This window comes from Arachis hypogaea, chromosome 7 (assembly GCF_003086295.3).
Source record: "Arachis hypogaea cultivar Tifrunner chromosome 7, arahy.Tifrunner.gnm2.J5K5, whole genome shotgun sequence".
Taxonomy (NCBI): domain Eukaryota; kingdom Viridiplantae; phylum Streptophyta; class Magnoliopsida; order Fabales; family Fabaceae; genus Arachis; species Arachis hypogaea.
In genome coordinates, this window is record NC_092042.1 from 54,688,583 (window position 1) to 54,760,671 (window position 72,089).

At 36.7% G+C, this 72,089-nt stretch overlaps 3 protein-coding genes across 3 annotated transcripts; all 3 read right to left on the bottom strand.

Moving 5' to 3' along the window:
• Positions 1-10,514: 10,514 nt before the first annotated feature.
• Positions 10,515-13,744, bottom strand: LOC112703117 (probable receptor-like protein kinase At4g39110). Its single transcript, XM_025754436.3, has one exon. The coding sequence runs from the start codon at positions 13,252-13,254 to the stop codon at positions 10,684-10,686; it is 2,571 nt and encodes an 856-aa protein (XP_025610221.1). The 5' UTR covers positions 13,255-13,744; the 3' UTR covers positions 10,515-10,683.
• A 2,004-nt stretch (positions 13,745-15,748) lies between these two features.
• LOC112703118 (bifunctional phosphatase IMPL2, chloroplastic) lies at positions 15,749-18,182 on the bottom strand. The gene is made up of 9 exons (XM_025754437.3): positions 17,783-18,182; positions 17,221-17,375; positions 17,066-17,144; positions 16,892-16,986; positions 16,765-16,814; positions 16,467-16,658; positions 16,305-16,394; positions 16,113-16,224; positions 15,749-16,029 (listed from the first exon to the last, which is right to left on the bottom strand). The coding sequence occupies exons 1-9, from the start codon at positions 17,944-17,946 to the stop codon at positions 15,959-15,961; spliced, it is 1,008 nt and encodes a 335-aa protein (XP_025610222.1). The 5' UTR covers positions 17,947-18,182; the 3' UTR covers positions 15,749-15,958.
• Positions 18,183-43,177: 24,995 nt separating this feature from the next.
• On the bottom strand, positions 43,178-44,469 carry LOC112703119 (uncharacterized). The gene is made up of 2 exons (XM_025754439.2): positions 43,749-44,469; positions 43,178-43,659 (listed from the first exon to the last, which is right to left on the bottom strand). Exons 1-2 carry the CDS (start codon positions 44,124-44,126, stop codon positions 43,414-43,416), a joined length of 624 nt encoding a protein of 207 aa, XP_025610224.1. The 5' UTR covers positions 44,127-44,469; the 3' UTR covers positions 43,178-43,413.
• Between the last annotated feature and the right edge of the window lie 27,620 nt (positions 44,470-72,089).

Consider the following 72,089-nt stretch of genomic DNA (forward strand, 5'->3'; position numbering starts at 1 on the left):
TTAATGCCAGAAAGGGGCACCAGACTGGCATTAAACGCCAGAAAAGGGCAAGCACTTGGCGTTAAACGCCAGAAAGGGGCACCAGCCCGGCGTTTAACACCAGAAAATGGCAAGCACTTGGCGTTAAACGCCAGAAATGGGCACCCGCCCGGCGTTTAACGCCAGAATTGGCTCAAAACGCATTTTTGCATGCCATTTAGTGCAGGGATGACTTTTCCTTGACACCTCCGGATCTGTGGACCCCACAGGATCCCCACCTACCCCACCACTCTCTCTCTCTTCTTCACCCATTCACCAATCACCTCAACACCTCTTCCCCAAAAAACCCTCACCTATCAAATCCCATCTTTCTCTTCACCACTCACATCCATCCTTCATAAAACCCCACCTACCTCACCATTCAAATTCAAACCACTTTGGCCGAACACAAAGCCATTCCCTTCTCCTCTATTTCTTCTTCTTCTACTCTCTTCTTTCTTCTTTTGCTCGAGGACGAGCAAACCTTTTAAGTTTGGTGTGGTAAAAGCATTGCTTTTTGTTTTTCCATAACCATTTATGGCATCCAAGGCCGGAGAAACCTCTAGAAAGAGGAAAGGGAAGGCAAAAGCTTCCACCTCCGAGTCATGGAAGATGGAGAGATTCATCTCAAGGGTGCATCAAGACCACTTCTATGAAGTTGTGGCCTTGAAGAAGGTGATCCCCGAGGTCCCTTTCAAACTCAAAAAGAGTGAATATCCGGAGATCCGACATGAGATTCGAAGAAGAGGTTGGGAAGTTCTTACCAACCCCATTCAACAAGTCAGAATCTTAATGGTTCAAGAGTTCTATGCCAATGCATGGATCACCAAGAACCATGATCAAAGTGTGAACCCGGACCCAAAGAATTGGCTTACTATGGTTCGGGGGAAATACTTGGATTTTAGTCCGAAAAATGTAAGGTTGGCATTCAACTTGCCCATGATGCAAGGAGATGAACATCCTTACACTAGAAGGGTCAACTTTGATCAAAGGTTGGACCAAGTCCTCACAGTCATTTGTGAAGAGGGCGCCCAATGGAAGAGAGATTCAAGAGGAAAGCCGGTTCAATTGAGAAGGCATGACCTCAAACCCGTGGCTAGAAGATGGTTAGAGTTTATACAACGCTCAATCATTCCCACTAGCAACCGGTCCGAAGTTACCATAGACCGGGCTATCATGATCCATAGCATCATGATTGGAGAAGAAATAGAAGTTCATGAGGTTATATCCCAAGAACTTTATAAGGTGGCGGACAAGTCCTCTACCTTGGCAAGGTTAGCCTTCCCTCATCTCATTTGTCACCTCTGTTATTCGGTTGGAGTTGACATTGAGGGAGACATCCCTATTGAGGATGACAAGCCCATCACTAAAAAGAGGATGGAGCACACAAGAGACCCCACTCATCATGAGATCCCTGAGATGCCTCAAGGGATGCACTTTCCTCCACAAAACTATTGGGAGCAACTAAACACCTCCCTAGGAGAATTGAGTTCCAACATGGGACAACTAAGGGTGGAGCACCAAGAACATTCCATTCTCCTCCATGAAATTAGAGAAGATCAAAGAATCATGAGAAAGGAGCAATTAAGACAAGGAAGAGACATTGAGGAGCTCAAGCACTCCATAGGATCTTCAAGAGGAAGAACAAGACGCCATCACTAAGGTGGACCCGTTCTTTAATTTCCTTGTTCTTTATTTTCTGTTTTTCGAAATTTAGTGCTTATGTTTATCTATGTTTGTGTCTTGTGATCATTAGTGTCTTAGTGTCTATGCCTTAAAGTTATGAATGTCCTATGAATCCATCACCTTTCTTGAATAAAAAACGTTCTTAATTGAAAAAGAGAAGAATTGCATGAATTTTGAATTTTATAACAGTTTAATTATTTTGATGTGGTGGCAATACTTTTGTTTTCTGAATGTATGCTTAAACAGTGCATATGTCTTTTGAATTTGTGGTTCATGAATGTTGGCTCTTGAAAGAATGATGAAAAAAGAGACATGTTACTGAGGATCTGAAAAATCATAAAAAATGATTCTTGAAGCAAGAAAAAGCAGTGAATACAAAAAAAAATTCGAAAAAAAAAGAGGAGAAAGAAAAAGAAAAAGAAAGAGAAAAAGAAAGAAATAAAGTTGTGATCCAAGGCAAAAAGAGTGTGCTTAAGAACCCTTGACACCTCTAATTGGGGACTCTAGCAAAGCTTAGTCACAATCTGAAAAGGTTCACCCAATTATGTGTCTGTGGCATGTATGTATCCGGTGGTAATACTGGAAGACAGAGTGCTTTGGGCCACGGCCAAGAATCAATAAGTAGCTGTGTTCAAGAATCATTATACTTAACTAGGAGAATCAATGACACTATCTGGATTCTGAGTTCCTAAAGAAGCCAATCATTCTGAATTTCAAAGGATAGAGTGAGATGCCAAAACTATTCAGAGGCAAAAAGCTAAAAGCCTCGCTCATCTAATTAATACTGATCTTCATAGATGTTTTTGGAATTCATTGCATATTCTCTTCTTTTTATCTTATTTGATTTTTAGTTGCTTGAGGACAAGCAACAATTTAAGTTTGGTGTTGTGATGAGCGGATAATTTGTACGCTTTTTGGCATTGTTTTTAGTATGTTTTTAGTATAATCTAGTTAGTTTTTAGTATATTTTTATTAGTTTTTAGTTAAAATTCACTTTTCTGGACTTTACTATGAGTTTGTGTGTTTTTCTGTGATTTCAGGTATTTTCTGGCTGAAATTGAGGGACTTGAGCAAAAATCTGATTCAGAGACTAAAAAGGACTGCAGATGCTGTTGGATTCTGACCTCCCTGCACTCGAAGTGGATTTTCTGGAGCTACAGAAGCCAAATTGGCGCGCTCTCAACGGCGTTGGAAAGTAGACATCCTGGGCTTTCCAGCAATATATGATAGTCCATACTTTGCTCAAGATTTGATGGCCCAAACCGGCATTCAAAGTCACCTTCAGAATTCCCAGCGTTAAACGCCGGAACTGGCACAAGAATGGGAGTTAAACGCCCAAACTGGCACCAAAGCTGGCGTTTAACTCCAAGAAGAGTCTCTACACGAAAATGCTTCAATGCTCAGCCCAAGCACACACCAAGTGGGCCCGGAAGTGGATTTTTATGTCATTTACTCATCTCTGTAAATCTTAGGCTACTAGTTCTCTATAAGTAGGACCTTTTACTATTGTATTAGGGAGCTTTTGATCATGTTTTTATGATTGAACCCTCTTTGGGAGGCTGGCCATTCAGCCATGCCTAGACCTTGTTCTTATGTATTTTCAACGGTGGAGTTTCTACACACCATAGATTAAGGTGTGGAGCTCTGCTGTACCTCGAGTATTAATGCAATTACTATTGTTCTTCTATTCAATTCCGCTTGTTCTTGTTCTAAGATATCACTTGTTCTTCAACTTGATGAATGTGATGATCCGTGACACTCATCATCATTCTCACTTATGAACGTGTGATTGACAACCACCTCCGTTCTACCTTAGATTGGGTGAATATCTCTTAGATTCCTGATACACGATGCATGGTTGATCGCCTGACAACCGAGCGCTCGCCTGACAACTGAGCCAGCCATTCCGTGAGATCAGAGTCTTCATGGTATAGGCTAGAATTGATGGCGGCATTCAAGAGAATCCGGAAGGTCTAACCTTGGCTGTGGTATTCTGAGTAGGATTCAATGATTGAATGACTGTGACGTGCTTCAAACTCCTGAAGGCGGGGCGTTAGTGACAGACGCAAAAGAATCACTGGATTCTATTCCAGCCTGATTGAGAACCGACAGATGGATAGCCGTGCCGTGACAGGGTGCATTGAACATTTCCACTGAGAGGATGGGAGGTAGCCACTGACAACGGTGAAACCCTTGCATAAGCTTGCCATAGAAAGGAGTAAGAAGGATTGGATGAAGACAGTAGGAAAGCAGAGAGACGGAAGGGACCAAGCATCTTCATACGCTTATCTGAAATTCCCACCAATGAATTACATAAGTATCTCTATCTTTATCTTTATGTTTTATTCGTATATCACCCATATCCATTTGAGTTTGCCTGACTAAGATTTACAAGGTGACCATAGCTTGCTTCATACCAACAATCTCTGTGGGATCGACCCTTACTCGCGTAAGGTTTATTACTTGGACGACCCAGTACACTTGCTGGTTAGTTGTGCGAAGTTGTGTTTATGCCATGGTATTGAACACCAAGTTTTTGGATTCATTACCGGGGATTATTTGATTTGTGAAAAGTATTGATCACAATTTCGCATACCAGTTAGTCACTTGAACAATTTACAATGAAATGTAGCTATGTACATATGCACACACTCAATCCAAACAATAACATGGCACACTAAGCAAATTCCCCGGCAACGGCGCCATTTTGATAAACGAAATTTAGCATACCGAGTTAGAATTCAAGGATGAATATGATCGTGAGTATAGTCCAATCGACATTCAAATTTCGTACCAAACAATCCTACAATCTATATCCGAGAGTACTAGTCTCCCAAGTCGTCCTCCCTTGGAATTGCCAAAATGTGCATCTTATTGAGTAGAAAGATTTGTTAAGGTTCTTTGAGAGTTTTAGCAACGTAATATGAAACAAGCAATCAATCATTAAAGGACTTGGCTTAGGGTTGACAATTGAATGCATATCCTTATAGTTCTTTTAATGAAGATAACAATTAGGCCATGCCTTATTTAGTCATCCCCTAGGTATAGAGGAAAGTCAAATGAAGGTAATCAACTTGAGTCACAAGTCCTAGCTTCACCTCATGGGAATCTAGCTTTAGTGCACTCCAAGTCAATTAGCAATCCCTAATTCCAAATCAACAATTGACACAACTATTCAATTTCTTCTAATGATCCAACCCTATGCCAAGTGAGAATTTTCTACTCCATAACTAGTGTTGACATTTTATCAAACATGTGATGAGCAAGAAAAAAAGTCATAGTAAAATGAGAAGAAAAGTAGAATTAAAGGTATTGCAACACAAGGAATTAACAACAAATGTCAAAGAGCAACAATGAGGATCAAAATCTCAAAGTATTAATGAAATCCAAAATCATAAAGTTGAGTCCTAGATCTAAGGGATTTTAGCAATTACAACTACAACTTGAAATTGGAGAAGAAAATCTATTACATGAACAAAGTAAAGTGAGAATTGCAATGGATCTCACCAAAGTGTGGGTGAAAATTCAGAATTTTGATGAAGAAAAACCCTAGTAAGAGCTTGAGATCTCTCTCTCCTCCTCCAAGAGTGTAACTCACTATCCCCCCAAAAATATCTCAAACTAGAAAATGAACTAAGTGTCCTTGACCCTTGCTCCTCTGGTCCTCTTAAACTTTTCCCGCCAAGGCATTCCCCAAAAATGGGATCTCCAACCAACTCCACGCCTAAGTCACGTGACTTCTAAAAAAATCACTTTCGAACATCGACGCGTTCGCGCAAGGTACGCGCGCGCGCCATGGATGCATTTTGGAATGTACGCGGAGGCGTGACGTACGCGTGCGCGCCCAAGGAGATCATGGCTTAGCCGCTACGCAAGCCGACTCGTGGCTTGACTTTTGGCTTCGGCTTCAAGTTGTTTTATCCACGCGGACGCGTCAAGTGCGCGCACGCGCCCATGCCGAGATTTCCAAGGCTTAATTCTCTTGCTCCCTTCCTTTGCTCCCATCTTCCTTCTCTCTTCCGGTCCATTCCTGCCCTGTATTCTGGAACCACTTAACACACGGGTCACGGCATCGAATGGCATCGAGAGAGGATTAGAAATGTATCTATTTTACTGCAAAATAAGTATGTTTTCATCCATGGTGCAAAACTAGGAAAGGAATGCAAATCCTTGTATTTTCATACAGAAAGTGTGTGGAATCATTGGTAAAACCCCTGAAATTAGCACAAGATAAACCCCCGAAATGGGGTTTGTCATTATGCATTTAAATTATTAGGGATTGGAGATGTCAAATCTTCCTGAATTAATGAACTTCTCTTTCCTCTTATTCATGCAATGTTAGATCTCTGGCAGATCATAAGTAACTGAATTCTAATTCTTTGGTAATTCAATTTCTCTAAACTTGATCAAATGCCAATTCCTTGATCCAATGCTCATGAAAAGAGGGTTCTATAGAAGGTTTAAACATTATATCTGCTGAGCTACCTTGATCTATGAGGGTTCTATGGAGGTTTGTGTTTGCGAGAATAATTGTGATTACCATAGGATCATCATGACCAGGTGTTACCCCTTGAGCATCTTCTTTAGTGAATGAGATGGTGGGCAGGTCGGGATATCTGCTATCTTCCCCTACTTGGTACACCTCTATAAGATGCTTTTTCATGATGATTTTAATATTCCTCCTCCAAAAACTTCCCCCATTAATCATGTGTATGTGCCACTCGGCAGTTTGAGGAAAACGTTCTTATTGTCCTCCTTCTTCCTTTCTTTTCCTCTTTCTTTAGTCATTCGATCTATCTACCAAGTACCTATCCAGTCGTCCTTCTCTGACCAACTTCTCTATGACATTCTTTAAATCATAGCAGTCATTTGTAGAATGCCCATCGAGTTTATGATACTCGCAGTACTCTATCCGACTTTCTGCCTTTTTGTGTTTAATTAGACTAGGAAGTGGAAGTTTCTCGGTATGACATATCTCTCTGTAAACATCTACAAGAGAGACTCAGAGGGGAGTATAGTTATGATACATGCGTGGTTTCTCTGAGTTGTACTCTTCTTTCTTCTTAGCTTCTTTCACTTTTTCCCGAGGTGGATAGGGCATGCTGGATCTTGGGTGCAGCTCTCTTAATCAGGAATTCTCCTCTATGTTGATATACTTATTTGCCCGCTCTTGCACTTCGTACAAGGAAGCCGGGTCTCACTTGGATATGGATTGAGAGAATGACCCTTCTTTGAGGCCCTTAACTAATCCCATATGATTGCTTCAGTGGGTAGGTTTTATATCTCCAAGCATGCCTTATTGAGTCTTTCCATATAATCTCGGAGTGTCTCTCCGACCTCCTGTTTGACTCCTAGCAAGCTCGGCGCATGTTTCACTTTATCCTTCTGAATTGAGAATCTTATGAGAAACTTCCTTGCCAGGTCATCAAAGTAAGTTACCGACCTGGGCGGTAAGTTATCAAACCATTTTTCATCGCAGCTTTGGTTATAGTCGTTGGGAATGCTTTACAACGAGTAGCATTGGAGGCGTCAGCTAGGTACATCTTACTTTTGAAGTTGCTGATATAATGCCTGGGTCAATTATTTCGTCGTAGAGATCCATATCAAGGATTTTGAAATTCCTTGGAACTTTGGCCAGCATGATCTCTTCTACGAACGGGTCTTCTCCTCGTAGAGGGCTTTCTTCTCGATCTGCTCGATTACTCCTTCTTCAGAGGTCAGCTTCCAATCTTAAGAGCTTTTCTTCTAGCTCTTTTTGCTGTCATACATCCCTTTGTAGTTCTCGTTCTGCTTTTTGTTGTCATTCAGCTTTTTGTTCAAGCTACTCTAGTTGTCCACGATGACCATGGACTAAACTTAGTATCTCCGTTAGATGGGGAAGTTCTTCATCTTCCAACAAATGGACCTCTGACTGTATCCGCCTTGGTTGGGGATTTCCTAAAGTCCCTTTTCCATGGGGAATGTGAGTTCCATCTTGGGGAGGAGGTATTGCAAGTGTTAGATCATCACGGTGGGGCTCTAGCTCTGATTCAGATGCCGTGTGACTGTCTTTATAGCAATCGTCTGCCATTGTCAAGGGTTGAATTCCAGGTTCTCCGGCAATGGCGCCAATATTTCGAGGGTTACCTGAAACGTTGATTTGGTCTGAGCGTGAGGCCCAAACTCCGACTAAGGTAGCATCTGACTTGTTCCAATGCCGAGGTGTCACCGTCTGAGTTCCTCGTTAGGAGGTGGGAGATGGTACCTGCAAGAGACTTTGATGCTTAAGTCAGCAAGAGCTCGATTCCATAGTTATTAGAACCGAACCGGACCGGCCAGTTTGATCGAAAAACCGGTGAACCAAATCTAATACCGGTTTGGTCTGACGTTTAGACCGCACAAAGTTAAGAACCAGAATAAACCGGTCAAACCCAGAGTAAACTGATGAAAATCGGTCAAACTCGCTGAAGACCGGTCTGACCGGACCGCTTGAAATTTTTCATCCGTCAAACTCGCTGAAGACCGGTCCGGAAATTTCAAGAAATGTGTGAGGTGGGGTTCGACCCCTGTCTCCACGGAAAAAAGAGCTTCCTTCACAGCCACTAAGCTAGCATGCACCTTATTAATATATATACAAATTATAATACATATAGGTATCTTTCATCAAATAGTTTACTTCGTTTAATTTATTTTAATTTTAGTTATAAACTCACTACTCATTTTTAAATTAATTATATTTTTATTTCACAATAATTATAAATTCACTTATTTTTTTTCTTTTCATAATAATATATTATTTATTAATATAATTTTTTAATAAATACTTGTAATATATAATAGTATAATAGATATAAACTAACTAATAAATTATTAAAATTTTAAAATAATAGTTATTTTAATATAAAAATAAAATAAAAATATTTATGATGGAATAAAATTAACAAAATACTTATTGTTCATGTTTTATATTATTTTAGAATAGCTAGATATTCATAAAATATTAGTGAAAATATGTATTTTAAATTTTAATTTTAAATGTTTTACTATTTTTTATTTATATAGTACCGGGTCAATCGGTTCAACCAATGACCCACTGTTGAACCAATAATCCAGTGACCTAGTAGTCTGGCCGGTTCGATCACCGGTTCAGTTCTGATAACTATGCTCGGTTCTATCAAGGACAGGTCGTATTGATGACCAAGAAAACTCTGGAGAAGAAGCAAGCTTTAACGCTCCCTAAGACAACAGAGCCATCATTGTGGGGAAGGACCAAAGCATTCAATGCAAAGCGACCTTTCATTCCCTTATTTCGTCGTGGCACCCCCCCCCCACAAGCACCACACGGCGAAGGGGGACCAGAAAATGCCTTAAGCAGGATTTTAGTAGTATAGAACGTGAATACACTTAAAAGGTGTTAGTGTATTTATAGTAGAGTTTTTTAACCACCTTTTTTGAAGTAGTTCCACCTTTATTGATGGGTAACCGTTCCCTTAATCTTGGGAGTTTGTTAGGGTCTATCTTTCAGAGAAGATAGAGATAGTCGGAGAGATTCGGGGAGGCAGTTACGTATTTAGATAAGTATAAGCCGATCTCTTTCATCATGTCCGACATCTTTATAGAAGTCAGGTATGCGGTAGAGGCCACCCTCATAGATGGGCCTTTCATCCTTATTGGGTCTGGCTTTTTATGTCTTGGGACAGGATATGAATAATACTTATACATATTTTTCTTTCAATATTAATACAATTTATTTTTATATTTAAAAATACTAGTATTAAATATTTTTCATTTTAAAATCACCTTATTTTTTCAAACACCATGACCATTTTTTCTTTAACAAAATAAAAAAAATTTGTTATGGAAATAATTTGTTAGTCTGTCACACCAATACATCGTAATGGAACGCCTCTACAACACGTAATCTGTTACAGCTTCTAGTGGATTACGTTATCCACTATTTCTTGATAAACCCGCTAGACTCTCAGCGGTTTATGCATGGTCCAAATTCTTCAAAAATCGCGACATTCTCTAACTATTTATGTATGGCACATTTTTAACGTAATATGTGTTACTCTATAATAGATTACATGCAATTTACAAACTATTATATTCTGTAATGATTTATATAAAATTAAAACAGAACAAAGATGTAACATGTTTTAAAAATGTTATATTTGCATAAATTTAAACTTCAATTGATTTATTTATGTAATTTGCTCAAAAATATATGTTAAATAATTGTTTCTTTTACTTATTCATTATTTAGAAGGGATACATTAGGAAGAATAAACAAAAACTAAATGAGAGAGGTGTGACAATATCAATTAAATTCCATTCTTGTTCTGTATATTTATTTGTTTTGGAGTATTCAAAGAGATGTTATATTTATATTAGATGGATTTTAATATAATTATGTTATAATAATTATCATGATTATATAATTATTGTTAAAATTAAAGTCATATTTTTTATTTTAGTGATATTTTTTAAATAACACTTTTTAAAAACGTCATTTAACAATAAAAAAATATTATTTTAATTTTAACAATACTTTTTGACACATCGTAATTATTATAATCACTCTAGCTAATATAATTTTATTAGAATGAGCCTCTGTATTATTCTTTTAGAAAAAAAGTATATACAAAATCAATACGTGCTTTTATCTAGAAGAGAAGATGCACTAATACGTGAAAAAAATATGATTTACATTTCTTAAAAAAACAAAATAAAACCTAAAAGAATTTTTAATTTACAATTCAATTACTAACTGCAAGACTGCATTGAAGGCACATAAACTACTTACAAGCAGTGAATACATGTTCATGTGAGCGCCCACCGTATCTTAATTGCTTCGACTAAAGAGAATACAAATTAAATGATCCCTGGAGAGGAAGAGTTTCTAGAAGAAAAGGAACATATAGTTTGACATACTACAAAGTATCTGCTATATACTATGCAACTAAGACAACAGTTGGTGTGAACAGGATCGAAATTCGATCATCTACCACTAAGATTGTTAACTTGGGAAAACATTGTCCCAGAATAATCTTCAGTAGCCGGTACTTGGGTTGATCCATTATTGTTATTTACTTCTTGATGAGGAAGTTCACTAGCGGCATTATTATCATCAACCGAGGCGGGGTTGGAAATGGAACTATGATTAGGTAGAGTAGGAGGGGTAGGAACAGAAGCAGAGGAGTTGCTGAGGTCTTCAACCTTTCCTTGCGTGAAAGCATCTTGAAGCTGCAATGCATACTCCAAATTCCACAACACATCGCCCATTGTAGGCCTATCAACACCATGATCAGCCAAGCACTTCTCAGCAGCCTCTGCAAATTTCTTCATGGATTCAGCGTTCAAAGAACCAATAAGATGAGGATCCACAATTTTCTCAAGCATCCCCTTTCTCTTCCACTGCATTGCCCAATCAGCCAAGTTTACTTGTTCTCTAGGCAACTGAGGATTAATGGCGGCCCTCGCGCATAACGCCTCAAGCAACACCACCCCAAATGAATACACATCGGATTTTTCAGTCAATTGTTGCCTCCTGAAATACTCAGGATCAAGATATCCAAAGCTACCCTTGACGGCAGTGCTAACATGGCCTTGGCCCATAGGAGCATCTTTGGAGAGGCCGAAATCGGAAACCTTGGCCGTGAAATTCTCATCAAGGAGAATGTTGGTGGTCTTAACATCACGGTGGATGATACCTTGTGTTGTGCCTGTGTGGAGGTAGTGAAGGCCGCGGGCCGCTCCGATGCAGATCTCTAATCTCTGCTTCCAAGAAAGAGGAGGCAAATTCTTCCCATAAAGATGCTCCCTGAAATGTCCATTAGGCATGTATTCATAAACAAGAATCATCTCATTGTTTTCATCGCAGTATCCAATCAACGAAACCAAATGTCTGTGTCTTAGCTTAGACAGCATTTGAATTTCAGTTTGGAATTCGTTGATGCCTTGTTCTGATTGTGGATTCCCTCTCTTAACAGCAACTTTAGTCCCTTCATCAATCACACCTAAATACACATTACCAAATCCTCCGACACCTATAATATTATTGGAGTCAAAGCTCTTGGTAGCATCTTGCAACTCTGCAAACGAGAAAAACCTGCCTAGTCCCATGGTTAAGGAGTAGAAATTGCTCTTGTTAGACCCCAATGAGTTCTTGCTACTTAAGAAGCTTGCGTCACCAGCATGCAAAGGGAGCAACCATGAAGAGAAACTATTCCTTTTTTGCCAATCCGGCGGTCTCTTTTGCCACTTCATCACCATCGCACCAAGACCTACAAAGGCTCCAAACATCATTGCAAAACCAACCGCTGCCACCGCACCGCGGTTTGAACCACCGGCTTTTCTTCCATCAACACCAAATTCACCATCCAAACTGTCCACGGAATTGCTTATCTTCAAGACCTCAATTCCATTCATAATTGCATTGCCATTCCCACCCTCAGCATTTGCAGGACCAACCTGAACCATTAGCCCCTCAGACATCAAAGAAGCATTAATCACAATGTCTTTGTAATAAGGTGTTGCCAAAGCTCCAGTAATAGCTGACAAATCCAAATTGGGAACTGCCATTTTTCCATTGACATATACACTAAAATAGAGTTCATTTAGCCCTTTGCTCACGATATCACAGAAATGCAGTCTTACAAGGTAATCAAAAGCGGTGTCCACATCAAATTTCCACGAGACATTGAAATTAGGCTCGTTAACACCAGCATCACCCATCTCCATGGCAGAAGCATAAACTGTTTGCGGTGCGATGAGAGGAGAAATGGTTGGTGTATTGGAAGGGAACTTAATGGCAGTGGTAGCCACAGAAACACTCTTTGCCGAATTCTTGTTTGTGAGGTAAGGTGCATCAGAATCAGATACCCATGTTCTTCCCAGTGTGTCATTTGATGAAGTTATTAAAGGACCACCATTGTTGATGCGATGAGCCGTTTGGAAAGCGTAGTTGCTCAAGCCCGAAAAGTCTCCAACGGGAAAAAGCGATGTGGCGGTGTCGAATATGAGGTTATCAGGAGCTGAAACAAGCTCAATGGCATTGATAAATGCTGCGGAGTCCTTGGTTGGAATGAAGAATATGGACAAGTGAGGCTCTGTGGCATTGATGAGGAACTCCTTGACAATGGTGGTGTCATTGTTGACGTTGAAGCTATGAAGCAAAACATACTTATCTGTGTTCACAGAGAAGGTAGCCTTGTGAAGTTCAAAGATAGTGTTCTCGATTGGGTAGAAATGAAGGCGAAGCCAATGAAAACCAGGATGGCTCAGAGGGAATGAATATGTAGCCTGATGAATGAAGATCCTGGCGTTTGAGTAGATTGGGGAGGGTAGTTTGGGAATTGGTTCGTTGGATGAGACTTTGGTGTCATCAGTGGCTTGCAAGAAGGAGCTTGATTCAGATTCTGATTTGAATCTTCTTCCATCAGGGAGGGTTGCTACTTTTTCAGCACCGCAATCTATCAGGAAATTATCTTTTGGAGTGAAGTTGTTTAAAGCAGATGTTGCGCATGAGTTAGAGATTAACACCACAATGATAATAAGGAGGGTAGGCATTGAAGATCAAATTCAAGACAAGAGAATGCTACATTATTATTTCTAAACCTTTTGTTAGTCTGTATTTTGGTTTAGAATTAGAATAAGCGGAAGCCTGAAAAGGAAAAGTGGTGTGTTGTGTGACATAATAATTAGACAAAGAACGTGAGTAGTAATTTTTGTGCTTTGAGAAATTCTTTCTTTGGCTTTATTTAGCATCTACCAATCGAGAAAGTAGGGATCCAAAATGGTTGGGAGGATTTGATTGGAATAGGTCAAACATCTCATGACCTTGCGTTTGATTTGGAATTCAGATTGTTGCCGCGGATAAATGGTGATTTTGGTCCTTTAGAGCTTGGATGCTTTTCAAGTAGTGGATGCTATATGTAACTCTTCAAGTCAAGGCTGAAACTTGGTTGAAAGGAAAGAAAATATTTACACACTCCAATGTTAGCATGTTATCACTTATGAACAATGTAAAAAATTACTTTCAATCCATAAAACTTAATTATCTAAATATAAGCGAGCATGATGCATAAAACAACTAACAAGATTAATATTTCAATTAATATTTCTTTTTTATTTTTAATATTGTTTTGGTAAATGTAGCTTTTCTGCTTAGGCGGCAACTTCAGCTCCTCGAACATGATTCCATGGACGAAGATGAACAGAAACAGTGATGACTTTCCCTCTAAGAGACTGAGGAATCCGTACGCTGCCATGTTGACAGCGGATTATCACAGGAAGCTCCTCCTGCATAAGGAGCTTGACTCCAGCATCCGAGAAGGTCCACACCATACCGTAAATCTTCCTGTTCTTTACTCCACCAATCATACTCCTCTTTCAGCTCCTGTCTCCTGATTTCATCAAATCTTTTTTTCAATTTATAATTAATGCTTTCTTTGCTTTTTTTAAATTTCCTTGTCTTGTCTTCTATTTTTTTTTTTTTTTATATCATGTTTCCCTTTGCTGAAATTAAAGTTTTGCATTTTGTTTGTTTGTGGGAGCTAGTTGTAATTATAAATGCTATTTTATACCCTGCTAATGTAGTGCTTTGGTGAATTTGGTTCTAATTTTGTAATTGTACTCAGTTAGAGAGAATTTACGGGTTGCAAAGAACGAATCCTTAAAAACTGAGGATGATCTGAATTCCCTTCAGTGTGCTGGTCAGATCATTAGAGATGCTCTGAGGCCTCTTGACAATGAATGCAGTAAGCACAATATTTTGGTGATACCACTCAAGCCATTTTAAAATACGACATTTGCCACATTACTAGGTTCAATACCATGTACAAGCCTTAGCAAATTGATTCTTCAGTTGTTTAGTAATTCTGATTTGTCACATTTATGCTATAGCTAGCAAGTGCAAAGTGATTTTCCTTCTAATTCTAACATGATCATATTATTAGTGACGGAATTTTTTTGATATAAAATTAAAAAAAAAACTTTATTTTAACAAAAAAAAATTATTCTGGGATTATATCCCGGAATCAAACATTTTTTTGTGGGGGCAAGTTTGCCGTAACCGGCGAACTTTATAAAATTATAAAATTCCTCGTTCCTCTGGCAAACTTCAAATTCCTACACATCACAACAGTCTCTTTGCTTTTAATTTGAAAAAAAAAAAAAAAAATATATATATATATATATATATATATATATATATATATATATATATATATATATATATATATATATATATATATATATACTAGGATCAAAACCGTTAATTTTGAAAAATCTTAGTTTGGTTTAATTTGGGTGAGAAGAAAAGTTGGAGTTAAATACTAGACAGACAACAAGCATGACTTTTTTAACGTTGTCGGCTACAATGACAACCATTATTATAGTCTCCAGGATTACATAGGATTAGACAATAATAAACAAGAATAAGTCATTTAAAAATGACTTAGAATGTTTGTACTTTCACATTAGCTTTTTTTAAGAATAAGTACTCTTGAAAACTTTAAAAAAAAAATAAAATGCAATTCATATGTTCGTTCAATTATGTACGACACATGCATACAGGCAATAATAGTACAGTAGAAATAATGATCCCTAGCACAAAGAAAAACTTAGGAATTTGAAGTTCCCTGTGAATGACGAACTTTATGAATTTTATAAAGTTCGCGAAGTACAGCGAACTTGCCCAAAAAAAACTTATTCTGAAATATAATTCCAGAATAATTTTTTAAGAATGCATACTCTTAAAAAATTATAAAAAAAATGAAATGAAATCGTATTTTCAAGTTATTATTTGTTCAATTTTATATGGCACATGCATATAAGCAACAATAGTGCAGTAGGAATGGTGCTCTCCCAACATGAAAAAGAACTTAGGAAATTGAAGTTTGCCAGACGGAGCCACAAACTTTATGAATTTTATAAAATTTGTCGTGCCGCCACCCAAAATACTTTTTTTTTAATTTATTCGAGAAAAAATCCCTATTAGTGATGGTTAAAGCAAGCAGTGGGCCTGGATATGTAATTATCTGGGATCTGTAACATACTTCACTGTTCGGATCATCACAAAATTATCATTATGAGATTTAACATGGGAAAAACAGGGAACTTACGTTGTTCAGCATGGCTGGTTCAACTACATTTTAAAGGTGTTGGAAAAATCATGAGCAACCGCTTTTGAACTTTATTAGTTAAATAATGGTCAACAACTGATACCACAACACAGCATTAACAACATCTGAATTCTGAAGAATCCCCATTGTCACTTCCACTGCAATGAATCTATTGTCTGTTGATGGATGTGTTTGTCACCAGCCGCCACGACATTAAAACCTGTGAGATGCAGTTCACGAAAACCTCAAGTTGATAACAGGACTAGGAGTAGGAGGAAGCAATTGAAATAAACAAGCACATACTTGTTGCAGTTGAAAGTGGAGAAGCTTCCCAATGAAGTTTTTGTCCTTTCCAATCAGTTATGACACCTCCAGCTCCTTCAATAACAGGTATCAATGCAAGAAAATCGTATGGCTGAAACACAAAAGATCAGCAAAGGTAGGTATGTAACAAACTAGTTTGAATGTGGAAGCAGAGTTGAGAAAATATAGTACCTTGAGACCGGACTCAACAACAAGATCCACAAAGCCAGAAGACAAAAGAGCATATGCATAGCAGTCACAACCATATAATGGAATCTTAACCTGCAGAATGCAAATTAAGAATATTCATCTTGGGAAAGAAAGGGAATCCAAGTAATAACGCAACAGACCTACCTTGTCCCTAACACGGAAGAATGCGTCCTCTGCATCTCCGCTGAAGAGATGCGGGCTTGTGGTATATAGGTATGCTTGAGAGAGGTTAGAGCAAGCGCGTGTGGACACATGTTTTCCGTTGAGTGTAGTCGTCTCTCCGGTCATCCCGACCCATCTTTCTCTCAAGACAGGTTGATCAATGATGCCAAGGATCTAACCAAAAGGAAAGAAAACAAGATATGGTTGATGATAATGCCAATCACAATACATGGATTCATTAAATGTAAAGGAGCGAGTGATTAAAGAGTGGCATGCATACTGGTGTACCGTTGTGCAGAAGAGCAATCAGAGTTCCAAACAGGGGTTTTCCTGAGGCAGAGGCAGAGTCAAAATGAATGGATGAAATATTTAACGAGTGAGAGGCAATGAATAATGATAGCAGTTACCAGTGATGAAGCTCTTTGTGCCATCAATAGGATCCAGGACCCAGACATAGTCAGCAGTGTCTTGTGTACACCTCCACCCCTTTTCCTCTCCATAACTGCAATTCTCAATATGCCATGAGTGAGTGAATGCAAAAGGCAACAAAGGGTAAAAGGTGGAGTTAAGACTCGACTCACATAGCATGAGAAGGGAAATTGTCTAATATGATGGAAACCATGGCCTCCTCGGCGGATTGATCTGCAATTGTTACTGGACCTGATGCAATAACGACAATTCCAATTCACAAACAGAGAGAAAATGAAAAGCATTGGAAGGTTGGAGGGAGGCATACTGAGGTCGTCTTTCTGAATAATGTCAAATTTACTCCTGAAATACTGACGGATGACCTCTCCGGCAGCATCGGCAACTTTGTTGGCCACGTCGGCAAAGAGGTTCAGGTGGGGAGGCGCATTGGGAGTGGACGCCGCCATGGCTCTGGCTCTGGGTCTGTAAGATGCAAAATTAAAATTAGGTTGGAGTGTGGTAGAGAGTGAGATTGTGGGATTGGGAATATAGTTCGGAAAACATTGGTGCTTCATCACCAACTCTCACACTCATCCTGACGGGTGTATTCTAACACAACCACCAAAGCATGCCACTACCATGTAAAGACCATGTAAAGCGCTCAATATTTGCTTTTCAGGTTAAAGTGGGCCCCAACACAACAGCGTCTTCAACCACCCCTCTCAAATGCTAAATCTACTTTATATTATTCTTGAAAATTTTGCAATGTATCTACTCTATCTTAAAAAAAAAAAAAAAATTCTTTTAATCCCAGTTACTACTAGCTAACATCTTTAATTCTCAACAGACACACTTGAAGCTTATTTTAATTCTCAGCAAACAGAACTAACCGTATAGCCTGAAGCCCGCCACCGGTAAAGTGGCATAAGCTCAACGCCGACGGCGCAGCGAAGGATTGTCCATGACCAGCAGTTCTTAGGGATTCTGATGGAAGATGGGTTACTGGTTTTGCCAAAAAGGTTGGTATTTGCGACGCACTAACGGCAGACCTCATCAGTCTGGACTTGGCGTGGGAAAAGGGATTTTAAAATCTAGTGATTCTTCTGTTGTAATTCATATCATTAAGACAGAAGGCTTCATCGTCTGGGGAGCTCCACCGCAGCAGGTGCTTGCATAGCTTGTACAGTTAAATAACGTGATTGCCGAAAGCCCGAAACCCCCTCCTTTACAAAATTTTCAATTTATTTTACCCAAAAAAACTCAACAATTTCTATGCCAAAAACATTGAACAATTTCTTTGAAATAAATAAATAAATAAATAATCAAATTAGTCTAAGATCACTTATTTTCTAAAGTAATTTTTGAAATATTTTTTTAATTAAATTTGTCAATTAAAAATTTTAAATTAATTATTTTAGTCTTTTTGTCACTTTTGTTGCTAACAACTTTAAAATTTATTGATATAACATATTAGATGATACCACAACACACACTTAGGGTGTGTTTACAAACGCATTAAAAAGAAAGAAGCACGTTTAGATTTCTTGAAAGTTTCAACTTTTTGTTTGACAAATAATTTTGTTACTAAAATCAATTTCCAAAAAGTATGTTTTCTTAACGGACTTTTAGCCATAAATATTAAATATCTCTTTATTTTTTACCAACTTTATCATTTATACATGTTATTGTATTATTTATTGTATTATTTATAAAATTCTTCTTATTTGCATTTATATGAAGTCTTCTTTTATTATTTATTATTTTTATTTTTTTTGTCAACTGTTTGTTTGACATTATACACTTTTATAATTGTGATTTTTGTGTATTATGTTTCTTATTATCATTTTATAATATAATTTATTGATCATATTAGGTAAAGTAAATTAAACAAAAAATTAAAGGTAAATAATAATAATAATAATAATAATAATAATAATAATAATAATAATAATAATAATAATAATAATAATAATAGTAAAAATTTATAGAATACTAAAAAAGAATACTAAAAATACTAAAAATATACTATATAAAAAATATCATTCAGAACTTTTAAATTTATTTTAACCACTACAAAGTATATTTTAATTTTTTATTATTTTTAGTACTCTCCTTCATAATTATAATTCTCGTATACTATGTTTTAGTGTAATTTTTTATACTATAAATTATGATTTTATTTAAAAAATAAATTAAATAAAAAATTAATCATAAATAATAATAAAATCATAAACGTTAAATTTCAATAATATTAAGAATAAGATTATTGAGAGTAGTAGAATAAAAATACAATATAAAAAAATACTAAATTAACATTCTTACATTAAACTTAAAAAATGTAACATATATATATATATAATTTATACTTTTTATTTTCATTTAAAAATATATTTTGTCTATTTTTATATGTTATTTTTATTTTAGTAAATAAATATTAATTTCATTATAAAATTAACTAATAAGATCAATTTAAATATCTAAATTAAAATGATAGGATAATATAAAAAAATTATTTAAATTGATGTCTATTTTAGTAATTTTTATGTAAATGTGATTTTGAATAGTATAAGCCAAATAACATTTATTTTACTATAATCCATTTTGATACAAAATTTGTCAAACATAAATCACTTTAACACAAACTTAATTTTTTTTTTTATCAAAAGTAAGTTTGCAAAATCAATTTTATGCAAACTCTCGTTTGTAAACGGTAATCCAAACACATACTTAGTAGTTCAAATTAACAGCTAACATGATAAGTTTATGAAATCAGATCAAATTAATCTCAAATTGAGAGATTTTAATGCTTCAAGTTTTTTTCTGAATTAGATTTTGATTTGATCTAATTTGATAAATTTATTATGCTAATAATCAATTAATATTTCTATGTATACATTGTAGTATTAATTAATGTGCCACATTAACAAATTTTAGCATTGTCAATAAAAAAATAATAAACTAATACAATTAATTTAAAATCTTTTGAAGGACTTATTTAATTAAAAAAAATTAAAAACTAATTTAAAAAACGAATAATCTTTTAAGAACGAATTTAACCATATATCCAAAAAAAATAAAACTTGTTCTCTGACTTAAGTTTGATAGACAAAAATAAAAGAAAAAATATTACTCTAGAGTATCAGGAATTATTGAAATAATAATTAATTTTTAATGGTCACCTATTGACTGAAAAATAATCTATTTAACTCTAGATAATCTCTTATTGTTAGTCAACAAAAAATTAGATGGTCTAATAATATTTATATTATTAAATAGTCTTAATAATAAAATATATTTTTAAATTTTTTAATAATTATTAAATAATTTTTTAAGTATTATTTATTAATTAACCCTTTAATTATTATTTTATCAAAAAATTTATCTTTTATTTTATTATTCATCATTTATATTTTATTAACATCATGAACAATTAAAAATAATAAAAACATAGAATTTTTATTGTTGATCTTAATTCTAATACAATCATAAATTCAAGGCATCTTATGTAGGGATGTCAATGGGGCGGAGCGGGGACGGGGGATGCCTTCCTGCTCCCCGTTTCCGCCCTCAAATTTTGTCCCTATCTCTGTTCCGATCCCCGTTGTGGGGAGATAATTACCCCATCTCCATTCCCTGCGTTCCCCGTATTTCTCGCGGGTCCCCATTCCCCATCTCTTTATGTTAAATATTTATATGAAAATTACAATAAAAAATTTTAAAAAAATATAAAAAAACGACAAAACATTATTACAACACACAAATATACATATCTTATCCAAGATTACAACTTACAAATCAAGAAATATAAAATAAGAAATCATAATCCATAAAACGAAATTTTAAAATACAACTTCCATTCTTAAAAAAGCCATAAAATAAAGTCTTCAACTTCCAACAAACAACTCCATCTGTTAAAATACAACACAAATATGAATATGTTAACATACATCATAAATAAGAATATCATATATTTAATATAAATTTGACATAATAAAAAAATAATTACCTAAACTCCTAAATTCCCATACCCATCACATAGTCCCAAGGAATTGGAATTTTCAACCCTAATTTATCTATATTATATCAACCAACAATTTACAAGAGTTAAATTTAACATGAAATTGAACTACACAACCACTCATTTGAACTACACAACCACTCATTGAATGTCAATCTCATTTCACACACCTTGGAAAAGTACAAATTTGTCGTTGGATATAAAGTGCCAGAGAATAATTCAGTCACACTATAAAAGACTTCTAATTTATCAACAAATTCATTTGCCATTTTCCACTCATCATCAGATGGTACAACTTTATACAGAGATTTACGGTGTCTTAAACGCTCAAAAACTTCTCTATATGGCAAAGTAGAAGCAAGCATTAGATACGTTGAATTCCATCTAGTTCTACAATCAAGTGCAAGCTTTCTCCTATAATTAATATTCAATTGCCTACAAGTCTCTACAAATTTTTCTTCCCTCTTCTGTGTTGCAACCCAAAAAAAATACTATCTCTGACTTTTTCAATAGAACCATATATTGCATTCATACCATCTTTCACAATCAGATTAACAATGTGAGCACAACAACACATGTGAAAAAATTTCCCTCTCTTAACAAAGTTAGATGGTGAAATCTTATCAAGCAGAAGATGAATCATGGCATCATTTGTACTACAATTATCAACCGTTAAAGTTGATAATTTTCTATCTATGTTCCAATCATACAAGAAATTCACCAAAACATCACTAACAACTTCAGCAGTATGAGGTGCAGGCACATATGCAAACCTAAAATAATGTAAATATAATAAACAATCATGACATTAAAAAATCATATTTAAAAGATGCTAAAAGCATAAATAATATCTTATAAGTCGACATTGCAAGTTCCAATCATCATCAATAAAGTGAGCCGTAATCGCCATATAGCCTTTGTTTTGACAATCAGCACTCCACATGTCAGTAGTTATAGCAATGCGGCTTGAATTTTTTTCCAACAATTTTAGAAGCTTTGCCTTTTCAGCTTCATACATCTTCTCAATATCATTTCTCAATGTATTTCTTGTATAAAATTTGAACAAAGGTTGAGTCTCGGCTATAAACTCATGAAAACCCACTTGCTCAACAAATGACATAGGGTGTTCATCCCTAATAACCCATTTTGTGAGTGCTCGTCGTGCTGCCTCTTGACTAAATGTGAAGTTTCCAACCAAAAGTGAATCCGTTGGCCTTCCCGTTCCTGTAGAACCTGATGATTGTTGCACTGTTTTTAATATTGATTGCTTTGGTCCCCTAACAGTACAAATCGGGCAAATTCTAATGTGATCATGCAAGTGCTTAGTTCCTTGCTTCGTGTCACCTCCAATCTTTCTTTCGCAATATTTACATATTACCTTCCACTTTCCATCTATTTTCTCCCTCCTAAAATGTTTTCAAGCCTCAGAAGTTAATCCTTTTTTGTTAGGACTGTTTTGCACTTCTTGGCTAACTTCTTGTCCTCCCTCTTGTGTTTCTTCTTGTCCTTCCTCTTGTGTTCCTTGAATATGTGCTTCAATTACTTGACCCTCATCATCTTGAGTTAGTTCTATCTCATTATTATTTTCAATAGGAGTTGAGCTAAAGCTAGCCATCCTATACAGTAATTTTTAATACAGAAATACTAAATTAAAAATGAATACATAAACAATAAATTAAAACAAGTCAAAATAAATTAAACCCAGCAGCTCAAAATCAACTCAGAATTATTAATAAATTAAATTATAAAATTAGGAATAAATTAACAAGAAATAAAGATATATAAAAAAATAGAAATAGCAAAAGAACAATTGAAGAAGACAATACTCAAGTTAAATGACTAGAAAATCAAAACTAGCAAAACAGTATCAAATTAAAAATTTATACATAATAATAATTTGTACAACATAGCTAAAGACTGATAGATAGAATCTAATAAGAAAACTAATGAAATAATAACTAAACAAGTAGCATAGTAGAATGAAGCTTGTGATGATGATGATAAAATAATAACTAAACAAGTGGCATAGTCAAAATAAATTAACAAAATCAAAATCATTAACTGGTCAAGAATTCTAGTTGATGTATTAGCTAATGAAATTGGACTACATACAACAGTGGACTACAGAACTTGATTCGAGGGAAAGTAGGTTTTATATATATAACTGTTATATATATATATATATATATATATATATATATATATATATATATATATATATATATATATATATATATATATAACCGTGCATAAATGTGTTTAGGGAATGGATAATGAAATGATAGTTGCATACTTTACTTTAGCTCCTACCATCAGTGCTAAAAGTTGCCACAGAATTCCTGATTTATTGAATCACAATCGACAGAATCAATTTTGACCATTTCTAACTAATGCATTTTGTACATGTGTTTAATTTGAATTATATATGCCAGTATACTCTGTACAGAAATTATTGTTTTCAGAATAATGAATAATCGTACCACACGATAAAAAGGAGTAGTAGAATTATTAGTTCATTGTAGTATACTAATTCAGTGCGATTTGTTTCAGAGTAATAAGATGACATGTTCATTGTATCAGCATTAGTTCATTGTACATACCTATGAATAAAAACTGAGAAGAAAATTATTAGAAATATCATTTTGTTAATAATATTTAACTTACAATGAAAGGAAAATGCTTAAGCAAGCAAACACTGCATTTAAAAAGAGTTTCTCCATTTGTTGCAGAAAAATGGTTTGTTCCAACAGTAGACAAAAAAAACATAAAACCTAAAGTGAAATGCCAAAATATAAAAAAAAAGGGGAGTAGTGACTCTTACCAGGGATAAGACAGAATCACAGAAATAGACGAAGAGGTATAGACGCTGGTGAAGAGAAGAGCGGCGACTGATGCGGAAGAGGGCGAACGGAAGATGGCGCACGGGGCGGTGCGGTAATGATGGTGGTTGGAGGCCGTGACGATGGTGGTCGGAGGTGGCTGGCTGGGACGAGGGAGAGAACACAGAGGAATGGCGCAGAGAGAAAGGGTTTCGCGAGGAGCACTGGAGCAGGGTGAGGGAGTTGCAATGCGCGGCACTCTATGCCTCTAGAAAGATGGGTTTCGCGAGGAGCACTGGAGCAGGGTGGATGCCTCTGTGGAAAGAAGGGTTTCGCGAGGAGCACTGGAGCAGGGTGAGGGAGTTGCAATGCGCGGCGCTCTATGTCTCTGTGCGAATTGGGATTCTGGGAAGAGAAGAAATTAGGGTTTTCACTTATATATATATATATATATATATATATATATATATATATATATATATATATGTAAAGTGAAATGACTAAAAAACTAAAATAAAAACTAAATTCTTAAAGGTATTTAAGTAATTTAATATATTCGGGGATTATGAGGAATACGGGGATGGGGACGGGGATCCCCGCTCGGGTCCCCACATCTGCTTCGGGGGAATTTTGTCCCCCATCCCGTCCCTGCAGGAAAAATTTTCCGCCATCGGGGCTCCGTTCGGGGCGGTCTCCGCGGGGATCCCCGCTGCCTGGAAATTTTTGACACCCCTAATCTTATGCACTGAACTAATTCAAAAGACTACAAAAGATCCATATATTTCTTTTTAATTACTAACAAAAAAATTTTTTAGTCACCTAATTTGAGAATCTAACTTATTATGATTAATGCTATTTTTTTTAAATTTGTAGTCAATGAAATATAAATTTATGTTAACTCTATTCATGCATCTTTTGAAATACCAGATAAAGACATGTATATATATATTTTTAGCCACTCCAAATCTTTTGTAAGCTGAGTTTATTACAAGTTTTTTTAGTTTATCTATTTTATTTTTATCCTTAAATATATTTGACATTTTAAAACTGTCCACTAAAAACAATTGATTCAGTAAACTGTTATATAATAATAAACAAAATAAAATCCATATGATATCATCCATATGATGAACGAGGCCACAAATAAATCTTTTAAATAATTAGTTGTTGTTTGTATAAAAAAATTATATATATTGAGTACATATAATTAATTGTATTCTTTAACTAATTAGATAATTCAATTAATGAATTATTTTTTTAACTAATTAATTAGATAATTCAATCAATTAATTAGTTTTTTAATCAATCAATTGATCCTTCAACCAATCAATTAAATAGGTAATAAAATCAATTCACTTGTATAAAAATTGACTTTTTCTTATAAAACAATTGATTGTAAAAAAAGGTATTTTTTTTACTCATCAATCATTTTTTTGGAATAAACAAATCAATTATTTTACAAGCAAGTAATTTAAATTAATTTCCCACTCACCTTAACTTATTATGCATTTTATGTAGATAAGTATAGCTCTCATACCTGCACAATTGGTGTGACTAAATTATACAAATTAGTCAGTTAGAATAGTCTAGTTAGTTACTCTTCACTGGTATATAAGAGACTGTATCACCATTTGTATAGTTTTGAGATCTTTCACTATAGTTGAGTAATTTTCAATTCCATTTCTTCTCCCAAATCTCTTTCTCTGTTCTGTGCTCAGTGCTTCACCAACCACACTTCAACATGGTGCGGTGAGCGTGGAGCTTACTGAGAGTGCCTGAGATTGGGATCGAAGGAGGAACTCAACGTTTCGGGCTTGAACATCACAAACGCAAGATCTGAAAACGCAAAGCGTGCAGTGAATAGATCTAGTTCGTGACACTGCAGGAACGAATCCGCAAGCGCGATCACCATTGGAGAACCTTGATCCGCATGGAATTTCTGCATTTTTTAGTCAGCTTTCTGCCATTCATGCTCACGTGAGTCGGAATAGTGGAGGATTTAATCAAGATCCTTCGAATCACTTCTTCTTGCATCCGTCTGAAAATCCAGATATCACTATTACAAATGTCATTTTTAATGGAAAGAATTATGGAGATTGGAGTAGATCTATGGTTAGGGTTCTGAGATCTAAGAATAAGATCAAATTCATTGATGGTAGTTTACCTAGACCTGAGATACACGATCCTTCCTATGAAGCTTGGGAGCGTTGCAATACCTATGTCATTGCATGGTTAAACCTTAGTCTGAATTTTGATATTGCTCAAAGTGAAAGCTGGAAAATTGTGGCATTAGACCTCTGCGATGAATTGAAGCATAGGTACTACCAGGCGGATAAATTTCGAGTAGCCAAATTACAGGAAGAGTTGTATGCTCTCAAATAAGGAGATATGAATCTGACTGCATATTTCACTGAATTGAAGAAAATGTGGGAGGAATTAGACAGCTTCAGAACAATTCCTTCATGTATTTGTGGAAGAGATTGCAATTGTGGATTAGGTGTTGTAAGAAATTTTAAAACGGAAGATCAAGTGACAAGATTTCTTAGAGGACTGAATGAACAATATGCTGGAGTAAGGTCTCAGGTCATGCTTATGGATCCGCTTCCAAGTCTGAATACTGTTTTCTCACTTCTCACACAACAAGAAAGGCAATTCCAGAGCCTTGAATTTACCTCAGATAATAAACTCATTGTAGCAGCTCAATCCACCACTCTCTTGAACATTGCAGAAGATTCACACAGCAGAGGAAGAGGGAGGGGCAGAGGAGGAAGGAATCAAGGTTTTAGAAGAGGTTAAGGAGGACGAGGCAAGATGCAATGCTCTTACTGTGGTAAGTATGGACACACCATCGACACATGCTATAAAAAGCATGGATATCCATTACATATGCAGCAGAGGCACAACACTGCAATCATGAACATTAGTGCATCAGATTATGAGGGAAGAAATAAAAATCTCAGATTTCCTTACAATGGAGAGAGCAGTGGGTCACAGATTTTTTATTTCACACCAAAACAAAAATAAGCTTTGCTAGCACTTCTCAACAAAGAAAATCAGAAACCAAATCACAGTGCTGAACCACACACTCTAGAGCCTTTACCAACACCTCATCCAGGTAGTAAGGTATATGTCATGCATTTTAGATCAAGCATACTTGTATTAAACGTTTTAGATAAAAAAAAATATGCACCTTGGGTGGTGGACACAGGGGCTACAGACCATGTGTCATACTCACTCAATGATTTTCAGTCATATCATGAAATAGCTCCAATTCTTGTCAAATTGCCTAATGGTGCACTAGCCATTAGCAAAATTGCTGGAACTATTTTCTTCTCATAGAACTTGTACCTTGTTAATACATTATATATACCTTCCTTCAACTTTAAGCTAATTTTTGTTTCCAAGGCCACATCTCATTTGCATTGCCACATGAACTTTGATGACAAATTGTATAAGATTCAGGATATCAGCTCGGAGAAGGTGATTGGCACAGCTAAGGCATGTGAAGGACTTTATGCACTGAATGCTGAGGCAGTGAGACCTGAATTTGTACAGGCAGCAAGCTTCATATGTTTTTTCAAACCTAAAATAAAGGGAATAAATCTCTGGCACTTTCGGTTAGGACACTTGTCTTTAGATAGATTGAATGTTATGAAATCTGATTTTCCATTCATTGAATGTAGTAATAAAATTGCACCTTGTGACACATGCCATTTTGCGAAACAAAAAAAAACTGAGCTTTTCAAACAGCGCTACTATTTTAGAAAATGTATTTGATCTTCTTCACATTGATATATGGGGCCCTCTTTCAATTCCATCCATTAATGGGAATAAATATTTTTAACCATTGTTGATGATAAATCACGATTTACATGGACTCATTTAATGAAAACAAAAGCAGAAGCAAGCAAACTAGTTCAGAATTTTATTCAATTTACAAAAGTGCAGTTTGGCGGCCAAGTAAAAGTCATTAGAACATACAATGGACCAGAATTTTTAATGTCTCGGTTTTATACAGAAAATGAAATTCTTTACCAAACATCATGTGTTGAAACCCCTCAACAAAATGGCATTGTTGAGCGGAAACATCAACACTTGTTTGCTGACACTCGTAGCTCGATTTTTCAGTCTGATATACCCAAATGAATTTGAAACTTTGCTCTTTTGCATGCAGTTTACATCATCAATCGAATTCCAAGCACCTTTTTTGCAAAACAAGTCTCCATCTCTACTTCTTTACCAAACATTTCCTGATCTTTTAGATTTAAAAATCTTTGGATGTCTAGCCTATGCTTGCACTATAATAGCTGGAAGACATAAGCTAGACCGAAGGGCTCGAAAATCTATATTTCTGGGATTTAGGGAGGGTGTTAAAGGATTCGTATTGATGGATTTAAAGACAAGACAGATTTTCATTTTCAGAAATGTACATTTTTATGAAGATCACTTTCCCTTCCACACACAAACAACCTTAAACACTTTTTCACAAAATTCTGCATCAGTGGGTTACAACTCACATTATGACCCTTTTTCTTATGACCTATTTCCACATACTATACCTCATACACAGTTAAAACCTTCACACACCACACAAAATGAAAATTTAAATTCACAAATTAATTCTTCGCATACTACTAAAAGTTCTAAGGCAGCCTCTACTTCCCTTCATCATAATCCTGAACCTGTTGTGCAAAGGAGGTCCACAAGAATCAGGAGAAGCCCTTCATATCTTCAAGATTATCAGTGCCTAAATGTTACTTCCAATCTTGGCCATTATACAGTCTCAGTGTAAGTATCTCCTATCAAACTTTTTGTCATATGATAAACTTTCACCATCACATAGAGCATTTTCGATTGCATTATCCACAAACACTGAACCCAAGCACTATGAAGAGGCAATCTCTCAACCTTGTTGAAAAAAGGCTATCCAATCTGAACTTGATTCTCTAAATGAAAGCAAAACCTAGAAGCTCACTACTGTACCAGTTGGTAAGAAGGCCATAGGGTGCAGGTGGGGTTTTAAGGTTAAATACAACCCTGATGGTAGTATTGAGAGACATAAAACACGCCTAGTGGCAAAGGGATATACCCAAGTCCCTGACATTGACTATCGAGACACCTTCAGTCCGATTCTCAAGCTAACAAGTCTTCGCATTGTTCTTGCTTTGGCAGTAGCTAATAACTAGTTTTTGAAACAAATAGATGTGAACACCGCATTCTTTCATAGAGACTTAGATGAAGAAGTCTACATGACACCTCCACTAGGACTCTGTGTTGATAAGGGTCAAGTTTGCAAACTGAAAAAGTCATTGTACGGCCTGAAGCAAGCTAGCAGGCAGTGGAACATAAACTCAAGTCAGTCCTAATTAAGCTTGGATACAAACAATGTCGATCTGATTACAGCTTATTCACCAAGCGTTCCGATCATGGTTTCACAGCAATATTGGTCTATGTGGATGACCTAGTGTTGGCTGGGAATGATATGGTTGAAATTGACAACATCAAAAGAGTGTTGGATGATCGATTTCACATAAAGGACATTGAGGACCTAAAATTTTTTCTTGGATTTGAGGTGGCCCAATCAAACAAGGAAATTGCATTATATCAAAGGAAATATATAGTTGATATACTCACAGATTTTGGATTTATTGATTGTAAGCCAGTCTCCACCCCCATGAATTACAGTGCCAAGTTGAGACAGAATAGTGGCACATTACTCCCAGATGTTACAGGATATCGCAAATTGGTTGGGAAGCTGCTATACTTGACAAATACTCGTCCAGACATTAGTTTTGCAATCAGTAGACTTAGTCAGTTTCTTGACAAGCCCACTAACGCTCATCATCATGCAGCTCATAGCATTTTAAGGTACCTAAAGTATGCTCCTGCATAGGGGCTTTTCTTCCCTACCTCCTGTGACCTGTGCATCACTGGCTTCTCAAATTCGGACTGGGCTGCTTGTCCGGATACCAGACGTTCTACTTCAGCCTACTGTTTCTATCTTGGCTCATCTTTGATTTCTTGGAAGAGTAAAAAAGCAATGTACTGTTTCATGTAGTTCATCAGAAGTTGAGTATCGTGCATTGGCTACAGCAAACAAGGAAACTATTTGGCTGGGGTATTGATGAGCGGATAATTTGTACGCTTTTTGGCATTGTTTTTAGTATTTTTTTAGTATGTTCTAGTTAGTTTTTAGTATATTTTTATTAGTTTTTAGTTAAAATTCACTTTTCTGGACTTTACTATGAGTTTGTGTATTTTTCTGTGATTTCAGGTATTTTCTGGCTGAAATTGAGGGACTTGAGCAAAAATCTGATTCAGAGACTAAAAAGGACTGCAGATGCTGTTGGATTCTGACCTCTCTGCACTCGAAGTGGATTTTCTGGAGCTACAGAAGCCCAATTGGCGCGCTCTCAACGGCGTTGGAAAGTAGACATTCTGGGCTTTTCAGCAATATATAATAGTCTATACTTTGCCCAAGATTTGATGGCCCAAACCGGCGTTCCAAATCAGCTCAAAACTGCCCGGCGTTAAACGCCGGAACTGGCACAAGAATGGGAGTTAAACGCCCAAACTGGCACAAAAGCTGGCGTTTAACTCCAAGAAGAGTCTCTACACGAAAATGCTTCAATGCTCAGCCCAAGCACACACCAAGTGGGCCCGGAAGTGGATTTTTATGTTATTTACTCATCTCTGTAAACCCTAGGCTACTAGTTCTCTATAAGTAGGACCTTTTGCTTTTGTATTTTCATCTTTGGACATCTAGTTCTTAGATCATTGGGAGGCTGGCCTCACGGCCATGCCTAGACCTTGTTCTTATGTATTTTCAACGGTGGAGTTTCTACACACCATAGATTAAGGTGTGGAGCTCTGCTGTACCTCGAGTATTAATGCAATTACTATTGTTCTTCTATTCAATTCGGCTTATTCTTGTTCTAAGATATCACTTGTTCTTCAACTTGATGAATGTGATGATCTGTGACACTCATCATCATTCTCACCTATGAACGTGTGCCTGACAACCACCTCCGTTCTACCTTAGATTGAGTGGATATCTCTTGGATCCCTTAATCAGAATCTTCGTGGTATAAGCTAGAACTGATGGCGGCATTCAAGAGAATCCGGAAGGTCTAAACCTTGTCTGTGGTATTCTAAGTAGGATTCAATGATTGAATGACTGTGACGAGCTTCAAACTCCTGAAGGCTGGGCGTTAGTGACAGACGCAAAAGAATCACTGGATTCTATTCCAACCTGATTGAGAACCGACAGATGATTAGCCGTGCCGTGACAGGGTGCGTTGAACATTTTCACTGAGAGGATGGGAGGTAGCCACTGACAACGGTGAAACCCTACATATAGCTTGCCATGGAAAGGAGTAAGAAGGATTGGATGAAGATAGTAGGAAAGCAGAGAGACGGAAGGGATAAAGCATCTCCACTCGCTTATCTGAAATTCTCACCAATGAATTACATAAGTATCTCTATCTTTATCTTTATGTTTTATTCATCATCCATAACCATTTGAGTCTGCCTGACTAAGATTTACAAGGTGACCATAGCTTGCTTCATACCAACAATCTCCGTGGGATCGACCCTTACTCGCGTAAGGTTTATTACTTGGACAACCCAGTACACTTGCTGGTTAGTTGTGCGAAGTTGTGATAAATAGTTGAGATTACAATTGAGCGTACCATGTTGATGGCGCCATTGATGATCACAATTTCGTACACCAAGTTTTTGGCGCCGTTGTCGGGGATTGTTCGAGTTTTCGGCAAGCTTTTGGTCCGGTAACATCAGTGCCAAATTTTTGATCCGGCAACAGCACCAAGTTTTTGGCGCCGTTGCCGGGGATTGTTGAGTTTGGACAACTGACGGTTCATCTTGTTGCTTAGATTAGGTATTTTTCTTCAGAGTTCTTAAGAATAAATTCTAGAGTTTCATGACGATCTGTTGAAGTCTGGCTGGCTGTGAAGCCATGTCTAATTTTATTGGACTGAGGTTTCAACTTATCATCACAAGAGCTTGTTGATTTCTAACAATCTTGCTGTTGGAGTAGTGATCTGCTAAGGCTTGGCTGGCCATTGGCCATGTCTAGTGTTTCGGACCGGAGCTTTCTTTGAAAGCTTGGCTGGCTATGAAGCCATGTCTAATTCCTGGACTGGAGTCTTAGACTAGCATTGCAATGATTCCTGGAATTCTCATTAAGAATTTTGATATCTTTATTTTCTTTTCCACTTAATTTTCGAAAAATCCAAAAAAAAAATTTTACAAAATCATAAAAACCAAAAATATTCTATGTTTCTTGTTTGAGTCTAGTGTTTCATGTTAAGTTTGGTGTCAATTGCATGTTTCTGTTCTTCTTGCATTCATTCATGTGTCTTGAGTGATCTTCAAGTTGTTCTTGATGATTTCATTGCTCTGATCTTTAAATTCTCTTGACTTGAGTGTTTTGTTGTTTCTTATGTGTATTCTCATTTTGTTAGTGTCAGTAGTATACAAACTGCTAAGTTGGTGTCTTGCATGCATTGTTTATTTGATTTTAGTTGCACTTTGACTATTCCTCATTATTAAAAATCCAAAAATATTTTTAATTTGTGTCTTTTCAAGTCAATAATACAGAGAATTGAAGATTCAGAACATACAGCAGAGGAATTACACAGAAAAAACTGGGCGTTCAAAACGCCCAGTGAAGAAGGGCAAACTGGCGTTTAAACGCCAGCCAGGGTGTCTGGCTGGGCGTTTAACACCCAAAAGGGTAGTAGTTTGGGCGTTAAACGCCAGAATGTGCACCATTCTGGGCGTTTAACGCCAGGATGGCACAAGAGGGAAGATTTTGTTTTCAAATCAAATTTTTTTTAAGTTTTCAAAATCTTTTCAAAATCAAATCTTTTTCAAATCATATCTTTTCAATCAAATCTTTTTCAAAATCAATTTCTTTCTATTTTCAAAGATACTTGCTAACAATTAGTGATTTGATTCAACAATTCAAGTATGTTGCCTTTTCTGTTGAGAAAGGTTTAATGTTTGAATCATATCTTTTCTTGTTAGCCAAGTTATTAATTTTTAAAATCAAATCTTTCTAAAATGTTTTTCAAATCATATCTTCTCAATCACATCTTTTTAAAACCAATCATATCTTCTTAATCACATCTTTTTCAAAATGTTTTTAAAATCTTTTACTTAATTTTCGAAAATTACTTCCCCTCTTCTCACATCCTTCTATTTATGGACTAACACTATTCCTTAATGCACAATTCGAACTCCATCTTTCCTTGATAAGTTCGAATTTTCTACTACTTCCTTCTATTTTTCTTTTCCTCTGACACCTCAAGGAATCTCTATACTGTGACGTAGAGGATTCCATATTTTCTTGTTTTCTTCTCTTTCATATGAGCAGGAGCAAAGACAAAAGAATTCTTGTTGAGGCTGACCCTGAACCTGAAAGGACCTTGAAGCGAAAGCTAAGAGAAGCTAAGGCACAACTCTATATAGAGGACCTAACAGAAATCTTCAAAGAAGAAGACATGGCAGCCGAAAACAACAACAATGCCAACAATGCAAGGAAGGTGCTGGGTGACTTTACTGCACCTACTCCCGACTTCTATGGGAGAAGCATCTCTATCCCTGCTATTGGAGCAAACAACTTTGAGCTTAAGCCTCAATTAGTTTCTCTAATGCAACAGAATTGCAAGTTTCATGGACTTCCATTGGAAGATCCTCATCAGTTTTTAGCTGAATTCTTGCAAATCTGTGACACTGTCAAGACCAATGGGGTTGACCCTGAGGTCTACAGACTTATGCTATTCCCTTTTGCTGTAAGAGACAGAGCTAGAATATGGTTGGACTCACAACCTAAAGAAAGCTTGAACTCTTGGGAAAAGCTAGTCAATGCCTTCTTGGCAAAGTTCTTTCCACCTCAAAAATTGAGTAAGCTTAGAGTGGAAGTCCAAACCTTCAGACAGAAGGAAGGAGAATCCCACTATGAAGCTTGGGAAAGATACAAACAATTAATCAGAAAGTGTCCCTCTGATATGCTTTCTGAATGGAGCATCATAGGTATTTTCTATGATGGCCTGTCTGAACTGTCCAAGATGTCTTTGGATAGCTCTGCTGGAGGATCTCTTCATCGGAAGAAGACGCCTACAGAAGCTCAAGAACTAATTGAAATTGTTGCAAATAACCAATTCATGTACACTTCTGAAAGGAATCCTGTGAACAATGGGACTAATCAGAAGAAAGGAGTTCTTGAGATTGATACTCTGAATGCCATATTGGCTCAGAACAAAATATTGACCCAGCAAGTCAATATGATTTCTCAAAGTCTGTCTGGAATACAAAATGCACCAGGCAGTACTAAGAAAGCTTCATCTGAAGAAGAAGCTTATGATCCTGAGAACCCTTCAATGGAAGAGGTGAATTACATGGGAGAACCCTATGGAAACACTTATAATCCTTCATGGAGAAATCATCCAAATCTCTCATGGAAGGATCAACAGAGACCTCAACAAGGTTTCAACAACAATAATGGTGAAAGAAACAGGTTTAGCAATGGCAAGCCTTTTCCATCATCTTTTCAGCAACAGACAGAGAATTCTAAGCAGAACCACTCTGACTTAGCAACCATGGTCTCTGATCTAATCAAAACCACTCAAAGTTTCATGACTGAAACAAGGTCCTCCATTAGAAATTTGGAGGCACAAGTGGGTTAGCTGAACTCCCTCCTAGTACTTTTCCAAGCAATATAGAAGAAAATCCAAAAGGAGAGTGCAAGGCCATCAACATGGCCGAATTTGGAGAGGAGGGAGAGGCAGTGAATGCCACTGAGGAAGACCTCAATGGACGTCCACTGGCCTCCAATGAGTTCCCTAATGAGGAACCATGGGAATCTGAGGCTCCCACTGAGACCATAGAGATTCCATTGGATTTACTTCTGTCATTCATGAGCTCTGATGAGTATTCTTCCTCTGAAAAGGATGAGTATGTCACTGAAGAGCAAGTTGCTAAATACCTTGGAGCAATCATGAAGCTAAATGACAAGTTATTTGGTAATGAGACTTGGGAGGATGAACCCCCTTTGCTCACCAAAGAACTGGATGACTTGTCTAGGCAGAAACTACCTCAAAAGAGACAAGATCCTGGGAAGTTCTCAATACCTTGTGCCATAGGCACCATGACCTTCAAGAAGGCCTTGTGTGACCTAGGGTCAAGTGTAAACCTCATGCCTCTCTCTGTAATGGAGAAGGTAGGGATCTTTGAGGTGCAAGCTGCAAAAATCTCACTAGAGATGGCAGACAATTCAAGAAAACAAGCTTATGGACTTGTAGAGGATGTTCTGGTAAAAGTTGAAAACCATTACATCCCTACTGATTTCATAGTCCTAGAGACTGGGAAGTGCATGGATGAATCCATCATCCTTGGCAGACCTTTCCTAGCCACAGCAAAGGCTATGATTGATGTTGACAGAGGTGAACTGATCATTCAAGTGAATGAAGAATCCCTTGTGTTTAAGGCTCAAGGATATCCCTCTATAACCATAGAGAGGAAGCATGAAGAGCTTCTCTCAAAACAGAGTCAAATAGAGCCCCCACAGTCAAACTCTAAGTTTGGTGTTGGGAGGCCACAACCAACTTCTAAGTTTGGTGTTGAACCCCCACATTCAAACTCTAAGTTTGGTGTTGGGAGGTTCCAAGATGGCTCTGAGTATCTGTGAGGCTCCATGAGAGCCCTCTGTCAAGCTACTGACATTAAAGAAGCGCTTGTTGGGAGGCAACCCAATGCTATATTTTATCTATTTTCCCTTGTTATTTTATGTTTTTTGTAGGTTGATGATCATGAGAAGTCACAAAATCAATTGAAAAAGCAAAAACAGAATGAAAAATAGAAAGAAAAATAGCACACCCTGGAGGAGAACTTGCTGGCATTTAAACGCCAGTAAGGCTAGCAGATGGGTGTTTAACGCCCAGTCTGGCACCATTCTGGGCGTTTAAGGCCAGAAAGGGGCACCAGACTTGTGTTAAACACCAGGAAAGGGCAAGAAGTTGGCGTTAAATGCCAGAAATGGGCACCAGCCCGGCGTTTAACGCCAGAATTGGCACAGGGAGCAATTTTGCTCGCCACTTGGTGCAGCGATGACTTTTCCTTGACACCTCAGGATCTGTGGACCCCACAGGATCCCCACCTACCTCACCACTCTCTCTCTTCCTCACCCATTCACCAATCACCTCAACACCCCTTTCACAAAAACCCTTCACCTATCAAATCCCATCTTTCTCTTCACCACTCACATCCATCCTTCATAAAACTCCACCCACCTCACCATTCAAATTCAAACCACTTTCCCACCCAAACCCACCCTCCCATAGCCGAACCCTACCCCTCTCTTCACCCCTATATAAACCCCTCTTCACTCCTTCATTTTTACACAACCTAAACACTACTTCTCCCCCTTTGGCCGAACCACAAAGCCATCTCCATCTCCTTCATTTCTTCTTCTTCTACTCTCTTCTTTCCTCTTTTGCTCGAGGACGAGCAAACCTTTTAAGTTTGGTGTGGTAAAAGCATTGCTTTTTGTTTTTCCATAACCATTTATGGCATCCAAGGCCGGAGAAACCTCTAGAAAGAGGAAAGGGAAGGCAAAAGCTTCCACCTCCGAGTCGTGGAAGATGGAGAGATTCATCTCAAGGGTGCATCAAGACCACTTCTATGAAGTTGTGGCCTTGAAGAAGGTGATCCCCGAGGTCCCCTTTAAACTCAAAAATAGTGAATATCCGGAGATCCGACATGAGATCCGAAGAAGAGGTTGGGAAGTTCTTACCAACCCCATTCAACAAGTCGGAATCTTAATGGTTCAAGAGTTCTATGCCAATGCATGGATCACCAAGAACCATGATCAAAGTGTGAACCCGGACCTAAAGAATTGGCTTACTATGGTTCGGGGGAAATACTTGGATTTTAGTCCGGAAAATGTAAGGTTGGCATTCAACTTGCCCATGATGCAAGGAGATGAACATCCTTACACTAGAAGGGTCAACTTTGATCAAAGGTTGGACCAAGTCCTCACAGTCATTTGTGAAGAGGGCGCCCAATGGAAGAGAGATTCAAGAGGGAAGCCGGTTCAATTGAGAAGGCATGACCTCAAGCCTGTGGCTAGGGGATGGTTGGAGTTTATCCAACGCTCAATCATTCCCACTAGCAACCGGTCCGAAGTTACTATAGACCGGGCCATCATGATTCATAGCATTATGATTGGAGAAGAAATAGAAGTTCATGAGGTTATATCCCAAGAACTTTATAAGGTGGCGGACAAGTCCTCTACCTTGGCAAGGTTAGCCTTTCCTCATCTCATTTGTCACCTCTGTTATTCAGTTGGAATTGACATAGAGGGAGACATCCCCATTGATGAGGACAAGCCCATCACTAAGAAGAGGATGGAGCAAACAAGAGACCCCTCTCATCATCAAATCCCTGAGATGCCTCAAGGGATGCACTTTCCTCCACAAAACTATTGGGAGCAACTGAACACCTCCCTAGGAGAATTGAGTTCTAACATGGGACAACTAAGGGTGAAGCACCAATAACATTCCATCCTCCTCCATGAAATTAGAGAAGATCAAAGAATCATGAGAGAGGAGCAACAAAGACAAGGAAGAGACATTGAGGAGCTCAAGCACTCCATAAGATCTTCAAGAGGAAGAACAAGCCACCATCACTAAGGTGGACCCGTTCTTTAATTTCCTTGTTCTTTATTTTCTGTTTTTCGAAAAAATCATGCTCATGTTTATCTATGTTTGTGTCTTGTGATCATTAATGTCTTAGTGTCTATGCCTTAAAGTTATGAATGTCCTATGAATCCATCACCTTTCTTAAATAAAAAATGTTCTTAATTGAAAAAGAGAAGAATTGCATGAATTTTGAATTTTATAACAGTTTAATTATTTTGATGTGATGGCAATACTTTTGTTTTCTGAATGTATGCTTAAACAGTGCATATGTCTTTTGAATTTGTGGTTCATGAATGTTGGCTCTTGAAAGAATGATGAAAAAGGAGACATGTTATTGAGGATCTGAAAAATCATAAAAATGATTCTTGAAGCAAGAAAAAGCAGTGAATACAAAAAAAAACGAAAAAAAAGGAAAGAAAAAGAAAGAAATAAAGTTGTGATCCAAGGCAAAAAGAGTGTGCTTAAGAACCCTGGACACCTCTAATTGGGGACTCTAGCAAAGCTGAGTCACAATCTGAAAAGGTTCACCTAATTATGTGTCTGTGGCATGTATGTATCCGGTGGTAATACTGGAAGACATAGTGCTTTGGGCCACGGCCAAGACTCAATAAGTAGCTGTGTTCAAGAATCATCATACTTAACTAGGAGAATCAATGACACTATCCGAATTCTGAGTTCCTAAAGAAGCCAATCATTCTGAATTTCAAAGGATAGAGTGAGATGCCAAAACTGTTCAGAGGCAAAAAGCTAAAAGTCCTGCTCATCTAATTAATACTGATCTTCATAGATGTTTTTGGAATTCATTGCATATTCTCTTCTTTTTATCTTATTTGATTTTTAGTTGCTTGAGGACAAGCAACAATTTAAGTTTGGTGTTGTGATGAGCAGATAATTTGTACGCTTTTTGGCATTGTTTTTAGTATGTTTTTAGTATGTTCTAGTTAGTTTTTAGTATATTTTTATTAGTTTTTAGTTAAAATTCACTTTTCTGGACTTTACTATGAGTTTGTGTGTTTTTCTGTGATTTCAGGTATTTTCTGGCTGAAATTGAGGGACTTGAGCAAAAATCTGATTCAGAGACTAAAAAGGACTGCAGATGCTGTTGGATTCTGACCTCCCTGCACTCGAAGTGGATTTTCTAGAGCTACAAATACCCAATTGGCGCGCTCTCAACGGTGTTGGAAAGTAGACATTCTGGGCTTTTCAGCAATATATAATAGTCTATACTTTGCCCAAGATTTGATGGCCCAAACCGGCGTTCCAAATCAGCTCAAAACTGCCCGGCGTTAAACGCCGGAACTGGCACAAGAATGGGAGTTAAACGCCCAAACTGGCACAAAAGCTGGCGTTTAACTCCAAGAAGAGTCTCTACACGAAAATGCTTCAATGCTCAGCCCAAGCACACACCAAGTGGGCCCGAAAGTGGATTTTTATGTCATTTACTCATCTCTGTAAACCCTAGGCTACTAGTTCTCTATAAGTAGGACCTTTTGCTTTTGTATTTTCATCTTTGGACATCTAGTTCTTAGATCATTGGGAGGCTGGCCTCACGGCCATGCCTAGACCTTGTTCTTATGTATTTTCAATGGTGGAGTTTCTACACACCATAGATTAAGGTGTGGAGCTCTGCTGTACCTCGAGTATTAATGCAATTACTATTGTTCTTCTATTCAATTCGGCTTATTCTTGTTCTAAGATATCACTTGTTCTTCAACTTGATGAATGTGATGATCCGTGACACTCATCATCATTCTCACTTATGAACGTGTGTCTGACAACCACCTCCGTTCTACCTTAGATTGAGTGGATATCTCTTAGATCCCTTAATCGGAATCTTCGTGGTATAAGCTAGAACTGATGGCGGCATTCAAGAGAATCCGGAAGGTCTAAACCTTGTCTGTGGTATTCTGAGTAGGATTCAATGATTGAATGATTGTGACGAGCTTCAAACTCTTGAAGGCTGGGCGTTAGTGACAGACGCAAAAGAATCACTGGATTCTATTCCAACCTGATTGAGAACCGACAGATGATTAGCCGTGCCGTGACAGGGTGCGTTGAACATTTTCACTGAGAGGATGGGAGGTAGCCACTGACAACGGTGAAACCCTACATACAGCTTGCCATGGAAAGGAGTAAAAAGGATTGGATGAAGATAGTAGGAAAGCAGAGAGACGGAAGGGATAAAGCATCTCCATTTGCTTATTTGAAATTCTCACCAATGAATTACATAAGTATCTCTATCTTTATCTTTATGTTTTATTCATCATCCATAACCATTTGAGTCTGCCTGACTAAGATTTACAAGGTGACCATAGCTTGCTTCATACCAACAATCTCCGTGGGATCGACCCTTACTCGCGTAAGGTTTATTACTTGGATAACCCAGTACACTTGCTGGTTAGTTGTGCGAAGTTGTGATAAATAGTTGAGATTACAATTGAGCGTACCATGTTGATGGCGCCATTGATGATCACAATTTCGTGCACCAGGTATCTCCTGAAGGATCTAGGTATGCCACTAACAAAGCCGATTAGTATTTTCTGTGATAGTCAATCGACTATTCATATTGCTTCGAATCATGTGTTCCATGAAAGGACCAAGCATATTGAAGTCGATTGCCATGTAGTTAGAGACAAGTTCATGGAGGGATACATCCATTTGCTGCCAATTTCTACCACTGATCAAGTTGCTGACCTACTCACTAAGCCTCTGCCTCCAACAACCTTCTCCACTCTTCATCACAACTTAGGATTGTTAGACATCTACACTCCCAATTTGAGGGAGAGTGTTACTTGATAAGAAGGCTCCCGCTCACCTTAACTTACTATGCAGCTTATGTAGATAAGTATAGCTCTCATACCTGCACAATTGGTGTGACTAAATTATGCAGATTAGTCAGTTAGAATAGTCTAGTTAGTTACTCTTCACTGGTATATAAGAGACTGTATCATCATTTGTATAGTTTTGAGATCTTTCTCTGTAGTTGAATAATTTTCAATTTCATTTCTTCTCCCAAATCTCTTTCTCTGTTCTATGCTCAGTGCTTCACCAACCACACTTCAACAAAAGGTACCATAAATAATAAATAATAAAATAATAATTTATAAAATATAGAATATATTTTAAAATTAAATAATATATAGAAGCCCAATTAATAAATAAAATTAAATAAAAATTATTTGATAATTAATAAAAAGTATATTTTGTTACTAAAATTATATAATAGTCCAAATATTTTGAAACTATCGAAACTAAAACTTTATTAGTTCCAAAGTATATTTTTACATCTTATTAAGAGAAAAAAAATCAATCTAATTCTAAAACCATCTCTTTTAAAATATACACTCAATTTTTATTTATCTGTTCAGATAAAATAATTTCTTAAAAAAATTTTATCTCCTAATAAAATTATTTTAAAATAATACATTTTTTAATTGTTAAATAATAACAAAAATTAATATTAAAATTTTTTCTTTAATAAAATTAACTATTGTAACACCCTAACTTTTAGTATCTCATGGTCGCACTAAAAGTTCAGGCGTTACTTACCTCTAAACCTTTTTATTTTATACTATCTTTATTTAATATTGAACCTTTGCGAACACGAACCAAAACTTTAGTCAAAAAAATGAAAGGTCCTTACTTTAAACTTCTTAATCACAAATATATATATATATCCACATAGCAATATATACATAAACTTATTCAATGATCCTCAAATACAAGTTCTACCCTCTAAAATCCAAAAGAATAAACAACAAGAGGAAAAATATAATCTAACAACTCAAGTCGTAAACATAATCTTTTATGCACCTATAGCTCTGTAATCTTCGCACTTGTAGCTGAAAGGGGGTGGAAATAGGGAGTAAGAACTGGGGAGTTCTTAGTAGGGTCAGGGTGTTTAGTTATGTTCATTATCTAAACTTAAAACTCATATTTTTTTTATAAAAATTTCACGCAAAATAACATTTTTATACCTTTCACCGCTTAGTAAGAACCCATTTTAACCAAAACTTATCATTGATCCAACCAATTACGGTTTTTGACTCAAATCCAATTAACTCGGCCTACGGCCCAAATTAAATCAACTCGGTCTCTGTCCCAAATTAAATCAAATCACCATCAAAACTCAATCACAAAATAGAATCAATCACAGACACAAATAATACAAGACAAAAACAATAAAAAAACAATTACATCAAGTACAACAAATAACAATTAGACAGAAATCATCAGATAGACAAATCAAAACACTTAAGCACACCCAGACAAAGCAAATAAGTGCAGTATGATGCATACCTATCCTACTGGCCGTGAGCTCACGTGTCGGTTACTTTATTAGAACCCGAGTACCCGACACATCCGGTAGCTAACCCGGATATCGTCCTCCTAAAAATCGAAAAGCGGTACAGTACCACGATCCTCACCTGACGGACAGTACACCATTACGAAATTCTTACTCTCTCTCTCACGGTTCTCTCTTACTTCCCTCAATTCTTGCTTTCTCTCTCACGGTTCTCTCTTACTTCCCTCATGAATCACGCTGAATGAGGAAAGAGGAAAATGAAAGAAATAATGGTGATGTGGTCTTATAAGAGGGACATGTGTCAATTGATTAAGCTATTGAGTCAGCGATTCAAGCTATAAAAATGTTAAACGAATAACTATAAAAATTAAATATATTAAAATATAAATAATAATATATATAAAATTAAATATATATAAATTATTAATATAAATAACATTAATAATTTAATAATAAAAAATATACAATAAAACATTAGTAAAATTAAATTTATCGAAGAATATCGATATATACACATATCGCATTCCATAATAATATTTTTAATTAAATTTTATTTTTAAATTAAAAATATCAGTTACTCAAATTAATATATATATATATAATTTTTATTACTTATAAATTATTAAAATTATAATTTTAATTATATAAAATATTTTTTATAACAAAAATATATACAAAAATTTAAATTTAATTAAAATTAAATAATTATAAAATTAATTTAATTATTTTTAATAAATAATTTTTAAAATAAAAAACTCCAATTAATAAAATAAATTTATATTTAAATTTTTTAAAAATACGAATATTTGCAACTACCATCATACTATCTTTTTTATCATTGTTATAATTTATATTTCTACTATTTTAATTGCATAATCATATTTTGTCGTTCTTTTTTATATTTCTACTATTTTAATTATATCATCATATTTTGTCATTCTTATTATCTTTTCTACCACAGCACTAATAACATCATCATTCTCTTCTTATTTTTTGTCCGATATTTTAAAAAAAAAATTTTCGTGTTATAATTATTTTTATTCTTATATTTATTTCTTCCGACAATAGTCGTTGTAAAACAATTTTTAAAAATAAATTTATTAATAATTTATAAAAATTTAAAACCCTACCATCACAAATTTATTTATCGTCCTAAAATTTAACAAATTTTTTTATCGGCCTAAAATAATTTTGTTTGAAATCGCATCTGTCCTTCGAAGAAATAGAAGGAAATCCAAAACCGGATTGAATGTTTACCCTCTATTTTATACTAAAATCATTGATGTCCATTACAGCCCCATGTAACTGGATGTATGTTGCGATGCATTCTTCATTTTGTCCATCAAACTCAAATCGAGATTCGCTATAACGGCACTTTGGGACGTTGAATTCAAAGGTGGCCTGGTGAACACTGAACCAAAAACACAAATATCCAAGGTGGGTACTATATATATTGAATTCAGTAAACAGCGAACAAAATACAAATAATACACCTGCACAAATGATAAAAGCCCAATTGCACCACTTCAACAACGAGACTAATTGCCTACTTTCATAACTAGACCATGACACAGGGTAACCTATCCAGCTAGCCATGTATTACATTATTTGAACATGAACAAGCAGAGCTTGATCTGATACACACAGAAGAGAGGGTTCAGTGGTTATGATGATGACCGGGCATTTTTTCCTTGATCTTGTCCATGAAGCTTTTCTTCTCATGATCCCCAGGGTGTTGGCCAGCAGCACTGGTGGCAGTGGTAGTGGTGGTGGTGGAGGTGGTTGTCCCTTGATGGGGAGAATGGTCCTTGGCCATCCCTCCTCCAACGCCGGGTATTTTCTCTTTGATCTTTTCCTTTAGTCCCTTCTTCTTCCTCCTCCCACCTTGTCCGTCATCCTCAGACTAGCAATCATGCATGCAAATTATTAGAATTAATGAAGAAATGAGTAACATATATAACAAAGAAAGATATTGTTACAGTAAATACTTACAGAGCTAGAGCTAGAGCTAGATTTGTCATCGTCCTTCTTGTCCCTCCCTACCATATCTCCCACGGTCCCTTTCTCTCTGGTTGCACCACCACCGTATGGACCGCCACCTAAGGTTCCAAGTCCGGCGATCCCTCCACCTCCAGTGGCATGTCCAGTAGTGGCTGTACTTTCAAAACCGGTAGTAGTGGGGGGTGTACCGCCAAAACCTGCGGTAGTGGTGGGTATACTCCCAAAACCGGTGGTGGCAGAGGCGGGTGCAGCAACACCGGTAAGGTGGATGGGTTGGCCATGCTCGTCGGTTAGTTTAACAGGATTACCCTGTTCATCAGTGAGTTGGATGGGGTTGCCATGTTGGTCACGTAGTTGGGCTTCCGCCATTGTTTCCTCACTTCAACTTCCAATCGAGTGATGATAAGAGTATGTAGCAGGTTAATTTACTATGGCACTTTAAGACCTGGTAGCAAACATCGATTCCTTTATAATAACTTGAGCAAAGAAGCCAATGGCGGTGGAGAAGAATAGAAGATATGCATGTAACTTGTCCCGAATATACGTGGCTACCACATGACGACCCTCATGCCACGTTAGTGGAAACCAAGACACATGTCGATCCATTTGCTTTTACTGCTATCCCTTATGCTATACTACATTCTGACCTTCTCCGGGGGAAAATTTATTCTCATCTTACATAGCTTTTAATTTTAGGGAAAAAAAATATGGTAAGAAGTTAATGCGGTGGTCATCACGTGAAAAAGGAAAACTTCACCTTGTTAGATTCGGTTTGGATAAGTAACATAATTAAATTTCTTTTAATAAAATAATTTAAATAATAAATAATTTTATTAAAAATAATTTATAAATAAGTTATTTTATATTTAGATTTTTAATTCTAAAAATATTTATTTTATAGAAATGATAAAAAATAAAAGTATTATAAGAGAAATTATTTTTTTTTAATTTCTCTATAAATTCTTAAATAACTTCTTAAAAAGTTACAATTTAATTTTAAAAATTACACCAAACATTAATACTACTATTTTTTATAAGTTAAAAATTAAAAAAAATTACTTCTAAAATTTTCAAACGAACTCTTATTCCCTCCACGCTAATTACTAATTACCTTGTAGGAGTGTTTATGGTCCGAACCTAAAGATTCGTCCGGTCCTAAACAATTGAAGAATTAATTTGGTGTAATTTACATTTAGAATTTGATAAAAATCTCAAAGTTAAATTTAGTCATTATTTTAAATTGAGTATTGATCAAGATAAATTTAACTTCATCTGGTTTATGTTTATGTGTATTTTAAGAAAATTAAAAAATATATATATTTTAATATTATGTTATATTAATTATAAGTTTATTATTTTATTTTTAATTATATTTATTGAATTAAAAAATAGATCAAAAGAAATATCAAATTATAATTTATGGATAAATTTAAATTTAAATATGGATATCAATTTTTTGGTAACAAATTTCTTCAATAAGTGCATCACAAATAAATTTTTTTATAAATAAATTTTTTTATAAATTATTGTTAAAATTTTAAAGATCAGTTTTTATCCGATTTAGATTTAATATAGTTGTGATCCAAAAATATTTAGATTTTATCGGGTATAAGACTGTATTAGAATCTAACAAATAGACTCAATATATATTTAAGATCGAATTTAAATAAAAAAATCGATTTTATTCAACCCATAAACACCTCTGTTATCTTGAATGAATTATTTGCCTTTTATTTAATGTTTATATGTATCAAATTGTATGAAAACATGAAAACATTTTTTTCCGGACGAATTGATTTCCAATTCTAAATATTACGTCACAAACTCGTACATATTGATATGTGTTTTGTGAGACAAATTGAAAATTATTATATGTAAATTAGTCTAGTTATAAAAATAATGACTAAAAGAATAAATTTTTTATAAATATAATTAAATTATTTATTTAAAAAATACATTAAAAGTTAAACTAGATAATGGTTAATAATTATGAAATGTCAAACATCTTATTATTTATAAATTATATTAAAAATTTTCGTTAATCAAATTGAATTAAATAGGTACTATTTTTTAGTATTTATTTATTTTGTTTTTTTAGACCCATTTAATTCATTTTTATTTTAATGAATTTATGAATTAGGATTTTAAACGTAAGAGGAATAAAAAATCTAATAACTATTTTTCTTTTTTAATTTTGATAAATAATTTTTTTGAGTTTTTTTAGAAATTTGAATGTGAATATACAATAGAAATAAAGTGATTTTCTTAACTATTGTATCAAAAAATTAAATTGAATTAAAAAAAATTTTTTCTTTGATTTTTCGTTTTAGTTTCATTCTGTATCATTTGATATCAAATTTCAAGTACTAGATTAATTTTTATTAATCTATATTTGTTCTTTTTTATCCTAATTTTAAAACGAAAAATCTTATTCATTAAATTTGTGCTTTTATTATTTGCATCTTTGTGTTCTTGAATATTAAATAAAAACTCACCCTGCATCATCCATTGTTTATCTTCTGTCTTCTTTCGTCTCTTTCTTTTCCTTCTTGTTATTGTCTATTTTTATTGTTTATTATTTTCTTCATGGTTTTCTTATTGTTTCCATAACACTAGATTTTATTGAAAAAAAATAAGCAATTCAGTAAATCAAAAAGCAAAAAAAATAAGACAAAAAAAATCAAACACAACAAAAGGAAAAAAGAAAAAAAATTTATTTATTTATTTATTTATTTTTATTTTTTATTTCTTTGTATTTTATGTCTTTTGTCTTTTATTTCAATTTTTTATTCTCTTATCGTTGCGTCAAATTTTTTTATTTTTTCTTATTTTTATTTAATTTCTAAAGTTCAACCGCCAAAGAGATTAAAAAATAGTAAAAAATAATTGAGAGTAAAAGCAAATTTTGAGAGTAAATACAAGTGTCCATCCTTAAGTGAAACACGTGAACAAATGATTGTGAGATCTTTTTATCACATTTTTGTAGGTTAATTGTTATGACGATCCATTTAAAAGAAACTCTAGTCGACATGAAAATGATGCAAAAGGTCATTCAACACTTAACTAATCGCATGAATGAATTAGAAGAATGGAGGCAGGAGGTGACACAGGCATTGTCCAAGAATACTGATGTGGACTAGTTAGATGTCGGTTTAGAATTTTCACAAAAGAATTACGTTGCAAGTATAGTTCTAAACTACAAATGACCTTAATCAAAGTTTAAAAGATTGTCACAATACAAACCAAAATAACCGGGAGTAGAATCCTGGATCATTCTCCTTAGGAATTACAATCAAGTGCTCAATTATTGGCTGTGAGGATAATCGGGGTTTGATAGCAATAAACACGAAATGTAAAAAGTAAGAAATTAAATGAGTATGCAAGGAATTAAACTAAAAGCAATTAAAGTAATGGAAAAAAATTCAATTGTAAAAAAATCTTGGCAAAGGCTGATGGTTAAGGCTCGCTTTCCTTATTACTAATCACAACATAATAATTATAAAGAACAAATCTAATTTGTCATCTCAAACATCGAAAAAAACTTAGCCGGGCTTGATTAATCCTAATCCATAAGTTATAACTAACTTACTAATTGAATTAGTAAAAGATTAGTGTCAATGAAAACAAGGCTAATTAAGATCTCTAAATTATCAATCAACTTGGACATTAGTAACTCAAGGTCACCTAAGTTACCGACCCAAGTCAAGAATAAAAAAATCTACTCTAAAACTAAGATGAGCATTTGATCAAACACTTAGGGTGCACAAAAATAAAATATGACAAATTACAAGAATTATAAAGGCTACAACTACCAAAATAAGAAGGCAACAATAACCAATCAAATAAGCTACACTAAACAGGAAAATTCTCAAATTGCATTAAAGAGAATTGAAATTCAACAATTATTCATAAATTAAAATAGACAAAATAAAAAAATAACAAAAACAACTAGGCAAATTGAGACAATAGAACAAGAAAATGTAAAGAAAATTACACAAGAACAATAATTAAAATCTACATCTAAGAGAATTTAACCTTAAACTATCCTAAATTCTATCATAAAACACGGTCTTCAACTATTCTAGGACTACCTCCATCATCTTCCCTTGGTCTTGCCCTCAAATACTTCAGAAATAAATTGGATTGGGGCTAAAATTGGCTGAAATCGCGACCCACCTGTTTACTTAAGTAAATCACATGTTATCACTCATACGTACGCATGAGGCATGCATACACGTAAGTTGAGCGAAATGCAAGTCATGCGTATGTAACACCCTTACTATCAGAATGTTACGCTTCCGCCTGCGCCACTCTAAAAGTGAGAAGTATTACAACGCATATACTTAATAATGAAATAGGAGTCTTTGACTCGAAACCGTATCACTGTTTTTTTTTTTTTTTGAAAAATCAGAAATATTTTTTTTAAATCAAATAGCACATATAACCAAATTCAATCACAATCCTCATATATATAAACGTACCAGACTTCTTATACAAGTAATTTACAATTATATATACATACATATCATCACAAATCATGATTCCTATCCCTTTTGCAAGAATATAATGATAAAGACGAGGAAAATCTATAATATATATAAATGCTAAACAACACATCCAAATGCATAGGAGGAACTCCTTTAAAACTCTTCGTCCATCCTGAAATAAAAAATCTGTAAGGGGTGAGAACATCGTCTTTTACAGAGTTCTCAAAAAGGAATTTTTAAGAATTGTCATCAAAGAATACTTATAAAATAAAGAATTGATTTCAACTACAGTGATTATTGTTTATCGTATGAATTTATTCAACCGTCGGCATTAATTATCCCATAACATTTTAAATTCATTTTTCAGTTATAAGAATTTTAATTCACGGCCTCCGACCCAACTTAAAATCAAATCTTGGTCTCTGACCCAACATATAATCAAATTACGGCCTCCGGTCTAAATTAAATCAACTTGGCCTCTGGCCTAAATCAAGTCAACTTACCATAAAAACTCAATTTCAAAACATCATCAATCACCAACATCAACGGTACAAGGCAAATATAATCAGATAATAATTACAGCCAATACCACATCAGGAACAACCCTCAGCATTACCATTGCCAGCGTAAGGAATCTCTCAATTGTTCAAACACAATAAAAATAATACAAGGAATACACAAACAAAGAGAACAATTACAACAATTAGTTCAATTAGCATATATATATACAATTATTCAAATAGGCAAGCCAAATATAAGATGCACACCCAAACAATACACACAAATGCAAATGATGCATGCCTACCCTATGGCCAATGAACTCATCTGTCGGTTATACAGCCAAACCCGACATGTCTGATAGCTAACCCTGGACAGTCCCAATGTGCGCGCATCTACCAAGAGGAATTTTACATCTTCAACAAGGAACGTCCGGAAAGGTATAAGTGTCATCTTACAATGAAGGGTTAACAGAATCTCAAATCTCAACCGGGAGTGGAGTCGACCCACTGTATTTACCCTAGAAAATTTGTGACTCAAATAAAGTTTTAAATCACATCTCATTCTCAACCAGGAGCAAGTGGAGGCGAATCACTGTATCTACCTCAGGAGACTCAAACCATAACCTGGAGCAAGTGGAATCAAACCACTGCATCTATGCAGACAATTATACTTTACCAGATCCCGGAGCAAGTGGAATCACCCCACTGCATCTATCCAGGGAGGTATACTTCATCAGACTCAAGTCTCATTATCATTTTCATCCTCAATCAAAATCAATCATCATCATTTCTCATTATCACAATCATTCTCATCACATCTCTTTTTAGAAACAATTCAAATTATTTTCTCTTTCATAACACTCGTTTCACCAAATCAGAAGTTTCAAATTAACCTCGAAAATATGTTCTTGAATTCCGTTTGAAATTTCCAAAAGCATAATTCTCAAATTTTGAAATAATTGCTTAAAGCTCCCTTTCAACTTCATTCTCAAATTCAATAATTTTTCAAAGATCCAAAATCATCTTTTTTCACCAATAAAATTCAAATACTGTAAATTCACCAAAATTTCTAAAAATGTGATTCTTGAATCAAATTCAAGACATAGTCCTTTTCATATGAAATCGAGCTTAGAACATAATTATTTTCTTAATAAATCAAACTCAAAATAAAATCCGTTTTTAATAAATCGAACTCAAATTATAATATTTTTTTCAATAAATCAAACTTAAAACAAAATCCTTTTCGTAACAAATCAAACTCAAATCATAACTCTTTTCTTAATAAATCAAGCTCAAAACAAAATCTTTTTCTCAATAAATTAAACTAAAAAAATAATACTTTTCCTAATAAATCAAACTCAAAATATAATTCCTTCTCAATGAATCGAACTGAAAACATGACTCTTTCTGTAATAAATCGAAATCAAATAATATGATTTTTAATCCTTTTTTTAAATAACACTTCAAACAAAGTCTCAGAGTTTTATAAAAATTTCGGCAGCATATTCTCTAAAATTTGGACTTCGCCACCCTTCAAAGGTTCGAACAACCAAACCAAACACTTCTCGGTCATTCAAACTGGCATTTAACGCAAACTGGCATTTAACGCCAGCTTTCTACCCTATTTTGGCGTTAAACGCCAGAAACAAGTTGCAAAGCAGAGTTAAACGCCAAAAATAAGTTACAAACTGGCGTTTAACTCTAAGGAAGACCTCTACACGTGAAAGCTTTAATGCTCAGCCCAAGCACACACCAAGTGTTGTGATGAGCGGATAATTTATACGCTTTTTGGCATTATTTTTACATAGTTTTTAGTATGATTTAGTTACTTTTTAGTATATTTTTATTAGTTTTTAAGAAAAATTCAGATTTTTGGACTTTACTATGAGTTTGTGTGGTTTTTTTTGTGATTGCAGGTATTTTCTGGCTGAAATTCAGGGACCTGAGCAAAAATCTGATTCAGAGGCTGACAAAAGACTGCTGATGCTGTTAGATTCTGACCTCCCTGCACTTGAAATGAAATTTTTGGAGCTACAAGAGTCTAAATGGCGCGCTCTCAATTTTGTTGGAAAGTAGACATCTAGGGCTTTCCAACAATATATAATATTTCATACTTTGCCCAAGTTTAGATGACGCAAACCGGTGTTTAACGCCAGCTTTCTGCCCTATTCTGGCGTTAAACGCCAGAAACAAGTTGCAAAGTAGAGTTAAACGCCAGAAATAAGTTACAAACTGGCGTTTAACTCCAAGAAAGACCTCTACACGTGAAAGCTTCAATGCTCAGTCTAAACACACACCAAGTGGGCCCGAAAGTGGATTTCTGCATCATTTACTTGTTTCTGTAACCCTAGTAACTAGTTTAGTATAAATAGAACTTTTTACTATTGTATTAGACATCTTGGATCTTGGGATGAGCTTTGATCATTTTTAGTCCTTAGACTGGGAGGCTGGCCATTCAGGCCATGCCTATCCTATTTTCACTTATGTATTTTCAACGGTGGAGTTTTTACACACCATAGATTAAAGTGTGGAGCTCTGCTGTTCCTCAAGTATTAATGCAAAGTACTATTGTTCTTCTATTCAATTCATGCTTATTCTTATTCTAAGATATTCATTCGCACACAAGAACATGATGAATGTGATGATTATGTGACACTCATCATCATTCTCACTTATGAACACGTGATTGACAACCACTTCCGTTCTACATGGAAACAAGCTTGAATGTATATCTCTTGGGTTTCTAATTAGCGATTCACATTGACTCCCCTCTGACAATGGGGCATCTGAATCTGAGATTGGAACCTCCGTGGTATAAGCTAGAATCAATTGGCAGCATTCTTGAGATCCAGAAAGTCTAAACATTGTCTATGGTATTCCGAGTAGGATCTGGGATGGGATGACTGTGACGAGCTTCAAACTCGCGACTGTAGGGCATGGTGACAGATGCAAAAGGATAGTAAATCCTATTCCTACACGATCGAGAACCAACAGCTGATTAGCCATACGATATCTATGCATGATATTTTTCATCCGAGACGAGCAATCCGACAGTTGATTAGCCGTACAGAAACCGTAGAGGACTATTTTCACTGAGAGGACGGGAAGTAGCCATTGACAATGGTGACACCCAACATACAGCTTTCCATAGAAAGGAGTCAGAAGGATTGGATGAAGGCAGTAGGAAAGCAGGGATTCAGAAGGAACAAAGCATCTCCATACGCTTATCTTAAATTCCCACAAAGGAATTACATAAGTATCCCTATTTTTATTTTATGTTTTATTTATCTTTTAATTATCAAAACTATATAACCATTTGAATCCACCTGACTGAGATTTACAAGGTGACCATAGCTTGCTTCAAGCCGACAATCTCCGTGGGATCGACCCTTACTCACGTAAGGTTTATTACTTGGACGACCCAGTGCACTTGCTGGTTAGTTGTGCGAAGTTGTGAAAAAGAGTTGAGATTACAATTGTGCATACCAAGTTGTTGGCGCCATTGAGATCACAATTTTGTGCACCAATGACTCTTTCCGTAATAAATCGAAATCAAATAATATGATTCTTAATCAAAATTTCTTTTAAATAACGCTTCAAACAAAGTCTCAGAGTTTTATAAAACTTTTTCTAGTATCTCATCTAAAATTCGAACTTTGCCACCCTTTAAGAGTCCCAACAACCAAACCAAATACTTCTCAGTCATTCAAATCATTTCCAATAAATCATTATCTCAAAAATTCCAACTCCACTTAAGAAAATAAACAAAATTCCATAATGCGAACAACTAATCCAATAAATCACAATAATTCAACATTTCTCTGCAGCCGCCTTCCTCACACAGTCTTTGGCAACCCTGCTCTTATTTACTAATTCTGAGAAAGTCCTGATCTCCATTGGCCCCACAGAACTTAAGATATCGCTCCGGAGACCTCCCTCAAACTTAATTCACTTCTACTCCTCGAAGTCTCCAGGTGCTCCTTGACAAATATAGGAAAACTGGCACAGTTCCACAAATTTGTTCGTATATTCGGCCATTGACATTGCACCCTACTTCAGCTGTAGTAACTCAAGTTCCTTTACCATTCTGACTAAATTCGGAAAGTACTTTTTATAAAATTCCACCTAGAAGGCATCCTAGGAAATAGGATCATCACCCTGCTGCAGGAAACGTCGTGTTCCCTGCCACCAATGCAGTGCTTCCCCCGTAAGTTGATAAGTGGCGAATTTGACTCACTAATCTTCATGCACTAGTTGTGCTTGTAGTGCTCCCTCCATTGCCTGAAACCAGTTATCAACTTCAGTTGGATTAGTAGTTCTCCTAAAAACTGGTGGATTAACCTTCAGAAATGCTGACAGCATCATCGGCCCGTTTTCGCCGTTTCTCCATTACCATTATTCATTTGTAGTCCAAGTACCTCTGCAGTGGCCTGCATAGCAGTAACCATATTCTTTAATGTGGCCATGAAATTCACTGGGTTATTTGTGGTGGTTTTCGGTTCTTCATTACTAGTTCGACCTCTCCCACGGCTATGACTGCGTCCACGAGGCGCCATTTGGTTTCTATACACACCAAACAATCGATACCAAGGTGATCAGTCTCAATATCGCACGTCTAGTGCTTCAAAGTCCCAAATGCATGCTCATGAATGTTTATGCCACGTATATCAGTTAGATATCTGATGAGCAGATAATTTATACACTTTTTGGCATTATTTTTAGGTAGTTTTTAGTATGTTTTAGTTACTTTTTATTATATTTTTATTAGTTTTTATGAAAAAATCACATTTCTGGACTTTACTATGATTTTGTGTGTTTTTCTGTAATTTCAAATATTTTCTGGCTGAAATTGAGGGACTTGAGTAAAAATCTGATTCAGAGGCTGAGAAAGGACTGCAGATGCTGTTGGATTCTGACCTCCGTGCACTCAAACGCGTTTTTCTGGAGCTATAGAAGTCCAATTGACACGTTCTTAATTGGGCTGGAAAGCTAACATCTTGGGCTTTCCAGCAATGTATAATAGTCCATACTTTGTCCGAGATTTGATGGCCCAAACTGGCGTTAAACGCCAGCCAGAGACCATTTTCTGGCGTAAAACGCCAGAACTGGCACCAAAACTGGAGTTGAATGCCCCTGGCACCCAAGCTGGTGTTTAAATCCAAGAATGGCCTATGCACGTGAAAGCTTCAAAGCTCAGCCCAAACACTCACCAAGTGGGCCCCAAAAGTGGATTTCTACACTATCTGTAGTTAGTTACTCATTTTCTGTAAACCTACTTTACTAGTTTAGTATAAAAACAACTTTTAGAGATTCATTTGAGGAGGAAATTTTTTTTACATCTCATATTGTATCTTATACGGCATGAGATTCTAAACCCCATAGGTGGGGGTGAGGAGCTCTGCTGTGTTTCAATGGATTAATGCAATTACTATTAATTTCTATTCAATCACGCTTGCTTCTGTTCTAAGATACCCACTCGTACTTCAATATGAAGAATGTGATGATCTGTTTGACAACCACTTCCGTTCTATCCGAGCTCAACATAGTCATTGGCGACAACTTGAGTGCGTATCTCTTGGGGTTTCTAATCCACGAGTTTGACTTGCATCTCCTGACAACAGAGCATTCAAACTCGTGTGATCAGAACCTTCATGGTAGAGGCTAGAACCATTTGGCAGCATTCCTGAGATCCGAAAAGTCTAAACCTTGTCTGTGGTATTCCGAGTAGGATCTGGGACGGGATGATTGTGACGAGCTTCAAACTCACGAATGTTGGGCGTAGTGACAGTGTGCAAAAGGATAGAGAGATCCTATTCCGACACAAGTGAGAACCGACAGATGATTAGTCGTGCGGTAGCTGTGCCTGGTATTTTTTATCCGAGACGAGAAATCCGACAGTTGATTAGCCGTACAGAAACCGTACTTGGACTATTTTCATTGAGAGGACGGATGGTAGCCATTGACAACGGTGATCCACCAACATACAGCTTACCATGGAAGGAAGCCATGCGTGTTTGGAGAAGAAGACAATAGGAAAGCAGAGATTTAGAACACAGAGCATCTCTGAAACCTCAACCTGTTCTCCATTACTGAATAACAAGTATCATTCATTTCATGCTCTTTTACTTTTTACAAACGAAATCATTTTTATCACTAATCTCCTGACTATGAATTACAGGATAACCATAGCTTGCTTCAAGCCGGCAATCTCCGTGGGATCGACCCTTACTTGCGTAAGGAATTATTACTTGGATGACCCAGTGCACTTGCTGGTTAGTTGTGCGGAGTTGCAAAGGTGTGATTATAATTCCGTGCCCCAAGGTTTTGGCGCCGTTGCCGGGGATTGTTCGAGTTTGGACAACCGATGGTTCATCTTGTTACTTAGATTAGGAAAAATTTTATCTTTTTTGGTTTAGAATCATTAAATTTGAGTCCTTTATTTTCTTTTCAAAAAAAAGTTTTCAAAAATCTTTCAAAAATTTGTTCTTAGTTCTTTCTTGATCTTCAAATTGTTCTTGATAATTTTCTTTATTTAATCTTTAAATTTTCTTGTTTGGTGTCTTTTGTTGTTTATCTTATACATTTTCGAATTATTAGTGTCCAAAGTATAAAAATTTTTTAAGTTTGGTGTTTTTTGTGTCCTTATTTCCTTAAAAATTTTCAAAATTTGTTCCTGGTGTTCATTTTGATCTTCAAAGTGTTCTTGGTGTTCATCTGGACATTCAAAATTTCTTAGTGTTTTTCTCTTTCCTCATTAAATTCAAAAATACCTTTTCCTTTATTTACTCATCATTTTCGAATTCCTTAGGTTGACTTAGTCAAAATTTTTTAAAATTTGATAGTTTCTTGTTAGTCAAGTCAAAATTTCAATTTTAAAAATTTATCTTTTAAAATCTTTTTCAAAACAAATTCTTTTTCAATTTTCTTTTTATATTTTTTGAAAATCTGTTATAAAATTTTCAAAATCTTTTTCTCTTTTTTTTATAATTTTCGAATTACTTGTCCTATTTTATTATTTTGATTGAAAAATTTTAAGTTTGGTGTTTTGTTGTTAAGAAAGTTTCAATTTTTAAAATTTTAAAATCATATCTTTTTCAAATCTTTTCTTTTATTTATTTTCTTACAAGTGTCTTTAATTTTAAGACATATCTTTTTCAAAACTTCCTAACCACTTTCTCTCTCTTCATTTTTCGCAAATTCAGACAAAAAATTTTCAAATCTTTTTAATTAATTAATTAATTTAGTTTTCTAATTTCTTTTATTTCTTTTTCTTTTCTTAATTTTTGAAACTTGCATCAATTTTTTCTATTTACTTTATTTCAATGTCTTCAATTTAAAAAAAATAGGGGATAAAATTTCTAGTTACAATCCACATCATCTCGCTTTCTCCATCATGGACCTAAGTAGAAATGAATAGTACAGAAGGACTCTGGGATCATATGCTAACCCTATTACTGCTTCATACGGGAGTAGTATCCGTATACCCCCTATCAGAGCCAGCAACTTTGAGTTGAACCCTCAACTCATTATCACAGTGCAGTAAAATTGCCAGTATTCTGGTCTTCTATAGGAAGAACTAACTGAGTTTCTGGCACAGTTCTTACAAATTGCTGACACAGTATGTGATAAGAAAGTAGATCAAGATGTCTACAGATTATTACTGTTTCTATTTGCTGTAAAAGATCAAGCTAAGAGGTGGTTAAATAACCAACCCACTGCAAGCATAAGAACATGGAAACAGTTATCAAACAAATATTTGAATCAATATTTCCCTTCAAAAAGGATGACACAGCTAAGGCTGGACATCTAAGGCTTTAAACAAGAAGATAATGAATCTCTTTATAATGCCTGGGAGAGGTACAATGAGATGCTAAGGAAATGCCCCTTTGAAATATTTTTAGAATGGGTGCAGTTAGACATCTTTTACTATGGACTTACAGAAAAGACCCAGATGTCTCTAGACCACTCAACTGGTGGATCTATACATATGAGAAAGACAATTGAATTGGCTCAAGATCTCATTGATACAGTTGCCAGAAATCAGCACCTGTACTCAAGTGGTGAAACCTCCATGAAAGAAGAGGCTGAGGTAGCATCCACTGAACTTAGTCCTCCAGAACAAATTGCTAAACTCAATCAGCAACTATTTTCTATAACAAAATAGTTAGCAGAATTTAAAGAGATGCTATAAGAAACCAAAGATGCTAACCAGAATATGGAAAAATAATTGAATCAGACAAGACAGCAGTTATCTAAACAGATAACAGAAGAATGCCAAGCTGTTTATTTAAGGAGTGAAAAGACATTGAATGTCTCAACTCAAAGTAGCAGAAAGCCAAGAAAGGAACATCTGACAGAGGATGACTAAACCACTGCCCAAAATCCCTCTGAGGACAGTAAGAGCCCAGAGAGGAATGATTCTGGCTTCAAACGCTAGAAAAGGGTCAGAAGTTGGCATTGAACGCCTAGTGGATGGCCAGTTCTGGCATTCAAACGCCAATGAAGGATCAGACACCTGTAAGTGCTGATAACAACCTCCTTAAGCAAGCATCTCCAACCACTTCTGTAGGAAATAAACCTGCAGCAACTAAGGTTGAAGAATATAAAGCCAAGATGCCTTATCCTCAGAAACTCTGCCAAGCGGAACAGGATAAACAATTTTCTCACTTTGCAGACTATCTCAGGACTCTTGAAATAAAGATTCCATTTGCAGAGGCACTTGAGCAAATACCCTCTTATGCTAAGTTCATGAAAGAGATCTTAAGTCATAAAAAAGATTGGAGGGAGACCGAAAAAGTTTTTCTCACTAAAGAATGCAGTGCAGTCATTTTAAAAAGCTTACCAGAGAAGCTTAAAGATCCTGAAAGCTTTATGATACCATGCACATTAGAGGATGCTTGTACCAAGACAGCTTTATGTGATTTTGGAGCAAGTATCAACCTGATACCTGCATCCACTATCAGAAAGCTTAGTTTGACTGAAGAAGTCAAACTAATATGAATATGTCTCCAACTTGCTAATAGCTCCATTAAAATTCCATCAGGCATAATTGAGAACATGATTGTCAAGGTTGGACCATTTGCCTTTCCCACTGACTTTGTAGTGCTAGAAATGGAAGAGCACAAGAGTGCAACTCTCATTCTAGGAAGACCTTTCCTAGCAACTGGACGAACCCTCATTGACGTCCAAAAAGGAGAGGTAACCTTGAGAGTCAATGAGGATGAGTTTAAGTTGAATGCTGTCAAAGCTATGCAGCATCCAGGCACATCAAAAGACTGCATGAGCGTTGATGTTATTGACTCCCTGGTGGAAGAGGTCAATATGACTGAGAGTCTCGAATTAGAGCTAGAGGACATTTTTAAAGATGTTCAGCCTGATCTGGAGGAACCAGAGAAAATAGAAGAACCTCTAAAAACTCCTCAGGAAGAGGAGAAGCCTCCTAAACCCAAGCTCAAACCACTACCACCATACCTGAAATATGTATTTCTGGGAGAAGATGACACTTTTCGGTAATCAAAAGCTCTGGTTTAGAGCCACAGGAATAGAAAGCACTAATTTAGGTGCTAAGGACACACAAGATAGCTCTTGGGTGGTCCATAAGTGATCTTAAGGGCATTAGCCAGCTAGATGCATGCACAAAATCCTATTGGAGGATGATGCTAACCAGTGGTTCAACCATAGAGGCGGCTGAATCCAGCCATGAAGGAGGTGGTGCAGAAAGAGGTCACTAAGTTACTAGAGGCTGGGATTATTTATCTTATTTCTGATAGCCCCTGGGTGAGCCTTGTCCAAGTTATCCCCAAAAAGGGAGGCATGACAGTGGTTCATAATGAAAAGAATGAACTGGTTCCTACAAGAACAGTTACAGGGTGGCGTATGTGTATTGACTACAGAAGGCTTAATACAGCCACCAGAAATGATCATTTTCCTTTACCATTCATAGACCAGATGCTAGAGAGACTAACAGGTCATGAATACTACTATTTTTTGGATTGCTATTCAGGTTACAACCAAATTTCAGTAGATCCTCAGGACCAAGAGAAAATAGCATTCACATATCTATCTGGAGTATTTGCCTACAGAAGGATACCATTTGGTCTGTGTAATGCACCTGCAACCTTTCAGAGGTGCATGCTCTCTATCTTTTTTGATATGGTAGAGAAATTTCTGAAAGTCTTCATGGATGACTTCTCAGTATTTGAAGACTCATTCAGCTCCTGTCTTGACCATCTAGCACTTGTTCTGAAAAGGTGCCAAGAGACTAACCTGGTTTTAAACTGGGAAAAATGTCATTTTATAGTGACTGAAGGAATTGTCCTTGGGAACAGAATTTTGAACAAGGGAATAGTGGTGGATCAAGCTAAGGTAATTAAAAAATTACCACCACCTGCCAATGTTAAGGCAATCAGAAGCTTTCTGGGGCATGCAGGATTCTATAGGAGGTTTATAAAGGATTTTTCAAAAATTGCAAAACCTCTGAGTAATCTGCTAGCCACTGATACACCATTTGTCTTTGACACAGAGTGTCTGCAGACCTTTGAGACTCTGAAAGCTAAGCTGGTCACAACACTAGTCATTTCTACACCAGATTGGACATTACCATTCAAACTAATGTGTGATGCCAGTGACCATGCCATTGGTGCAATATTAGGACAGAGGCATGACAAACTTCTGCATGTCATTTATTATGCTAGCTGTGTTTTAAATGGCACACAGAAGAATTACACAACCACAGAAAAGGAGTTGCTTGCAGTGGTTTATGCCATTGATAAGTTCAGATCTTATTTAGTAGGATCAAAAGTGATTGTGTACATTGACCATGCTGCTCTAAAATATCTCCTCACAAAGCAGGATTCAAAACCCAGACTCATAAGATGGTGTTGCTTCTGCAAGAGTTCAATATAGAAATAAGAGACAGAAAAGGGACAGAGAACCAAGTAGCTGATCACCTGTCCCGGATAGAACTAGTAGCAGGAGTGTCCCTCCCTACTACTGAGATCTCTGAAACCTTTTCGGATGAGCAACTCTTTGCCATTCAGGAAGTACCGTGGTTTGCAGACATTGCAAACTATAAAGCTGTGAGATTCATACCCAAAGAGTATAGTAGGTAGCAAACAAAAAATTGGTTTCTGATGCAAAGTACTACTTGTGGGATGAACCATATCTCTTTAAGAGATATGCAGACGGAATAATCCGTAGATGTGTGCCTAGAGAAGAGGCACAGAAGATCCTATGGCATTGCCATGGATCACAATATGGAGGATATTTCGGAGGTGAGTGAACAAGCACAAAGGTTCTCCAATGTGGCTTCTACTGGCCTACTCTCTATAGAGACTCCCGAGAGTTTGTACGTAACTGTGACAGTTGCCAGAGAGCTGGTAATCTGCCTCACGGTTATGCCATGCCTCAGCAAGGGATCTTAGAGATTGAGTTATTTGATGTCTGGGGTATTGATTTCATCGGGCATTTCCCACCATCATATTCAAACACTTATATTCTGGTGGCAGTAAACTATGTATCTAAATGGGTAGAGGCAATTGTAACACCCACTAATGATACTAAGACAGTGATGAAGTTCCTCGCATATCTTCAGCAGGTTCGGTGTCCCTAGGGTACTGATCAGTGATGGAGGGACTCATTTCTGCAATAAATAGCTTGACTCTGCTCTGATCTGATATGGAATTAACCACAAAGTGGCAACTCCATATCATCCACAGACAAATGGGCAGGCTGAAGTCTCAAATAGAGAACTAAAACGAATCCTGGAACGGACTGTAAGTACCTGTAGAAGGGATTGGGCAAGAAGTCTGGATGATGCTCTGTGGGCATACAGAACCGCATTCAAGACTCCTATAGGGACTTTTCCATACCAGCTTGTGTATGAAAAAGCCTGTCATTTGCCAGTGGAACTGGAACACAAGGCCTACTGGGCAACCAGGTTCCTAAACTTTGATGCTAAGGTAGCTGGAGAGAAAAGATTACTTTAGTTGAATGAGCTGGAGGAGTTCAGACTCAATACTTTCGAAAATGCTAAAATTTACAAGGAAAAAGCAAAAAGGTGGCATGACAGAAAGCTATCTAGAGTCTTTGAGCCAGGACAGAAGGTTCTCTTGTTTAACTCTAGGCTCAGATTGTTCCCTGGGAAATTTAAATCCCGGTGGAAGGGACCATATGTGATTACAAGTGTGTCACCATATGGATATGTAGATCTTCAGGATATTGACTCTGACAAAAAATTCATTGTTAATGGACAGAGAGTCAAATATTATCTGGAAGGCAATGTTGAGCAACAATGCTCAAGACTGAGACTAGATTAAAGCTCAGTAAAATCAGCTAAAGACAGTAAAGAAGTGCTTGCTGGGAGGCAACCCATCCATTAGCAAAGGTTTTGTTATTTAAATAATAATTATACGAGTTTAATATAATTTATTTTTAAGGTTTATGGGCAATTGCAGAGGTTTACAGAGTAATAGAAGAGTTCAGAACAGAAAATAGAGAAGCCAATGGAAAAGAAGCTTACCGGCGTTTAAACGCCAATAAAGGTGGCAAACTGGGCGTTAAACGCCAGAAAGGCTATCATTCTGGGCGTTTAACGCCAGAGAGGGTATCATTTTGGGTGTTAAATGCCAGAATGGGCATCATTCTGGGCGTTTAACGCTAGAAACAGCAGCATCCTGGGCATTCAGAAAAAAAGCCCAATAACAAAGAAATTATGGCGTTTAACGCCAGTCAGGATACCTGGCTGGGCGTTAAACACCCAAGTTGGCTGCCGGATGGGCATTAAACGCCAGAATGGCCATCATTCTGGGCGTTTAACGCCAAAACAGCAAATGGGAGGTAATTTTGTTTCCAATTCGATTTTTTTTTTCAATTTTTCATGTTTTAACTCATAATTTTTTTTTTGCATAAAAAATATTTCAAATGTTCATCTTTTAATTTCTATTTTCAAAAACTAATAATCCTTTTAATTCTTTTTAATTCTTGTCCTTATCTTTTTTCAAACTTACATATCTTCTCAAATTCTTTTCAAATCCTTTTAATTTTTTTAACATTAACAAGTTTTTCAAAATTAATTACCTCATTCTTCTTCTACTCCCTTCTATCTTATTTTGCTTGAGGACGAGCAAAGTTTTTAAGTTTGGTGTGGAAAAGTTTTGCTTTTTGCTTTCCATTACCACTTATGGCACCCAAAGTCGGAGAATCCTCTAGAAAGAAAAAAGGGAAGGCAATTACTTTCGCCTCTGAACCTTGGGAGATGGAGAAATTCATCACCAAAACCCATCACTAAGAAAGAGGTTGGAGCAAACTAAAGGAGCTTAAGCACTCCATTGGACCATCAAGAGGAAGAAGTAGCCGCCGTCACTAAGGTGGACCCGCTCCTTAATTTTCTTGCTTTTATTGTTATTTGTCTGTTTTTATGTTTATTTTTTGTCTAAGTATTATTTTTATTACATGATCATTAGTGTTTAGTGTCTATGTCTTAAAGCTATGAATGTTCCATGAATCTTTCACCTTTCTTAAATGAAAAATATTTTCTGAAAAAGAAAAAAAAGTACATGAATTTTGAATTCTATCTTGAAAATAGTTTAATTATTTTGATGTGGTGGCAATACTTTTTGTTTTCTGAATGAATGCTTGAATAGTGTATGTTTAAAATTGGAATTAAGAAAAGTTGACTCTTGAAAGAATAATGAAAAAGGATACATGTTATTGGTGATCTGAAAAATCATAAAACTGATTCTCAAAGCAAGAAAAAGCAGTTAAAAGCAAAAGCTTGCGAGAAAAATATGAAAAATAAAGAAAAAGAAAAAAGCAAGAGAAAAAAGCCAGTAACCCTTTAAACTAAAAGGTAAGGGTAAAATGGATCCAAGACTTTGAGCATCAATGGATAGGAGGGCCTAAAGTAATAAAATCCTGGCCTAAGCGGCTAAATCAAGTTGTCCCTAACCATATTCTTGTGTCATGAAGGTCCATGTGAAAAGTTTTGGACTGAATGGTTAAAGTCATGATCCAAAGCAAAAGAGTGTGCTTAAGAACTCTGGACACCTCTAACTGCGGACTCTAGCAAAGCTGAGTCACAATCTGAAAAGGTTCACCCAGTTATGTGTCTGTGGCATTTATGTATCCGGTGGTAATATTGAAAAACAAAATGCTAAGGGTCACGACCAAGACTCATAAAGTAGCTGTGTTCAAGAATAAAAAAGACCTTAACTAGGAAAATCAATAACATTATCTGTATTTCTGAGTTCCTAAAGAGGCCAACAATTCTGAACTCCAATGGATAGAGAGATGCCAAAACTATTCAGAGATAAAAAGCTACTAGTCCCGCTCATCTAATTAAAACTAATCTTCATTAATATTTTTGAAACTTATTGTATTTTCTCTTATTTTTATCTTATTTTGTTTTTGGTTGCTTGGGGACAAGCAACAATTTAAGTTTAGTGTTGCGATGAGCAGATAATTTATATGCTTTTTGGCATTGTTTTTAGGTAGTTTTAGTATATTTTAGTTACTTTTTATAATATTTTTATTAGCTTTTATGCAAAGATCACATTTCTGGACTTTACTATGAGTTTGTGTATTTTTCAGTAATTTTAGGTATTTTCTGGCTGAAATTGAGGGATCTGAGCAAAAATCTGATTCAGAGCCTGAGAAAGGACTGCAGATGCTGTTGGATTCTGACCTCCCTGAACTCAAACGCGTTTTTCTGGAGCTGCAGAAGTTCAATTGGAGCGTTCTCAATTGGGATGGAAAGCTAACATCTTGGGCTTTCCAACAATGTATAATAGTTCATACTTTGTCCGAGATTTAATGGCCCAAACTGGCGTTAAACGCCAGCCAGAGACCCTTTTCTGGCGTAAAACGCCAGAACTAGCACCAAAACTGGAGTTGAACGCCCAAACCGGCACCTAAGCTGGAGTTTAACTCCAAGAATGGCCTATACACATGAAAGCTTCAAAGCTCAGCCCAAACACTCACCAAGTGGGCCTCGGAAGTGGATTTTTTCACTATTTGCACTTAGTTACTCATTTTCTGTAAACCTAATTTACTAGTTTAGTTTAAAAACTACTTTTAGAGATTCATTTGAGGAGGACATTTTTTTTACATCTCATATTGTATCTTCTACGGCATGAGTCTCTAAACCCCATAGGTAGGGGTGAGGAGCTCTGCTGTGTTTCAATGGATTAATGCAATTACTATTGTTTTCTATTCAATCACACTTGCTTCTGTTCTAAGATACTCACTCGTACTTCAATATGAAGAATGTGATGATCCGTGACACTCATCATCATTCTCAAATTTATGAACACGTGCTTGACAACCACTTCCGTTCTATCCGAGCTCAACGTAGTCATTAGGCGACAGCTTAAGTGCGTATCTCTTGGGTTTCTAATCCACGAGTTTGACTTGCATCTCCTAACAACAGAACATTCAAACTCGTGAGATCAAAACCTTCGTGGTAGAGGCTAGAACCAATTGGCAGCATTCCTGAGATCCGAAAAGTCTAAACCTTGTTTGTGGTATTCCGAGTAGGATCTGGGACGGAATGACTGTAACGAGCTTCAAACTCACGAATGTTTAGTGCAGTGACAGTGTGCAAAAGGATAGAGAGATGCTATTCCGACACAAGTGAGAACCGACAGATGATTAGTCGTACGGTAGCTGTGCCTGGTATTTTTCATCGAGACGAGAGATCCGACAGTTGATTAGCTGTACAGAAACCGTACCTGGACCATTTTCACTGAGAGGACAGATGGTAGCCATTGACAACGGTGATCCACCAACATACAGCTTGCCATGGAAGGAAGCCATGCGTGTTTGGAGAAGAAGACAATAGGAAAGAAGAGATTTAGAAGACAGATCATCTCTAAAACCTCAACTGTTCTCCATTACTGAATAACAAGTATCATTCATTTCATGCTCTTTTACTTTTTATAAACGAAATTATTTTTATCACTAATCTCCTGACTAAGAGTTACAGGATAACCATAGGTTGCTTCAAGCTGGCATTCTCCGTGGGATCGACCCTTACTCGCATAAGAAATTATTACTTGGACGACCCAGTGCACTTGTTGATTAGTTGTGCGGAGTTGCAAAGGTGTGATTGCAATTCCGTGCACTAATATCCTAGTAGCGCATAGACACATATAAGAGTATACACAGAAGCATAGTCAGTCTGTCTCTCAGACATTACAGAAATGAACTGCTTTGATACCATAATGTAACACCCTACTACACAGAATCTTATGCTTAAGTCATAAGACAGAGGTAGTGAGGTATTACGACCTCTAAAAGCAAAAATTATATATATAAGTATAGTTGAAAAGAAGTTTTATATCTCGGAGCCTTAGAAGGAAGTGATGAGTTTGGAGTTCGCACCCCATAAATTTTTTTATTATGAATCCACTCTTTTGGCATGCGCACCAAAATTATCGTTAAGTAATAACCCACAGTGGAGTGGGATCGTATCCACAGAGATTGGTAAATTTGAACAGTTTTATTCAATTGATGAATTAGTAAAGCGGGACAGATGGATTGTAATTGCAGAATTATAAATGGCAGAAATGTAAACAGCTAAACTGTAAAGGAAAGAAATAAAGTGTGTAAATGGAAATGGCAGAATGTAAAGTGCAGAATCATAAATGACTTAATTGTAAATGGGAATGGGAAATTACAAAATGTAAAAGCAAGCTATAAAGAAGGTGGTAGATAAGAATGGGGAAATTCATTGAGATCAAGAGATGTTGTCTCTTTGGATCAATTCCAGCTTATATCCTCTTCAATCATGCAACTCATTGACCTCTTGGCAATCATGATTGATTGAGCCCCAATCCCTTGGTGACTCAATCTCTTAGATCTTGATCAATAGCCAATTCCTTGGTCTAATTGTTCATGAAGAGAGATATGCTTGGTTCCTGATTATACCACACATCATCATAGGTCCAAGTAGAGGGAGGATTATATGTCACCATATCCAAACACCAAAACCCAGATCTTACTCAAGTGTGAGAAGGGATTTCAAGCATGGTTTCATGTTTCCTTTTCCAAGGTTCCCATGAAACCCATTTTTGCATTCAATCTCTTTTCCAAGATAATTGAACACTAAGCATGGAAAACGAAATTCCTTCTAGCAAATAAAAAAGAATATAAAGAGAAGAAGAATTTCACTATCATCAATCCATCAAGTACAACAGAGCTCCCTCTCTCAATGAGAGGGAATTTAGCTACTCATAGCTCAAAGAAAAGTACTCAAATGTAAAGAAGATGATGAAGTGTAAAAGTGGATCTAAAACTTAGCTCTCTAACTGCTTAACCCCCTTTTTCAGTACTTCTTGGGGGTATTTATACTACTCCTAGCTCTCAAAATAAAAGAATTACAAAAGTGAAAAAGAAAATTACAATTTGGAGGGAAAAGAAACTCAATAAGCGTGACTTCCTAGCTGGCGTGTGGCAGGCGCTTCAGTGGTGTGCCACATGCTCCTCCAATTCTGGCTTGGCGTGCCACGCCGAGTCCCTCAAGTGGCACGCTCTTCTTCAATAACATTCCTGGCGTGCCATGCCTTCGAGCTCAAGTGGCACGCCAGGGTCTTTTAATACCCATGTAGCCTGGCGTGCCACGCCTTCGAGCTTAAGTGGCACGCCCTAGCCTTTTTCCTCTTCTTCCTGTCTCTGGAGACTTGAACTAGTGTGGCACGCCCAGGGTCTGGCGTGCCACGCCCTTCGGTGCATGAAATTGTGATCATCAATGGTGCCATCAACATGGTACGCTCAATTGCAATCTCAACTCTTTATCACAACTTCGCACAACTAACCAGCAAGTGCACTGGGTCGTCCAAGTAATAAACCTTACGCGAGTAAGGGTCGATCCCACGGAGATTGTTGGTATGAAGCAAGCTATGGTCATCTTGTAAATCTCAGTCAGGTGGATTCAAATGGTTATGGAGGATTGATAATTAAAAGATAAATAAAACATAAAATAAAGATAGAGATACTTAAGTAATTCATTGGTGAGAATTTCAGATAGGCGTATGGAGATGCTTTGTCCCTTCCGTCTCTCTGCTTTCCTACTGTCTTCATCCAATCCTTCTTACTCCTTTCCATGGCAAGCTGTATGTAGGGTTTCACCGTTGTCAATGGCTACCTCCCATCCTCTCAGTGAAAATGTTCAACGCGCTCTGTCACAGCACGGCTATTCAGCTGTCGATTCTCGATCATGACGGAATAGAATCCAGTGATTCTTTTGCGCCTGTCACTAACGCCCACAATCGCGAGTTTGAAGCTCGTCACAGTCATTCAATCCTTGAATCCTACTCAGAATACCACAGACAAGGTTTAGACCTTCCGGATTCTCTTGAATGCCGCCATCAATTCTAGCTTATACCACGAAGATTCTGATTAAAAAATCCAAGAGATAAACATTCAAGCCTTATTTGCTTGTAGAACGGAAGTGGTTGTCAGGCACGCGTTCATAGGTGAGAATGATGATGAGCATCACATAATCATCACATTCATCATGTTCTTGGGTGAAAATGAATATCTTAGAACAAGAATAAGCCGAATTGAATAGAAGAACAATAGTAATTGCATTAATACTCGAGGTACAGCAAAGCTCCACACCTTAATCTATGGTGTGTAGAAACTCCACCGTTGAAAATACATAAGAACAAGGTCTAGGCATGGCCGAAAGGCCAGCCCCCATAATCTAAGAACTAGACGTCCAAAGATGATCCGAAGATCAAAAGTGATCAAAAAGATGAAAATACAATAGCAAAAGGTCCTATTTGTAGAGAACTAGTAGCCTAGGATTTACAAAGATGAGTAAATGACATAAAAATTCACTTTCGGGCCCACTTGGTGTGTGCTTGGGCTGAGTATTGAAGCATTTTTCGTGTAGAGACTTTTCTTGGAGTTAAACGCCAGCTTTTGTGCCAGCTTGGGCGTTTAACTCCCATTCTTGTGCCAGTTCCGGCGTTTTACGCCAGAATTCTTGAGCTGACTTGGAACGCCTGTTTGGGCCATCAAATCTCGGGCAAAGTATGGACTATTATATATTGATGGAAAGCCCAGGATGTCTACTTTTCAACGCAGTTGAGAGCGTGCCAATTGGACTTCTGTAGCTCCAGAAAATCCACTTCGAGTGCAGGGAGGTCAGAATCCAACAGCATCTGCAGTCCTTTTCAGCCTCTGAATCAGATTTTTGCTCAGGTCCCTCAATTTCAGCCAGAAAACACCTGAAATCACAGAAAAACACACAAACTCATAGTAAAGTGCAGAAAAGTGAATTTTAACTAAAAACTAATAAAAATATAATAAAAACTAACTAAAATATACTAAAAACATACTAAAAACAATGCCAAAAAGCGTATAAATTATCCGCTCATCACCCTTGCTGCACGCTTGATCAAGCTCTTTGGAAAGTTGAACTAGCGTGGCACGCCCTGGGTCTAGCGTGCCACACCCTTTGTAAGCAAGTGATTCTTCTGTTTGGCGTGCCACGCCACGAACTCAAGTGGCATGCCCCAATGGCTTTTGCTTCCTAAATGTGGCGTGCAACGCCTGGGGTTCATGTGGCACGCCCAAGTGAGGAATAGTGGATGGCGTGCCACCCCGTCGACACCAAGTGGCACCCCCAGGTGTTTGGCCTCCTTCATCCTCTCTGGAAACTTGTACCAGCGTGCCACACCTAGAGGCTAGCGTGCCACGCCCATGATCTTGCCTTGGTTCCAGTAGTTGGCGTGCCACGCCCAGCACTCAAGTGGCACGCTATATTGAGATTCTTGGACTGGCGTGCCACGCCTTCGATACCAAGTGGCACGCCCAGCCCTTGCTTTGGCCTCTTTGTGCATTGGCGTGCCACGCCTGGTCGCTCAAGTGGCACACCTAAGTGGGATTGAGAGCCTCGCGTGCCACGCCTTTGACCTCAAATGGCACGCCCAAACTTCATTGACCTTCAACCCCTTCTCTGGGATTTTGTACCAGCGTGCCACGCCATGCTGCTCAAGTGGCACGCCCATACATTTGTGGATTTCTCAAGCTTGGCGTGCCACACCTGGTTCCTCAAGTGGCACACCCAAGTGACTTTTTGATGCTGGCGTGCCACGCGTTCGATACCAAGTGGCACGCCCATGGTGATGGTTCCTCCTGGGATGATGAGTTGGCGTGCCACGCCCCTTGGCTCAAGTGGCACGCCCATAGAAGGTGATGGGTTAGGCATATCACGCCCAACCTGGCGTGCCACGCCCGCTTTAGTGTCCTCCATTGTTGCTCTCTGGAATTTAGTACTGGCATGCCACACCCAACTCCTGGCATGGCACGCTAGTTCATTTTTGTGGCGCTTGCTCTAGGTGGCATGTCCGCTTCACACGCCTAGCTCATTTTTGTTATTTTCTTCCCCTTTTTGATGTCTTTTTCACCTGAAATTCAGCACAACTCATCTCAAAGTAATGTACCATAATATTCATCAAATAATACATGAATTGTAATGATCAAATGAGATTTATGCTCTTTTATGGTCCTCTTTATGCAAGAAAGAAGGGTAGATGATGCAAGTCATCAAGAAGTTAAAATAAAAGCGTCAAAACAAAAAGCACAACACTCACGAAGTGATAACGTAAACGAAACAAGGTAAGATTAAGCTAACATGGATACATACTAAAGAGTTCCAAAAAATATAGATAACCAAGCTCAAGACTTAGCTCGCAAAGACAAACCAGGCAGAGCACATAAGTATATATACACATATACATAAGAGAAGCCAAAATAACCCAAACTATAGTTTTACAAAACCTGTTACTCCAAAATCACCTCTAAGAGGGACAAAACACCATATACATAAGTAGTGGAGATAATAAGTATTTACATATATACATATAGCCAAAATAAAGCCCTAAAAGCTCAAAGATCTTCGCTATCAGAAGCTTTCAACATGCCTCAGCGAGGTGCCTCACATCCTACATCCAAAAACCACAAAATATGTATGGGGTGAGAACCAGAGGTTTTCAGCATGGTAATAGTGCCCACATATCTAACATATAATGTCTCGGAAAAGCTAAAAGCAATCCTAGAACTTCTAACATATAAATTAAACTTATAAAACATAACTAAAATAAAAGTAAATTAGGCCACTAACTAAGGATTTTCATGCTATCTAACACTCCCCTTTCCAACTCCTCCGAACCTCACAACCGCCACTAGAATCGTTTGGTTCAAACACAATTATTACATGCAAGAAAACAGTTAGGATTCAAATACAGTAGATAAACAAGTAGCAAATTGTAAGACCCAAAGCTTTTGAAAAGGGACTATTATGAGATAATTTCAAATTCAGTATTTCTGTAGCTTTAATTTTAGAAATTATTTTATTAAAGATAATTAAGGCAAGTTTTGATTTATTGAATTTGAGATGAGTTATGATTATTATCCAATTTTATAATTATTGGATAATTTTCTATATTTAAGTGACAAAGTTGGCAGTTATGAAATAATGAGAATTTTATATGATTTGAATTAAATAAGTAATATTTTAAATATTAATACTGCTATTTTGGAAAATGAAGAAATTAAGTATATTATTCTAGTTATTTGATTTGGACATTTTATTGAAAATAATTTGGGAAAGTGATGAACAAATAGTATTTTCTATATATAATTAGTGTTGGATTTAATTGAGTTTCAATTACTATATTATCCCTACTCTTATATGAAAGTACAAAAATGCCCCTAACCCTAATTTTCCACACAACACTCCTACCCCTTTTCCCCTAACCTTCAGCCGTCGAAACCCTACCCCAATTGCTCTCTTCTCAGACCCAATAGCAGAGGCACAAACCCTTCCCCTTTCTCAAATCGGTCACGACAATAATGGGAAAAAGGGACGAAGAAGAAAATGGATCCAAGGGAGAGGGGGTGGAGCTGCGCTTAGAAGAGAAAGTGAGCCACGTCGCTGCCACCGTTCAGCCCGTCACCATCGCGCCATCTGCATCGTCGCCACGAAGAGCAGAACCAATGAAAGGGATGAGTGATGGTTGTCACGGGCTTGGCGGCCGCCACGCCTTCGTCGCCATCGCGCCCACGCCGCGTCGCTATTGTCGCCCTCACTACATCGCCGCCGTCGAGCTCGCGAGCGTGGAGGAAGCACAGCACCACCGGTTTCGTCAGGTTTTTGCCATCGAACTTGTCTCTACCGCCGCGACTGATCACACGCTCAGGGAGAGAGGATGCACGAATAGGAGCCGCCGCGAGGTTGCAGTCGTCACCGCATGGCTGGGCTCGCCGTTGTGGAAGGTCACCGCCTTTCCTCCACCATTGCCGAAGGTCCATCACCAGAGCTGTTGGGCTCACCGTATGTTGCTGTGGTGTCGCCGGAGCTTCAGGCCGCTGTGCTGGCCGCCGGAGACCGCAGCTGAAGCCTCTGGCTTTGTGGGTTCTGATTGTTGTAAGTTGCTCGGCTGTGCACCGTCGTCGGAACTGGGCGAGATTTACCAGTAACTGCTCTCTCTTTTCTCGAATCAGTTCCATTTTTATTTTTCTCCGCTATCCTGATTTGGTTGGTATCCCTGTTGCCTTGCCAAATGGAATGGTGTTGCCGCAGCTAGGAGGGATGCACAGGTCCCTGATTCTATTCTGTTACTCCATCATTCTGTTTTCTATAGCTACAGTAGGTATTCTGATCTTGATATCATTACCGCTATTATTTTGTTATGGATTATTGAGAGTTCTGTGATATTGACGTGCTAGGGTCGAGTTTTGGTAATCGCATGGTTGGAATAAAATCTGTTTCTATTGTTGTAAAAGTAAATGGAACTGTGAATGCAGCTGCCACAGAATGCGAGCCGATAGAAAAAGAGTTCATGTGGCGTAGCTAGATTGCGTTTGAGGTAGAGGCGCTTTCCAAAAATTATATTTTATATATTAGAATTATTACATATGGATACTAATGTTGGTGATTGTATAAGCCTTATGTTATGTTGATTGTCCTGGATGAATGTAATTATATGTTTGAATGGATTATTATTTGGTTTTGATGAATGGATTGTTGTGCGGTCTTGTGAAATGAAATGCTTTTGAAGTTAATTCTTTTAAAGCTTTGAAATCGAGTTTAATCCATTGGGAATTGATTTGAGTTGAGTTGATTTTATTGATAATGTGGAAAATAGTATATACTCTTGAATTCAGTCTGGTTTGTTTTAAATGATCTGGTTTGATAAATGACTGTTGCTGAACCGTTTCTTTAAAGCTTTAGAATTGAGTTTATTCGACTGATAACGATTTGATTTTTGAAACGGTTTCCTTGAAATATGGAATTGAGATGACTGTTGGATTTGGCTTGCCTTGAACTGATTTTA

Bases quoted from the DNA above. Each gene is read 5' to 3' on its own strand.
- LOC112703117 (XM_025754436.3), bottom strand. From the start codon at position 13,254: ATGCCTACCCTCCTTATTATCATTGTGGTGTTAATCTCTAACTCATGC.
- LOC112703118 (XM_025754437.3), bottom strand. From the start codon at position 17,946: ATGAGGTCTGCCGTTAGTGCGTCGCAAATACCAACCTTTTTGGCAAAA. The intron at 17,376-17,782 runs GTTAGTTCTGTT...TGCATCTTACAG, and splicing joins GGCGGGCTTCAGGCTATACG to ACCCAGAGCCAGAGCCATGG. The intron at 17,145-17,220 runs GTATGCCTCCCT...TTATTGCATCAG, and splicing joins TATTCAGAAAGACGACCTCA to GTCCAGTAACAATTGCAGAT.
- LOC112703119 (XM_025754439.2), bottom strand. From the start codon at position 44,126: ATGGCGGAAGCCCAACTACGTGACCAACATGGCAACCCCATCCAACTC. The intron at 43,660-43,748 runs GTAAGTATTTAC...CATGATTGCTAG, and splicing joins CTAGCTCTAGCTCTAGCTCT to TCTGAGGATGACGGACAAGG.